This window comes from Vombatus ursinus, unplaced genomic scaffold (assembly GCF_900497805.2).
Source record: "Vombatus ursinus unplaced genomic scaffold, bare-nosed wombat genome assembly UNPS02015255.1, whole genome shotgun sequence".
In the NCBI taxonomy this organism is placed as follows: Eukaryota; Metazoa; Chordata; class Mammalia; order Diprotodontia; family Vombatidae; genus Vombatus; species Vombatus ursinus.
Window position 1 is genome coordinate 4,007,180 of NW_020955033.1, and position 72,089 is coordinate 4,079,268.

Consider the following 72,089-nt stretch of genomic DNA (forward strand, 5'->3'; position numbering starts at 1 on the left):
AGTAATCCAAGATCTCCTTTCATTTATAATTGAATGTATAAGATCCTAGGGATTTTGACTCTGGACTTTAACATTTGAACTGCTTCTTTAAGGACATTTAGAATATTTTTTTGACACAGGAACTCTATTTTTTGACTTTTGAGGAACTTTTCCTTGAGGAAATGACTAGTGGATTCTTTCTAGTATCACTTTGCCCTCTGGTTTCAATAGATCTGGGCAGTTTTTATTTATAGTGTCTAGGCTTGTTTTTAATCATAGTTTTTCAGGGACTCTGATGATCCTTGAAATTTTCTCCTTGACCTATTTTCCAGATCAGTTGTTTTTTTATGTCAGATATATTTTCTTTTTCTTTTTTTCAGCCTTTTGAACTTCTTAGTATTTATCACTGTCTCATGTAGTCATTGATTTTTAGTTGTTATAGTATTGATTTTAGGCAGTTCATTAGTCGTATTGTTTGCTTTTTTTCCTTCTCAGCTATTTATTCTCTTTTCAATTCTTTTCTTCAGAGCTTTTATTTCATTGTCTATATATTGCTTCATTTCTTCTACTTATTTATGACATCCTTAGGGAACATCTTTTTTTTTCTTTCAGTCTCTGCTTGTATGTATTACAGAATTAATTTCTCTTCATTTTGAGGACATCTCTAGGTCCACAAGAGTACACACACACCCATACCCAGATCTACCCACACCCACACCCCCCCCACCTCTCAGAGTCCCTAATCCTTCCACTAATTGGCATGGGAATTTTGAACTCTATTTCTAACTGAAGCCAGTAACCTGGGCAACCTTTTGGCTCCTCTGCTTCAAGGGGCTCACCATATTGGTGCCAGATTAAGTTCACATGCCTGATTAGTTTTAGCCATAGTGAGTTCAGAACTGAATTCAAGCAATTCATCTTCCTCAGCCTCTGTAGTATTAGGGACTACAGGCATCACCACTGTACCTCACTAGGAACTTAAAAAAAACAACAACAAAAACTAGCCTCTATTAACTGAGTCCATCTTTTGGCCAAAACCCTATCCTTCATATGTTTAATTATGTTTGAAGAAATTTATTCCTGTCTTTTTTTTTCACCACAATCTTTTATTCAAATAGTGCCTACCACAGAGAAAGAACCTTTTCTCTTAACTAAGAAAAACAGTTAAGTAAAACAATCAATCCAATCAATCTGACAGCATATGCAACATTCCAGTTTGATAATTCCTTACCTCTGTAATGAGAGCAGGTAGGTGTTCTTCATCATTGCTTCTCTGGAATCAGTATTTTTTTAATCTAAATTCAGTTGTCTTGCTTTTATTTATGTTCTTGTCTTTTTTTTTGTACATTAAATTAAAAAAATTACCACCAACTACATGCAAGGCACTGTCTAAGCCTAAGGATACAAAAACAAAACCAAATTTTCCCTGCCCATGATGAACTTACATTCTTTTGGGTGATATAATAGCTATACAAGAGAATATACTATATTTGAGGGCTTGGACTTTCAATTTTTTCTTTGTATCCCCAGCACTTACAACATAATAGTGTAATAAGAGTATTTCTGGCTTAATTTTATTACCACATTTACTTCAGCTGAGGGCATCACATAGTTAGCTAGATTTTGCAAAATTAAACTTGAGGTATCAGCTACAGGTCCAGGGTAAACCAGCTACTTTCTTCTATTACATGATATAGATTTTTTCCTTCTGCCGTGTGTTCTTTGATTGATACATCATTACTTATCCTGAATTGCTCTTTTACATTCTGTTGTATTCAAAAATCAATAAAAAGTAACTTAAAACTGATACCCAGGGCTCACTGATTTTTTTTTTGTTGCTGTTGTTCAGTGATACCTGTGATATATGTGTAATAAGTGTTTGATAAGCAAATGTGTGTTTGTGTGTGTGTGTGTGTGTGTGTGTGTGTGAGAGAGAGAGAGAGAGAGAGAGAGAGAGAGAGAGGAGCGGTGAGAGAGAAAGGGAGGAGAAAGGGAGGAAAGAGGAGAGGAAGAGAGAGGGAGAACTAATAACTGGAGCAGGGGTGGGGAACTTGCAGCCACATGTGACCTCAAGGCCACAGGTTTCCCACCCCTGAACTGGAGGATAATAGAATAATATCACCCTCTCAGTTTTGCTTTCTCTGCACCTCCCTTCATTTCATACACCTCTTCCCATGTCATTTCATCCTATCGATAAAGAGCTACAACATAATTTGAGGTTTTTTTTTTAATTTCAGAAATTGGTGTGGAGTAGAAAGATTGGTTCGGCACCTTGCAAAAAGTGTGTAGTAGGGAGGAAAGTCTCTGATGCTGGAGGCTTGGAAAAAGTGATTAGAGAATTCATATATGAGGCAAGGAATCAGTGCATGTTACTAGACAATGATTCCTAGGGAAAGGGCAGAGATGGTAAGACCCAGATGTGCATTGAGCCCTAGTGTGAGAGGAATCGTGTGCAGGTCTGGTAATGTCTTTCTGCCCCTCCTTTGTCCCCTGCAGTGTATATAGCAGTAGGAGAGAACAGAGATGAGCTATTAATGTGATTTAGTCTGAATTTTCTATTTGTGAACTCTTCCTGGCCTGTTTTGCAATGAAGTTTCTAGCAAGGCATAACATAAGAAGGAGAGTGGTAGAGTAAATAAGGCCTGGATTTGGAGTCAGGAAGAACTGGGTTCAAATCTTACCTTAGATGTTAACTAAGTGTGTTACCTTGGGCAAATCTCTCTAGTTACCTGGACCTCAGTTCTCTCATCTGTTGTCCTTAATGGTCTTTGAGTTTCCATCTAGCTCTAAATTTTTAATTCTGTGGCAAAGGCTGTGGAGCTTTCTTGGACATACTCTAGCAGAAAGTAAGCTCTTTGAGGATAAATTGACCCCCTGAAATCTCATCATCATGCTGATCAACTCAGTTTTTGGTGCTCAGCACCCTCTCCATTCCCTCTGCTTCCTCTCCCCTCTAATTGAAGGACTAGAAGGTGGAGAACTAAACTCCCAAAACCTTATTTTATATAGGGCTGGGATCTAAACTCTCCACTTTCCATCAGTTACTCTGCTTGGAATGTATGAAACAACATGCCCTCTGGTTCCCCCTCCTACCTCCCACCCTCCCAATTTGGCTTTATTTTGTGTGTTCTTTTTCTCTATTAGATTATAAGCTCTCATTTGTATTACCAATTCTTAGTTTGTTCAGTGCCTGCCACATAGTAGGCACTTAATAAATGTTCATTGAATTGAATTGAGAATATTTTATTTTTGTCATTGTATTCCTAGTACCTAGACCAGCATGTGGCACTTAGTAGGCACTTAATGAATACTTGTAGAATGAATGACCAATAAGAGAAAATTTAGTGACAAATGAGATTATCTTGAATTAATCTGTATGAAAGTATCAATTATTAAATTATATCTGAACTTTAGTTAGCAATTGGCTAATGCCTTTGTGTTGTATTTCTGAATGCTGATTTTCTTTGAAATAATGAAAATTAAGCCTGTTTGTAGTCTATTGCAACTTGTTCTTTTTTCTTGAATTATACAGATTTTGGATTATAGATCAGATAAGGATTACATAATAAGTAGTTCAGGTTTTTTTTGTTCCTAGTTTGGCTAGTTTGAATGAGGAAACATTGTCTGAATTAATTTCTGAATAAAGAGTGGCAAAATGGAAGGAGCTTCTTGCATTGATGCTTTCAAATTGTATTTTTTTCAAAGATCCTAAATAGCATTGATTTATAAGAACTCCAATATATTTTTATCTTAGATAACCAAAGTGTTTGGTTATTTCTATGAGTCCATTATAAGATGCCTAAAGACATGACAAAACACATTTCTTGAATAGTAAGAAGGGTATGATGGAAATTTTACTTGCAATATGTGGTGAATCAAGTGCTTTCCAAAGAAGCAGCAAATAATATGAAAATTATAAAAAATTAAAATAATTTTTCAGTGGTAGGAATCTAATCAGTTGATCTCTTATTTTCATTGCTCCCTTAACATTGCTGTTATAATGATAATGATAATAATGATGATGATGATGATGATGATGATAATAATGACAACCAATTTTTTAGCACTTTATGGTCTATAATGTCTTCTTCTGATATGAGCCCTGTGAATTTGGTAGTCAAATATTATTTTTTCCCTTTTTGTACAGGAGGGAACTAAGACTCAGAGAGGTCGTGCCTATTCCGGAATCATATGGCTAATAAGAGCCAGAGCTGAGATTCAAAACAGGCCTCCTGATGGAAACACCATTGCTCTTTTTCTTACAGCAGGCTGCTAGGGGGATATGTAAGTCTGTCCTTTCTTTTCCTCCTGGAATGTCTATTCTACCTGAATCCCACTTTCCACTTATAACTTTGTATCAACATAAATCCAAATTATGAATCAACTAGGGAACATAGTGTGGTTTAGTGTCTAACTAAATTATTAGGTAATTTGGGGCGATTTGTGGGAAGCAAGTGTGGGAAGTAAGTCTTCACTCTCTGACCTCTTGATGTCGACTTTGAAATGCTCACTTAGTGACATCTGTGATCCTACCAAATGGGAAGCAGGTACAGAGGGCATATGATTACAGACAAAGCCACATCTTTCCTGAATAATGATCCAATTAGGAAGAAATCATACTCATAGTGCTTGGTGTGCTGCTCTTGACCCTTCTCTTCAATTTCCTCTCATCTGGGAGCTAACCGCCATGGAACTGCGTGACAACTCTGTGACCCAGATGCAAAGTATGGTGTGTATTATTTCTCTAGCACCATCTGGAGCCTCATCAGTTTAGTTACTTCCCTGGCAAGCTTCTGAACTACTTTAATTACTAGATGTTCTCTTATGATGATGTGGTTGCTTATAAGAAAAACTAAGGACCAGGCTGTCAATGGGTTTTCTTCCAATCCTACATATACTTTTTATTTCCCTGGTATCTTAGTTACAATTAAGCCTATTCTTGTCACATATTCTTTATGCAGACTTTCTGAAGTAGACAAAAAAAAAAGATTCCAATAAGCAAAAATTTTAGGCAATATTCTTTTCTGTCTTTAACTGCATTTTGAAGGAATCATGATTTTGGGGTCACTATGTGTCTATGTTATTTGATTATACTTTACATGGAGGAAATCAGGGTGGCGTTTAACAATGTAAAGATGGTCCCAGTTGGTTCAGCTGCTGGAGCAAAATTAGCATGTGAGACCAAGCTAAAACTTACTATCAAATTCAGTTTTACAGACTTACTTGGAATGGTATGATTTAATCCACACCACCTCCACAAATACAAATGGGATTTCATTTCAGATTCATTCCAGAAATTAGAGAAAGGTTTTCCAGAGTTCACTTGAGGAAGAACTGGGGAGAAGGGAAGGAAAGGCCTCAGCTTTGGCCAAGTCTTTCCCCCCCTTTACACCTTAGTTATTCTACCCACCTTCCACCTCTTTCACTTCAGCAAAGCATTGGTAAAGTTTAATTAGTCAATGTGCATTTATTAAGTGCCTACTATGGGCTCTGTGCATAGTGCTAGGGATACAAAAACAGGCAATAGACCGTTGTTGCCCTCAAGGAAATGATAATGCAATGAGACAGGCAGAAAGCAAACAAATAATTATAAACAAGTTTCATAGAGGATAATTTATGTACTTGGTCACTCTTTCTTTTCTTTTTTGTATTGTTAGAACAAATTCCTTTAGGTGATTATAGATCACTTCCTAGAGGATCCATAATCTTCCAGGGTTTAAAGCAATCAGTATAATGTCATCTGAATATAGGACTATCTGGACGGTCTTGCCTTTCATAAGGATCTAACTTGCATCTGTATTCTAATGAATCTCTTTCATCAAAGTGGCAAACTAAATGATTTTTATGTATAGGGAGAGGATACCTTGATGTAAAAAAAAAAAGCCTGTAATGTGCATTTTGTTGAACCGAATTAAAGGCTTTAAAAATGATGACAAACAATAATTACAATGGGATATTATTCTTTACATCTTTTAATTAACTATGAAATGACAGAAATAGGCTTCATTTTGGCACATCACTTGTGAACAATTACTTGTTCCCTATTAATACAAGTTCTTATTGATCCTGTTTATTCTGTTTATAGCTTGCTTTGTATATATTTGTTTCCCTATTAAGCTCCTTAAGGACAAGAACTATCTTTTGCCTTTTTTTTGAATCCTCCATGCTTAGCACAGTGCCTGACACATTGTTATTGCTGTTGAATCATGTCCAATTCTTCTTGACCCTGGGACCATACTGTCTATGGAGTTTCCTTGGCAAGGATACTGGAATGGTTTGCCATTTTCTTCTCCAGTGAATTAAGGGAAATAAAGATTAAGTGACTTGCCCAGGGTCACATAGGTAGAGTTAAGTGTCTTGGGCAGAATTTGAACTCAAGGTTTCCTGAGTCCAGGCCCATCACTTTTATCCACTGAGCCATCTAACCATTTACATAACTCATAGTAGGGACTTAATAAATGTTTGTTGAATTAGTGACATCTGTGATCCTACCAAATGGGAAGCAGGTACAGAGGGCATATGATTACAGACAAAGCCACATCTTTCCTAAATAACGATCCAATTAGGAAGAAATCATACTCATAGTGCTTGGTGTGCCGCTCTTGACCCTTCTCTTGAATTGTGGTGAGATGACTCGTAGTGATTTTGAATAAATAAAAATAGGCATATAGGATTGATGATTATTAATTTTCTCTTATTTGTCCCACTTTTTTGGGTCTCAGAATAATTTGATCATGCTTTTGATAATTTTTCCTCTTTCAGAAATGTTGTATGTTGATCTTTCAGTGCCCTCAATTATATGAGATTCAAGACAGAAGTTAGTTCTCTTTAGTATCATTTCTACCTTCTCTATGAGAAAAGTTGATACATGATGTTAGGATCTAGGTATAGTAGTTTCAGTGTTCTTGTTTGAGAAAAAAGTTGGTTTTAATTACTTCGCAAATGTTTTCAATTTTCCTACTATTTTTAGTCCATCTGTTTCCATCTTTTTATGCCTTTGAGATGACTTCATTTTGTTGCATATTTTACCAGACTTTCTTTAATTGAATTTACCCTCCATTGCTTTTCTTTACTTTAAGACAACATTATTTATGACCATCAATCATTTTTACAAATCAGACTTTACAAACGAGTTTATATTCTAAACAGCTGTTGCCTTTGGCAGCTATCTCCCTCAACTGTTAAGTCAGGTGTTTGCTGACTGAGGCATTTCCTTGGTTCTTCTGGTTTTCTTGTTTTGTCAACTAATTACAGTGGATAAATTTCTGGATACAGTTATTATAGTCAGTGTCAATGTCATTTTTGTTATTTATTTCCTGTTTTTGATTGTCAGATGTGCTTAAATAGTTAAGGGTTACTCTGTTTCAATTATATATCATATCTTTCTCACCATTATTTTTTTCTTTTTTGTATATTATTTCTAATCTTTACTCTGATGAGACAGTGATCTAATGGTACTCAGATGGGTGACTCAGGGATAATACTCGGATCAGTAACACCTTTTGTTTTCTGTTAAAATATAAATTATTTCCTTCTTTATGGAACTGTTTGGTGCTTGCCATATCTAGTATCTATCATTTTGTTTCTCAAAGAAAATCTTCTTTATATAGAGGCCTAAGACTTCTGGGTAATCTATAAGTCTTGGGAATCTCTCAATTGTGCTTCTTGAACCATGGTTTCTCATATATTTCTCCCCATTCTTCCCTCTTCACAAATTTATAATGAAGTCAAAAAGTACTAAAGCATATATGCTGATTTAATTTGGAGAGTCCTGTTAATTTATTTATAGAATTTCTCTTTTACTTCATCTTTAGCAATCAATGTTGGTATCTAAACCAATTATTTTCATAATGATCTTTTTGTAAATATTCTTTCTTGGTGGCCATATAATTTATTGCATGTTTGTAAACAATCTGAAATGGACTATAAAATGTAGGTATGAAGTTTGACAACTGCTTGTGAGAAATGCAGAAGCTATCCAAGTACTACCCCAAACGAGTCTAGATCTTCCATAATAATTTGTTTAAATTACATGTTCCAATTTTGCCGGTGAAAGTAAAAATAGTCCATAAAACAACTGGTACATTCATAATATCAGAAAGCCATCATTCAATAATAAAAGCTATTTTGCATAACAAATGAATATTACTTTGTTACAGTTCATACAATAATATGTGGTGACAAAATAACCCACAAAATATATGTAATGTAAGGCTTTGAAATACTATTTATCTGATACTACTGACATTTGGGAAGCCTAAGGGAAAAAATATTTTATACCTTTAAAAAAAGTTCCAAACAAGCAAGGACAGTATTTTTATTTCATCCTTGATTTTGTGTTTTATTCAATGCTTCAGATCTTTTGCATTCTCCAAACATGACACAAATGATCAATTACTGATTGTAATATGGTGTTTGGAGAGTTTCAGTAGAAACAGGAATATACCTCTGTCACTGATAATAGACACTGAGAATCCAGTTGTTTCAACTTGTTTAACAAAACTTCTGAGATTTAAAAATCACTTTCTTATTCATTGAAGCTAAACATGAGTCATTTTCACATGCTGGGAACTGGTGATATGGATTATTACTGGAACCAAATGTTCTTCTGGAAGCCCAGCAACTTATGTTTCCTCTGCAGGTTACTTACCCTCCAGTCACAAAAATTGCTTGACCTCAGCAGAAGAAACATTTTTAACATTTTTCCTTCTTTGCAACCAACTTGTAATTTCACTGGTTTAGAGGGAGGCAGGAAAAAAAATATATATATATTAATTAGAGTCATAAAATCATACTAATTATAAAATGAACCTAGTTTATAGAATTCCCATGTTCTAAAACTGATTGATAATTAGATATGATTAGTATTTCCATCCCTAAAATTAAAAAAAAACTATTTTAACATATCACTTTATAGGAGATTATTTAAAATATTACAAAGTTCCTGCTTTACCACCAATAAAACAAAAAGGAAATTGTTCTAAAAAAAAAGAAAGGTATTTTTGTAACAATATAAAATAAATGCCAGGACAAAGACCTGTATGAAGCACCAAGAAGGAAGGGATGGTAGGGTGGTCCAGGCAGACTATGTATGATGTTAAACTTATAGCAGTGGGGAAATCAAACTGACTTTTTGACTTTATGAAGATAAAAAAAAGTTGACTTTTTTTTTCTTTTTAAATAATTATGCTAATGGCATTAGCAGTCAGGGGAAAAATATGAACAAAGAAATGTAATGTCAAATAGGATCATGATAAGGGGCTATCACTATGATTTTTATTTTATTTTATTTTATTTATTTATTTATTTATTTTTTTTTTGGTGAGGCAATTGGGGTTAAGTCTGAGGCCGGATTTGAACTGAGGTCCTCCTGACTCCAAGGCCAGTGTTCTATCCACCACCATGCATTTTTAAAGTTTGTATTGTTAGAAATTAAAATGCTGTAATATTTCTTTATTTCCTGAATTCTCAAATTTTCATACTTGGCGAGAGAATGGCATTGGTTAAAAGCAAAGCATAGTCTTCTCTCTGGGTTTACCTTAAATAAAATGTCCATTTAAATGATCAGTACATTTCTTTTAGACCTAATGTATGATTTTAGTTAAGGATGAATTAACTTCTTTTTGTCTAGTCAAATTAGCTAGTGTTTATTTTGTGGATGCCATAATACTCTGCATAGAGACTTCTTTCCTAAATGGATGTACTGGTCGATTGTTTTTTAATCTCTGTTGTAGCTGTTTGCCTAGAACTGAAGCTCTGAGTTTACATGGACTGTATTTAATTTTGGAAGACTGAAAAATTCATTCTTTTAAGCTTGTGCAATATATTATATTTGTAAAAGCAAGTACGGCTCTTTCTTTTTCTGGGAATATTGTCCAGGAACTCCTCCTCCATGCCCAGAATGTTCAATCCCAAGATTTAATTTCTGTGTTCAGGAACTCCTCTTTGCCCTCCCATTTCATTTGTCCACTGCCATCTAAATATTCACTTGATTCCCTATAAGGGCTTTGGAGATGTGAAGACTGTTCCTCCAAAGGACTGAATTTGGATTTCTATATGTGTATCTTTCTTGTAAACATCTCTTTTCTATAAGAAGCCTTTCCTATTTCTTCTTAATTCTAGTGCCTTCCTTCTTTGATAATTTCCTATTTGTCTCATATATACCCTGTTTTTCTGCTGAGATGGTTTTACCAGAGTGTGGCCGCTACACATGATATAGCTTCTTGGAGTCACATGGTTAAAGGTGGACACTAAAGGTCATAAGCAGCCCTGAAAAAGACTGCTAGTTCTCCCTGAGCATGCCATATACCCTGGGCTAAACCTGGTTGAAGGAAACCAATAGGTGTCAAATGCATCGGTGAGTTAGGGGGATATCCCAAGCATGTGAAGAGTTCCCCTGGTGGAATGGGTGGATGAGAAAATTTGTTCCAATGACCATGAAGGAGGCTGAAGCAGGCACTGTGGAGTATTTAGAGCTTGGGCAGACATCTTAGAACTTGGACAAACAAAGGCTGACAACTTTGTGGTACTCTGTCTCACTTAGATCCAATTGATGTTCAAGTAAAGATATCACTCTGTGATGTTATTGGTGCTCTTTAAAAATGAAGGATGAACAGCAGTCTCTTTGTACATAGTTGTTTGCATATTTTCTCCCCCATTAGATTGTGATCTCTTTAAGGGCTGAGACTATCTTTTGCCTTTCTTTGTATCTCCAGTGCTTAGCACAATACCTGACACATAGTAGGTGCTTAATAAATACTTATTGAGTGACTGATTCTCATATCTTCCTAGCCTCTAGCTAAATTATCTTATTAATCACACAAATAAGGAACCTGGTGCTCATAAAGTTGAAGTGTCTTATCTAAGGTCTTATAGGTAGAAGTGGAAGAACCAGGATTTGAACCTGGGTCCAATGTATGTGGTCTCCAAATGTATGCTAGTATATTATTCTAATCTTGAGATATGGATCATAGAAAAAAAATGGAGTCATTGCCCTCAGGGAATTTACAGTTTAGTAAGGAGATAAGACTTGTATACAAACTGTAATGTGAATCACAGTATGATAAGAGTTGAGGAGAATTTTAACATAATGAGATTATTTTTAGCTGGAGGAAGAGTTTTCATGAAGGAGGAAGGCTTCTAACAGTTGTATGTAATATCTAGAAATTTGCTAGAACACAGAGTAACAATAATTATTATTATTACTACTAATATAAAGAATATAGGAGCATCATAGGGGTTAGAGCTGGAAGGGGCCATGAATTCATCTGGTTTAACATTCTCATTATGCAGATGAGGAAACAATCACAGAGACATGATCTGACTTGTCCAGGATCACATAAGTAACAGGAACCACAGACAACATTTGAACCAAGTTTCTTTTGAGTTCAGAGCTGATGCTCTTAGAAGGGAGTGATGTAAATAAAATAAGTCAGAAAAGGTCATTATGAGCCAGATTAGGGAGGGGGGGGGCAGGATTTGAATGCCAAGATAAGTAGTTTTCATTTTATCTGTAAGCGAAAGGAAGGAACTGAACATTTTTAAATAGAGGAGTGATGTGACCAGACCTGGTCACTGAGAAACTGGAGATAAGAGAGATGAAGGCAGTGAGAAAAATTAACCTATAGAAATAGTCTGAGCAAGAGGTAAGAAGGGTCAGAATTAGGGTCTATAAAGTGGCCATAGAAAGGAGAGAATGATGTGAGAAATACTACACAAGTAGAACTGATGGAATTCATCAAATGATTGGAAGGGGAGGGTTAGGGAAAATGAAGTCCACGATAATTCTGAGCTTTTGAATCTAGGTGACTGTCCAAGAGGATGCTGGTGACATCAATAGACAGGGGTGAAAAGTCAGCATTAGGAAACAAAACATGATTAATTCCATTTCTGCAGTATAGCTCACCACATCCTGCTCTTCCATTCCCAAATGGAATAACATAAGATTCACATAAAAATGGCAAAGCATTTTCTGGAGGAAGGAGAAAAGGATTCTCTCTGTCTCTCTCTGTCTCTCTCTCTCTCTCTGTCTCTCTCTGTCTCTCTCTCTCTCTGTCTCTCTCTGTCTCTCTCTCTCTGTCTCTCTGTCTCTCTGTCTCTCTCTCAGTCTCTCTCTCTCTCTCTCCCTCTCTCTCTCTCTCTCTCTCTCTCACACACACACACACACACATTTTACCAGGTTTTTTATTGTGACTGTACAAATGACTTTTAGCACTTTCATATATCATGGATTCCTTGAGGGAATTGCCTAAGATCCACTTAATAGAACATGCAAAGATCAATTTATGAGGAATATTGCCTCTTAGTTTAAGATCTTGGCAGAGTAACACAAAGTAGAGGCTATGTTTGCTGCCACATCTCATTGCTTTCTCTTTATCTTCCTTGTATCAATGCATGTATTTTGTGCATGTGGGTAGTCTCCCCACCAACAAAGATCAAAGAGTGGGTTTCTGTGCTTAGAAAAATTAATTATTTTTCTAATGGTCAGCTTTTTCTATTTCAGCTAAGCTGGACCTTAAATATAAAGATAGTCAGTTTTCAGGTCTGCAATTGATACTTCTTCAGCTTTCTAGGACCTACCAGAGATTGTGCTTATCACTGGCATAGCCATTAAGAAGCTGGTTGATATGAACACTTGGTGAAATGGCAAAGCAGGACTTCAGTGGGATATTTTTGTATATGAACATAGGTATAAATAGTTCCAGTGGATCATCATATGCTTTTTATCTTCCAGGAAAAACCTATTATTTTTTCTGAAATTGTTTCCAAGATCTAAGGGTTGCCTAAAATGAACATTCTTCTATCAAAATATTCCAGTCAGAAACATATTTCTTTCCAAATGGTAATGGGGAAAAAACAACTTTTCTTAATTTAAATTGTTCCACAAACTACATACAAGGGAGCTACTGCATTGCCACTGAGCCCTGTCACAGAGGTTGAGTAGGTCTTGGTCTGGTTCCCTGACTTTATTGATCCAATTAGAATGTTTGTGATGACTGTTGGTTGTATTGCTCTAAAAATCTATAGGAGTTTTTAAATAAAATATGCTAAATATTTAAGCCATAATCATCTATTCCTTTTCACTACAAAATAGAATAGAAACTGGAAAATCTTATCAGAATATTTCAAGGGGAAGGGGAGGAAGCCTTTTATATCAATTACCTGAATGTATTAAGTGAATGTATTTTTTTAGGTAGAGTATTCATGACCACCAGTGGTCAATGACCAGGCTGTTTTTTCTACAACCCTCCAGAGATTAGGTTGGGTTCCTGCTATGTCAATGTGATCTAAAAGTCCTTCAAACTCCCACAATAAAATTATGATTCTGGCATGGTATCTTGGGAATATGTGAAAGGCAGGAGTCAGAAAAGTAATCAGGATTGAAATGGTCAGAGTTAGATACTCCATATTATTCTTTTTAAGTTTATATATTAACCAGTCTTTTAGGAAGCTAGATATGGAATGCTTCAACCAGTGTGATTTATTCAACAACACAGGATTGGGAGTCAGGAGACCTGGTATCAGTTTCTGCTACTATATTGCTGTGGGGTCAAGTCAATTTAACTCCCAGTGCCTCAGTTTCTTAATCTGTCCAAATAAATGCTAGCTTAGCTGACTTCTAAGGCCACTTCTTCTCCTAAAATTTGGTGTCTCACTATAGAAGGCACTAGTCATTGGATGGAATGCAAACCTTATATAAAAAATGATGCCTGCTTTTATGGAGCATATAACATAGCAGTAGAATGTTTATGGAGCAAATAATAATCTATTAGATGCCTTAATATTGTTCTGAGTTTATGATCTTATCTATGAAGTTACTTTGTCTACTGGACAAAAAATAAAAGCTATTTACGCCTCTCATTTTTTTCCATATTCTTCCATAAATCTTCAATGTAGGATCAATGCAATGCAGAAAAGGCCTTTTTCTCCCTAAATCTTTTAACATTTTATAGCAACCAGTGAAGATCTTGATACAGCTCTGTTGCAACCTGATTACCAAATTTCCTTCTTATAGAGGTTCTTGATGATAGTATTTATGAGAGTTCACTTAAGCAAGTAATCATTGGTAATTTGTTGCAGGCTACTCACATTGCACACATGTCTGTGGCCTTTTAGGTCACCTGCCATTTTGCAACTTTAGAGAATGGGATTTTACCTGATTCACAGCTGAACAATATCAATGGAAGACCATTGATGTTAACTTTTCTGTTTTTTTCTTATGACATTTTGTCCCTCCTTGCCACCCTTTCTTCTTTTATTCCTTCCTCCCTCTCTCCCTTCCTTTCTCCAACATTCACTTCCTCCCTTTCTTTTTCCCTTCCTTCTTCTCTTCCTTTCTCCCTCTCTCCATCCTTTACTCTTTCCTTTCTTCTTTCTGTCCCTTCATTCCTCTCTTTCTCTCCTATTTTCTTTCACATCTTTCCTCTCTTTCCTTCCTTCCCTTCTCTGATCCTCCCTTCCCAACTTCTTCCACTCTCTTTCCCCCTCTCCTTCCCTCCCTTCTTCCCTCCTTTCCTCTTTCCCTCTCTTCCTTCTTCCTTTCCTCTCTCTTTTCCTTCCTTCTGTTTCCTCCCTTCTCATCTCCTCTTATCATTGTGGAGGTTTTGTTTCTACCCTGGGCCAGTTCACCCTTTTTTGGCAGACCATTGGTCCTCCACTCCTGAAGGTTCACCATATTGACACAGGATTTAGTGCAGATAGCAAATTAGATTAAGCTACTACAGTTTAAAGATCCTGACCTCAGGAAATCCACCAGTCTGGTCCTTTCCACTAGCAGGTTTTATAGGCTTGCACCACCATGCTCAGATGAACTTTCAGTAGCATCCAATATACATTTTCATACTGTAAAAGCACTAAATATATGTGATAGGCATTACAATTGTCTCTCTCCCTGACGTGCAGTAATTCTGGGAAAGGGGAATGGCAGTGCTTCAAGAAACACTTCTCAGTAATTTGAATAACACTACACAGTTGCCCTAGTAATCACAAACAAAACTGAGAGATATTTAGGAAGATTGATGTTCTTTCCCAAACTCCTACTAGACCCATAGAAAGTACTGATGCTAAAGTGAGGTAAACTTCCCCAAGTTGAGGGAAACAAGACATCAAACCATGACATCACACATAACCAGCTTAATATTGGGGAGGAAGAAGAAAGACAGCATGGTACACTGGATATGGTGCTGAATTTAGAGGTATAAGAACTGAATTTCAATCTGAGTTCTACCACTTGCTACCTACATGACCTTCAGTGAGTTACTTAAATTCTCTAAGCCTCAGTTTCTTCAACTGTAAAATGAGGGCTTGGATAATTGGACTTCTAAAATTCTTAGTTTATTCATTTTTAGGGGAGGTATGTTCTTTTTACCTGATTTTTTATTAGTTAATTTATTCATTTTTAGCTTTCAACATTCACCTCCACAAAATTCCAAATTTTAAATTTTCTCCCCCTCCTTCATTTCCCCCCTCCCCAAGATGGCATGTAATCCAACATAGGCTCTACATACACACCCATACAAGTATGTTTTCACATTAGTCATTATTCAAAGAAGAACCAATGGAAGGGACCATGAGAAAGAAGAAACGAAACAAAACAATAAAAGAAAAAGAGAGCAAATAGGATGCTTTGATCTGCATTCAGACTCCATAATTCTTTCTCTGGATGTGGATAGCACTTTCCATCATGAGTCTTTTGGAGTTGTTTCAGATCCCTGCTTTGCTGAGAAGAGCCAAGTCTATCAAAGTCAGTCATCTCACAATGTGGCTGTTACTGTGTACAACGTTCTCCTGGTTCTACTCACTTCACTCAGCATCAGTCCATACAAGTCTTTCCAGGTTTTTCTGAAGTCTACTTGCTCATTATTTCTTTTAGCACAATAGTATTCCATTGCATTCATATACCACAACTTGTTCAGTCATTCACCAATTGATGGGCATCCTCCCAACTTCCAACTCTTTGCCACCACAAAAAGAGCTGCCACAAACATTTTTGTACATGTGTGTCCTTTTCCATTTTTATAATCTCTTTGGGATACAGCCTTAGAAGTGGTATTGTTGGGTCAAAGGGCATGCACATTTGTATAGCATAGTTCCCACCTGCTCTCCAGAAGGGCTGGATCAGTTCACAACTCCACCAACAATGTGCTAGTGTTCCAGTTTTCCCACATCCTCTCTAACATTTATGATTTTCCTGTTTTGTCATGACAGCCAATCTGATAGGTGTGACCTCAGAGTTGCATTGATCCACATTTCTCCAATCAATAATGATTCAGAGAATTTTTTCATATGACTATAGATAGCTTTAGTTTCTTCCTCTGAAAACTACCTGTTCATATCCCCTGACCATTTATCAATTGGGGAATGACCTGCACTCCTACAAATTTGCCTCAGTTTTCTATATATTTCAGAAATGAGGTCTCTATCAGAGACTCTGGCTATAAAAATTATTTCCCAGCTTTCTGCCTCCCCTCCAATCCTGGTTGCATTGGCTTTGTTTGTCCAAAAACTTTTCAATTTAATGTAATCAAAGTCACCAATTTGCATTTCATAATGTTCTGTATCTCTTTGTTGGTCATAAATTATTCCCTTCTCCATAGATCTAATAGGCAAACTATTCCTTGATCTCCTAGTGTGCTTTATAGTATCAGTCTTTATATCTAAATCATGTATCCATTTTGACTTTATCTTGGTATACGGCATAAGATGTTAGTCTACACCTAATTTCTGCCATATTATTTTCCAGTTTTCCTAGTAATTTTTGTTAAATAGTGAGTTCTTATCCCAGATGTTGGAGTCTTTGGATTTATCAAATAGTAAATTACTATAGTCATTGACTGTTGTGTCTTGCATACCTAACCTATTCCACTGATCCACCACTTGTTTCTTAGCCAGTACCAAATAGTTTTGATGATTGCTGTTTTATAATAAGGGAGGTATATTCTTAACCTCTTGGAGACTTCTTCTTTTTTTTTTTTCCCAGCCAAAGACAAGGTTTATTAAAGATAAGCCATATAGGTCAGGTTCTTAAGGAATCTGAAGGTTAGTGAGCTGTTGGCATGATTTTAAGAATCTGAGCAGTGGCTAGATTTTAAGAATTTCAGCATTTGGCTAGATTTTAAGAATCTGAGCACCTTAATGGAGGCCAGATGGACCTTATATGCAGAAAGGACTGTGGGAGGGACCTAGGAGTGGCCAAGTAGTACCTCAAACAGTAAGTTTCACTAATCATAACTGAGGAAAACCTTTTTCAGGATTTACATCTCAAATTTAAATTTGTCCTGGTGTAAAAAACCAATCATTAGAGATTATTTCTACATACTTGCAAATTCTCAGGAAGGCAAAACCCAAATAATCCCTAAGGAGGATCTGGACAGGAGTAGCCAGTAAGCTGGGGTCAGCAGACTCTGGTCAAGGGAGAATGGAGTCTAGATAGGATTAAGGGTGGGAAGTGGCCAGGGGCAGTGGGAAGGTTACAGAACAGAACTGGGAGACTGTGGCTACACCACAATGAAAGGCCAGTTGAGTGGATTACAGCCTCAGGCAAATGCTAGGTATTTGGGGAAGTCCAGGGATTTTCCCTTTTTTAGGGTCCAAATTCCAAAAATGTCTTTTCATTTTAGGGGTTCAGATCCCATCCCCATCATTCCCCCTCAAAGAAATGGGACTCAAATTCTTTTGACATAAAGGATGAAGGTCTTGGCTTCTGAAACTGCTTCCTGCAGGCAAAGGGCATAAAGCTGTCCCTGCCTCGAGGGGGTCCTGAAGAAGAGGCTGATTGGAGCTGAGCACAGGCTGCATCCAGGGAAGGATGGGGGGACATTGGTTGGTACTCATTGTTTGCTATCAACTGTAGGCGAATGGCCTGTAGTCTGGAAGATACAAATCTGATAGAAAAGACTGTGGGACCCAGATATAGGGAGAAGTAAAAGTGTAAGAGCCCATTAAAATTATTTACATTTGACCTGCAAGATTGTCTGATCTTGTTACTTTTTCAAAAGTTTAAGTAACACTTTTGCAGGTAGAAGTTTTCCACCCCTGGGTTCAATAGTTACACAAATGAATTTGCCAGAGACTGACTTTCACTTCAATTATCACTGCAATTTTCTTCCCCAAACCAAACTGAAGCTGTTTCTGACTTAATTTCAGTTGTTTGGGGGTATTGAATGACTACACATTCAGGTGAAAACAGCAAGATCTCATACACTTGCACTGATCTTTTACTGACCACTTGCTCTGATTATAGAAATTTGTTATAAACAGATAAAGCAGAGACTAGATTTAGGGCCCAAATGTTTCAGCATAAAATGTCCTTAACTCTGTTTGGATTCAGATAATTCACAGTTTTCCAACCATGCAGTATTAAATCCACCTCATAGCGAGTCTCAAGAATAGCCAGGTGGGTAACATTCCTTTTCAAAGGAACACAATGGGGAAACTGAGCCAGGAGGATCCCATCTTAGACTGAGGTTAAAATAGTCCTCTCAGCTTTTCCCCATGCTGACTTCCCACCAGTATCACATTCTCTGAGTAACTTGTGGCATTTCTCTCAGATGGTGGATCATTGATTATCAATGGATTATTATGATCCATCAGACAACTCAAAATAAAATCCCATGAGCTTTTACCTCAAACAGTTAAGTTTCACTAATCACAGCTTAGGAAAACCTTTTTCAGGATTTACATCTCAAATTTAAATTTATCCTGGTGTAAAAAACCAATCATTAGAGATTATTTCTACATACTTGCAAATTCCCAGGAAGGCAAAACCCAAACAAGTTTTTTGGCAAGTTTACACATTAAAACAATAACCAACAATAGCCAAATTATTTTAGTTGGAACCAAATTGTGAAAAGTTACTTGACATAACTGATACAAAAAGTTCACCAATTTGAAACTTGAAACAAACCCATTACCAATCAGGTGACTTCAGTTTTGTTAACTGCATTTCCAAATTACTTTACACAGAAAATCAACATCTTATCATTAACAGTTAAAACTACAACTTTAAAAAAGCATGCTTACCCAAGTTTGGAGACTAGCTTCTTTACCTTGAAAATGAAGGAGGATTCAGGGTGTAGAGGGAAGGGAATGAGTAAGCCTTTGGGAACCAAAAAGTACCTGAAGTTTTCCTGAGAGAATTGACAGAATTGGACATATGCTTCTAGATAGGGCATCTGTCCTTGTCCTCTATGCTGCAGAAGCTGTAGCCAGGTCCATGGCCTCGAACCCAACCAGTGGACCTAGAGCCTGAGAGTGTCAGGCTGAGTTCAAGACAGCCTCATAACTATTTGCCCAAAAAGCACCTCTGAGACTTCCTAGGTGCTTGGAGAGTGACCCCAACTGCAGGGCAAGAAATAAGGGAGTGGGAGGCTTATATACCTTTCAGTCTTAGCTGGAGAAGTACTTGGGGTTAAGCAACTTTTTATGGGCCACAAAAATGTTAAGGTTTAGGAGCTTAGCAGTGCTGAGACCCCAAAATCATGACCTGTGGGTCTTACCTGAAAGAATTTGACCCAAGCCTCCTTTTAGCCAAAGACAAGGTTTATTAGAACATCCATCATATTGACCAGACTCTTAAGGAATCTAAGCATTTATATCACTAATGCATGTGGGTCAGATCTTAAGAATCTGAGCTGTGGCTAGATTTTAAGAATCTGAGCCAGAGACCTCTTACATAAGGTCAAAGGCTATAGGAACAGGAATTCCTCTGTCAGGCTTCTGAAAGAGGGGTAATAACACAAAGCAGGGGTAGGGAACCTGCGGCCTTGAGGCCACATGTGGCCCTCTAGGTCCTCAAATACAACCCTTTGAATCCAAACTTAAAGTTCTGTGAAGTTTGGATTCAATCAAAGGGCCACTCTTGAGGATCTAGAGGGCCACATGTGGCCTTGAGGCCACAGGTTCCCCACCCCTGACCTAAAGCATTTTTGACTTATGACAAAATGTACCAGAGATTTTTGAAGTGTAGAGTTTGTTCAGTGGAAAAGAAAATAACTTTCATTTTCCACAAATTGAGAACTTCAGAAATTATTACTCACACGCCTAGCATAGCAGGACAACAGAATGGTTTATGATGAGGAATAATGCCAAATTAAATCTGTAGAAAGCTGAGAAAAAAACTACAGGAAGCAAGGGTTGAAGACAGAGCAATGAAGGAAGGTTCAAAGCAGTGATGAAAAGGGATCTTGATAGGCAGCAAGGATCAGTGACATCTGAGAGCTACTAATGGCATAAGCTGCAGGATTAACAATGTAGGATGGCAAAAATAAACTTTGATGGAGAACAGTGACTGCTAATATCTGTGATGAGTTACAAAAACAAAAGATAACAATGGACACATAGGCAGGAAAATCATGGAGGAGGAAAGCAATGTGGAAGGATGTCAGCATCAACTAAGTAATCTTGTCTTTGAACAATATTGGCCTTCTACTCTTCAGCAGCTCCTACTGAAACTGCCACCTCAACTTGACTCATTAAATGACTTTGCTTACCTTTGGAGAGAACAACTTAAGGGAGAATTACCAAAGGTTGTTCTTCCTTTTCACTACTTTTTTTTTTTTTTTGCTTAGGCAGTTAGGGTTAAGTGACTTGCCCAGGGTCACACAGCTAGTACGTATCAAGTGTTTGGTCTGAGGCCGGATTTGAAGTCAGGTACTCCTGACTGCCCCACCTTTTCATTACTTCTTAATAAATATAGTTTACTCTAGGAAATACTTTGATTTGAATCAAGAAAAGAGCCATAACTAGGATTTTTTTTTTCAGTTGGGTAAAAAATAGTTGGGAAGAAATGATGAATCCAGCAGGATGAAATGAGATATCAGAAGTGCAGAGGTGAACAGAATCATGGGTAGAGTCATATTTTGAGAGAAAAGTCTGACTAAAGTTGAATATGAAGATTTACCCAGAAGAATAATGCCAAAGCAAAGAATCTCTGGAAATGATGGCTTATAAGTGAATAAACTATATGGCAGTGAAAGCTGACAGAAAACCATGAGGTGAGACAGTGGTCTCTGTTGAGCAGAAGCACATGACTCCTGTGATGTTGGAACCCTGGGGCAAATCTCAACTTGTCCCACACAAAATCTGGCTCTTCTCAGAAGGCTCTGAGGTTCAGCATTTATTTACTAATATTTTTTGTTATTGTGTTGTGTTGATTCCAGTCGGCTGAATAACATATAGGTGACATTGAGAAATAACAAGTATTTATGTGGTTATTTATGTTAGCAAGAAAAATAATAGCTGGAAACCTCTCTTCATGATGGCAGAAAGGAATAGCCAAATACCACTTAGGAGAGCTAGAGGATTTATAACTGTATCTCTTTACCTACATGGGGAAACCATTTAGAGCTACATAGGAAAATAAAATGAAGTTGATTATTATAAAGAAAAAAGTAATATTGTGTGGCTTTTAAAATTGAAATAATAACATATTATATTTATATAAGATTTGAAGTTTTACAAAGCACTTACAAAAACCTTGTGAGGTAAGCAATGAAAGTATTCTCATTATCATATGGCAAACCCTAAGAGAATTGAAGATGTTCTTCTGGTAACAGATGTGTTAGATAACATATCTGTTATGAGTTTTGATCCAGTTAAATATTTCAAATTTATAAACATCAGCAATAGTGCTATCCAAATTAAATTGTTCTTCTTTCTTTCCCCCAGGCACCTAAAAGACTGTCCTAGAAAATCTCATTTTTGAGGGTAAAAATAATTTAGTTTATATGGAAGTCAGGATGTTCCCTTAGTAGCAACTCCCATAAGATCACTCAATCACTGCCTTAAAAAAAACAATGTGACAACAATAGAAAGAAAAAAGCTAAAGGAAAAATTTGAGTTTTTAAAAAAATACATCAGTAACTGTATTGGGTCATCCAGCTGTATAACATCAAATAAGTTAAACTGTAATAAAATTCTTTCTAAGACATTAACATTTTCAAATTCAAAACATGTAAGCTTAATTTACTTTACTAAGTTCTTTTAGGGGAATTTTTTCCCCTAAAAATCTTTGAAGCTTTAAATAACCAGAGTGAAATAAGCAACATTTAGATTATTTTATAAAATGAGGAAAAATGTAGTACATTTCTTTTAAATAATTTAGCATTCATTCTTTCATTTATTCTTTTTAATAATGATGGAGCACCCTTCTATGTGTAAGGAAACCTATCAGGAAGAGTACTATCTACCCCAAGGTCAGCCTGGGAGCATTGTTTGTTTGCTCCAGAGTTTGATTCTAGGAATATTTACCCTCATTTATAAGGGGACTCCAGGCTAGAGGCAGATGGGTGGTGCAGTGTATAGAGCACTGGACCTATAGTGAGAAAAATCTGAGTTCATTTACTAGCTTTGTGACCCTGGGCAAGTTACTTAACCTATCTGCTTCAGGTTTCTCAACTGTAAAATGGGGATAATATAGCATCTACCACACAGGATTGTCATAAGGATCAGGTGAGATATTTGTTAAAACAAGATTAAAAAACAAAACAAAACAAAATCTTGGTGCCCGACATGTAGTAGGTGCTTAATAAACATATATTTGTTCTTTCCTCACCCTTTTTCTCAGCAATCACTAAAGAATTAATCAAAATTGCTGGATTGCTAGAGTTCAGATGGAAAATGTGTTTAACTTCCCTGCACTAACTACCAGAGATGATTGAATGAATTGACTAGTAAAGGACAACTTGCATTAGAGCCATTTGATGGATTTAAATTGATGAGTGCTTACTCTGATTCCAATGCAGCTCAGACACAGACATTCTGACGTGATTCCCATATGTCAAAGTCCCAAATGGTGCTGCATTGGAAGCAGTTTTGAATTTGAATTTGAGACTGTAAGATGATACAATGATTTGATCACACCTTTTCCAAATGTGGAAGGACCTGGCGATATTTAGCTTAGAGAAGAGAAGATCCAGGGTATAAGGAAGGAAGGAATCATGATAGTTGATTGATAATTCAAATATTGATAATTCAAATATTCAAAAGTTTCTGAAAGATACTTTTTTTCTGTTAGGCCCCAGAGGAAAGAACTAGGAACAATAGTAGTTGCAAAAAAGAGAGTTTTAGCTTGATATAAAAAAAAATCTTTTTTAACAATTAGAGACATTCAAAAGTGAAATGAGCTATTATTGAAATTAGTGTGCTATCTTCCTCTTCGTTGAAAAAGGAAAGTCTGGATGAAAATATCTTCATCGTATTGTAGAAGGGATTCTGTTTCAGGTTTGGGTTGCCCTGTTTGGCCAAAGAGGTCCTTTTCAGTTCAGTAATTATGATTCTAATTTATATAAGAGGCTGAGAGGTTTCTGGGAAATTGGGTCAGGTTGATAACACTGCATAACCTACTTCTGTGGCAGTGAAGATCCAAGTGGATATTGAAACTTATTGTGATACCGAAGTGGAAGTCAAGTCTTTACATTATTGTGGTGACCAAGGGAGACCATAAGTTCTGGGTTAGGGGCATTCAGAATTAACAGTGAGACCTGTAAAAGTGGAAGGAAAGATATTATTGAAGTGGTTGTTCATCTAGGTAAGACTTGTGGGAGAGAAATGAGGCAAATAAATTTATAACGCATTATTAAAATATTCAAGGAATTAAAGGAATTCCTTTGGTTTAAATTTTGACAATTTAAAAAATTCAAGGTTTCATCTATTCAGATATTTGCTCCACCGTAACACATAGCAACCCTCATTTCAAATCCCTCATTTCTGCAGGAAGGCTACCTTGTCCCTATAATTTCTCAGACAAACTGAAGAAGAATCTCTAAGATTGTTTCCATAGTGATATGCCTCCAGTGAAAGAAAAGGTGTGAAACCTGCAGAGTTATCTTTACCTCACCCATGACATGCACTACTCTGCCTCTTCTATTTTCTTCCTCTCCTTCCTTCCTTCGAGTCTTTGACATTCACCTGTTCATGTCCCTTTCTACCCTTGGAGTCTCTTGATTTCAGGAAGATCCCAGACAGGCTACATTAATAATATAATTTCTATTGATATGGTACTTTATAAAGCACTTTCTTTATAACAACCTGGTGAGGTAAGTAGTGTAAATATTATTATGCTCAGTTTAGAAATGAGGAAACAGGTTTTGGAAGTCTAAATGAATGAGAAGCCACGATTTAAACACAGGGCCTAATGACTGAAGGCAAACTCTACCATACTTTGTTATATAAGCAATTAGTGATTCAGAAGATGCTATAAAAATTCTCCTCACAGGCTGAACACTGTAAATGACGTCTCTAAGTACCCCTTGATTGCTTTAATGAGATTCAGAGCCATCTATTTGACCTACTGTGTTGAGAATAGAAACTTACCAATTATGTACTTACAAGTTTTGTGGATGCTATGCATTATCAACAATTTCATAATTATCCCTCTACCTGACATATTTTAACCACTCATCATAATTCTCTTCAGTCTGATGAAAAGTGGAAGTTTTATTTAATGAAAAGGTCATGACCCGAAAATGCCATTATCCAATCTCACAAAATTCTCTACGTAGACCTTCTATGGCCTCAATTCTGCATTATGGTTAGAGAGACATGAATTGGCATGAGTTACTTGGAGACATCACTTTTAGGATTATAAAATGCCATTTTATGAGACTTATCATGGTACTTATTCCACAGCATTCTACTGTGATGTTTCACTGTGGTGTAGAGGTGACCTTGGGTTTTTGAAGTTTTTGTCAGCAAAGCACAATCTCTGTCACGATCTCTATGGTCCAAACATGCAATTATGATTGTTTCTCAAGGATAAGCACATAGAATGCATGTAGGTGGTCATTACCAGTAGGCTGGACACATGGTGAAGAATTATGAAAAAATGTGGAAAAAAGAAAAAAAATCATATGAAATGACTCTAGTACTGTGCAGACCATTTCTTCTATAGTAACATTTGTAGAGTGATAGAAAAGGGGGACAGAGATTACTAGGAATTACAGTTTTTTTCCCCTCATACTATCCATAAATACTCACTCTACTTAGTGGTAATGTAAATGTGAGATCTTATTCCAGTCACTAATAAGCAAACATTTAACTAGAGGAAATGAATCATATCAATCTTTTCATTATCCATAAACGTGAAACAAAGATTGTTGAAGAGGTTGTAGCTAAGTGGAAGATTTACAGATATAGATTTATAGATATTCTGAGGAGTGGCAAATGAAGGAATAGGTTACTTTATTTTGCATTCAACAAGAAGTATCATTTTGGGGAAATTTGGTCATCCTTTGTTATTGGGCCAACCAATAAATATTTGCAAAAAGGCCACCATGATAATACTTAAAATTTACCTGCCAACATCTGGTGCAGAGATCAAGGAAGAATAAGGAGGCAGAGAAGTTGAATGAAGAACTCAATATTTCTATGCTAAATTAAATCAATATATTAGTATGCTTAATATATAGATGTGGAGAGAAAGGCAAAAAAAATGGAAAACATGGTTCAGGAATAAAAAGTTTAGAAGTCAACATCTTGTCAATAATACAGAAGCTTTATGCCTGTATATCATTCATTAATTCTTTTTTCTGTTTTAGAAGATGGGAGTAAGGAAACAATGAGCATGGCAGGCAACAAATAACATCACAAGGAGTGATATTGATTATATTCTGACAGAAAAGTGTTATGTTTCTGAATCAGATGTTTTTATCCAGTCATACCACTAACTTTTTAAAGCTAGGATAAAAATCAATACCAAATTGAAGAAAGAATAAAAATGAAAAGATGATTTGTCATATGATTGAGGTAACTCCAAGCTGACCTGCTAAACAATCTTGACATTAAGAGATGGGAAATGGATAAAACAATTGACCTGGTAAAAGTCTATGACAATTTCCAAAGCAGTTTGATACAAATTAATTATCACAACAAGGAGACCAAAAAAAGCTACAGACTGCCTTAGTTAGCCAACACTTGATCTTGCTAAGTGGACAGATATGGGAACCAAAGGAAGTTCAGAATGCAAACTAGTTTTCAGAACCTTAAATTGGAGGATAGAGGAATATCATTAGCAATATTGCCTTATATAAACAGTGAGAAGCAGAAAAGGAAAAAAAATAGGGAATTTGTTGAGGTACCCAAATAACCAGAAAACACTAAAGAAGAGAACTGGAAAGAAAAGAAAAAAAAACAGATGAAAAAGGAGAAAGATCTGTCAGTTTTTCTCTAACAGTCATTTTCTCCATTAGTTATAGTGGAACTCGTATCACAGCCTCTGGCACATAGCAATAGTAGAAGCTCATATAAACTAGGCTAAATGTCCTCTGAGCAGATCCATTCTAGAGGTAAAACAATTTTGAGATGTTTGTGGGATTAACTAGTAACATATCTGAAAGAGGGGTGGATATACAATGCCTGTGAAGGTTGGAAATCACATCATTTCTTAGTACTGAAAGAAGAAAATGTCAGTAAAATCTTACCCATATTCTTATTTTCTTAAATTACATAATTGATTGAAAGGTGAAGAGAATATAAGATCCCATTGTGCTTAGTGCTTGTTGACAATGATAAATAAAGCAATTGGTTGGTAGGGCAAAAGGCTGCCATGAACAGGCTCTTCTCCAACACTGTCTTCTATGTATACATCAAAATTATTCAAGAGAGGCAGCTAGCTGGCACAGTGGATAGAGCATTGGCCCTGAAGTCAGGAGGACCTGAGTTCAAATCCAGCCTCAGACCAAACACTTGACACTTACTAACTGTGTGACCCTGGGCAAGTCACTTAACCCCAATTGCCTGAAAACAGAAAAAAAAATTAAAAAAAATAAAATCATTCAAGATTCCTTGAAAGATGTAACAATAAAGGTAATTTTGACATAACTTTGAACCTTTGATTATTAGTATCTAGTAAGACATAAAACAGGGAACTATATGCTCATCCTATCTCTTGACTCCTTCCCTGCTGCCTACAGATATGCTCATATCTCCCCAATCCTTCAAAACAAAACACAAACCCTTCCATTGATTCTACCATCATTTTCTTTCTCCTTTCTTCCTCTCCACTTCCAACTTTCTATTACTGTTGAGGACTTCACCATCCTCCAAGTTACCCACAAGTTGGGGAAAGGATCTACCTAGAAAATCTCTAAACTATTAGGGGTCAGTACGGGTAAAGATAAAGGCTTTCTTTGGATCATCTGTCCTTGACTGTACCCTGGACTTGCTTTGCTGCTGAGTAAACATCTACTGAGTCCAGTGGGAAAGCGCATAGTCACAGGTAAACAAAGAAGTCTTAGAATAGACAATTAACCTTCACCCTGAAGCGATGCTCCTCAGGTGTCTTATCTGGTGAGAACTTTGTATTTTTAGCTCTTGCTCTTGGGATATTGTAAATCATCATTCACTTTTATGTATAAAAGTTCAAGCCTTACTAGAAATAAACAGTCCTGTGGCTGATCACCCATGACTCACCTAGCCTGGCTTTTTTCCTCTTTATTTTTCTGCACTGCGTCATCCTCCAGCTACTGATACCCAGGTACATATCTTGGTTTCATTTTTGACTCTTCACACTTGACCCATATATCCAGTCTCTTATCAAATCTTGTCATTTCCAACTTCACAACATCCTATGTAAATCTCCTTTTCTCCATTCACACAGCTAACATCTATGTTCAGGTTCTCATCACCTCTCATTTGGTTTATATGAAATAGATTTTTAATTGATCTTCCTGCCTCAACTCTCCCCACTGTACTTGATCCTCCACTCTTCTTTTAAATGGATTTTTCTAATGCATTAGAATGACTATATCATCCCTCTTATTTAATGGACTTCAGTCACTCACTTTTATCTCCAAATTTAAATACATGATTTGGCATTTAAACCTCTTTATCATCTGGTACCTTTCTACCTTTTCTGTCTTATATTTTATTCCCTTCCATGTCCTCTGTGAGCTAGCTCCTCTGGACACTGGCTGTTCTTTGTACACGACCCTCTACTTCCTGTCTCTACAACTTTGCACTGACATTCCTCCATTCCATGAATGTTCTCCTTCCTACCTCTTCTTCTTAGATTTCCTAGCTTTCTCCAAGATTCAACTCAGATCTTGTCTTCTGTCTTTCCCATGCACATAGAGAGTGCTTAATAGGTTTTTTTGTTTGTTTGTTTATTTGTTTTACTGATTGAAGATGTTTGCTACCGAAACATGGCTAAATCTGACAGTCATTGAGGTCTAGGCCTATTATATTTTGCCCCAGTCCTTTCCCCTCCAAGGGATTTGTGAAGCTTTTGTTTTCTGTATCTTTGGCTTGAGTCCCACCAATTTTGTCCTCCCCCCTCAATTTTGGGGCCCAGTGTCTAGCATTCAGGTTCCCTTTAGCCACTCGGAATCAGATTAGAGTTTGCAAAGGGTAATTACTTCAAAGTCATAGCAATCATAAACATAAAAACATTTTCCCCTTTTATTTGGGGGCATAATCCTCTCACACACCACTTCAGTCTCTGGGGAGAGAAGGATTAGTCTCACAGCTTAGCTCAGGTCCTATATAGTTTGGTTTCATCAAATTCAAGTTCAGTGCTGGTTTCTTCTGGGCTCAGGCCAGACACATGCTCCTCAGGCTGTTGTTCCTGGACTGGCTGCAATATTCATCCTAGATTCCTCGACTTCTGAGCTATAAATGGCTCCTTATATACTCCCTGCACCTATGATGGAAAAGCACAAATGAAAAGGCAAAATCTAAGGCCTAGTTTGGAGGGCAAATCACTTTAGGGGAACTTCCTTAGGCACTCCTTCCGTACTACAACATGCAAGTGAAGAAGTCCTTAACTAAGATATGAATGAAGCAAAAATGCCTAACAGTGCTGTGTGAGGTAAACACAGATCATTCTAACTCTATAGATAGTGGGAAAAGGCTGCTCTCAGTCACATGATAGAGCAACACAGAATGTTCATGCATGTGCTAATTTCCACTATCTTGGGAATGATTCCTTCAGTGTCTTCCATGTGGGTGATTAATCCTAGTTACATTACCATCATGTTGGATGTCTGGTAAATGTTCAAATAGAGGATGAATTCCCAGTGGATGGTGAGGTTCTCTAGATGTTCCTGTTTGCAGATGACATTGTGCTGATTGCATAAAATCCATTAACATTGTAGTGACTCCTAAGTATGTTTCCTAATGACTGAAAAGATTTTGGCTTTAACATTCATCTAAGAAAAAGTAAATGAATAAGAATAATATATGGTACAATCAATGTATCAACCAATAAGCATGTATTAAGTGCCTGCTATGTTCCAGCATTCTTAGCTAGGTGCTAGAAAAGACAAAGAATGAGACAATTCTTGTACAGTAAAGAGTATTCTCTGCTGGGCCTGATTTAAGTCAATCCTCTGGTACTGACAAAATGAGCTGATGGATCTTTCAGGTTCAACTACTCTCCCATGTACCAGGACAGGAAAGCTGCCATTAACTAGGTTCTGAGCTTTTCTGCCCCATGCTGAACAAAGTGGGACAAAGTGTTTTTATAGGCCTGAGTATTATTCTGTTGCCATTGCTGAAGTCTGACTGAATTTTGCCAAGACTGGTATTGTATTTACCTGAACTGAGTTTGGTCGATAGACAGCAGATAGATAATCCATTGCTGGGCCCATGCTCAAACCTTTTCCTTTTTGGGAGGACCTTTCAGAGTTTGCTTTCCGTTGGAATAACCTTTGAGAACATGGATTCACTTATGTATCCCATTAAGAGAATAGACTCAAATTTTAGTGAAGACCTAAATTAAATAAATGACTTACAAATATGAAATAATATTCCCATATGACAAATTATAATATATTCACTCCCTAGCTTCTAAATGAAGGCCCATATGTTCTACTTCTGCAGATTTTCTGAGATAGTGCTTGTTTTATTTTATTTTTAAGCAGGGTACAGCTTTTACATAAATTACGCTAGGCAACATGCCAGTCATCTTTTTTGTACTTGAAAATATTTCCAATTTAAACTTCTTCCTTCTCAATACACATTTTGTTCTATTGGTTTGTTTTATGACTTTATAGACAGTTTATCCCACACCACCATTAAGTTTTCCAGAGATCAGGACGAACAGATTGCTTTTGAACTTTATCTTTAAAGTGTTATATATTACAGCAGATCATGAAGGGGATTAATGCAGGTGTGTGGGGGCCAATCGAATGAACCCTACCTTCCCTTATGAATCTTAAGAAAAAGGAAGCCCTGATTTGAATAGTTTAACTTACTGGTTCAGTAATTAAAAAAAAAAAACAAAACCTTTTTTTGGTGAGGGTTCAGAGATGGAGTGAGCCAATAAGTTTCATTAAGCTATACGTGTAGAGCACACATACAATTAGTAGAAAATAAATGTCTAATTTGAAACATTGATTTTTTCCCCTTGAAGTTAGAAATAGATATCTCTGAAATCTGAGTTTTCTTTAATTTGGTAGGTAAAGTGGTTGAAATAAATTCAATTCAACAAAAAGTAAAGAAAAAAAAAGTTTTACTGATGCTTTTTTTGTTGTTGTTTTTGAGACATTTTGCATTGCTGTCCTTTCTGATTGTAACACTGACTGCCTTGGCCTGTACTGCCTGAAGGTCAGGGATGTTATATTTCTCCCCTACTTGGAGGGTCTTGAGCACCCTTCAGGTGATTCGTGTTCTCTACATTCTTTGCTAATGGCTCTAGTTCCCCTTAACAACGTTCCCCTGATTGTAGGGGTGGGTCGCCTTCACCACAATTTCATTTAACCACTAACAGGTATATTTTACAAAAAACTATTTACTTCAAATGTATAATTACAAATATATACCTTACTTCCAAAACAGGTGGAGGATTTAGTTCATAGATTAGCTCAGTTTAGAAGTAGCATTTTACCATATTCCAAGTGCAAAGCCCCACTTGGCCTGGAAGTTCTAGACACTCTGGTTTGTCAGGGCTTCTCTGGCAGGCTGGTTGCAACATCCCACCTGGAATCCAGGCCTTGGCTTGACCTCCTGAGTCCAGTGGGGATTACCATTTATACCTGAAATTGAGGACAAACAAAACAGAACAGAAATAGAAACTCCAGGCCATTTCTTGGAGCCATAGGGTAGAAGGAAGAGCCGTGGAGGGAAGAAAGTCCTTTATCACCTTTACTTGTTCATTTCGTGTCACTTGTGCTGTGGGTGAACTGTGATCTTCACCTTTTGGACATAGCAGAAAAGAGAGCAAGACTGTCCCAATCTGGCAGTTATAAAGATGCAACCTATTCCACCTATGCATCCAAACAAAGGGAGTTACCAGCACCTACATGGAAGGGACATACAAGGAATAATCATAACAGTAATAACAGCTAACTGTGCTTACTATGTGCCAGGTACTGTGCTAGGCTTTTTATAATTGTTATCACATCAGGTCCTCACAACAACCTGGGAGTTAGGTATTATTAATATCCTCCTTTTACAAATGAGGAAACTGAGGTAAATAAAGGTTAAGTGACTTGCCCAGGGTCACACAGCTAGTAAGTTTCTGAGGCTGGATTTAAACATAGGTCTTCCTGACTCCATGCCCAGTACTCTATTCCCAGCATCATCTGGTTGTCCTAGGTGTCTCTAGGGCCTCCATGCTAGGTGATCTGGGCATGCTCCAAGCAACCCCCTATTTTATAATATTGCTTCCCCATCCATTATTACCACCACTAAACCTTCACTTGCAAAAAGAGTTCTGATTAAGTGAAACTAACAAAATCTCACTATATCTTGGATCTGCTGCTTTCTAGGTGACAGTTGACAAGTTACGTATCCTCCCTTAACCTCAATTTCCTTATCTATAAAGTAAGTGGGTGGGATTACATGGTCTCTAACATCCTTTTAGCTCTAAGTCTATGATCCTAAAGTTATTGCATTTTTCAGCCACCAGATTTCATTAATACCCACTATAGAAATATGTCAGGTGTTCAAAATGCCATCTTTCCCTAATATTCAGACCAAAAATAAGTAAAATCTACATGCATTATTTATATATGTAGTACCAATTTCTCTCAATATTTGGGTTAGGCAACTGTCAGCCATCTCTTTTGTTTCTGAGATTGACTTCTAGGCCCATTTATCTCAGTATAAGATAAAGGAATGTGCACCTGTCATCCAGCCATTTCAATTCAATTCAGGTCAGGTCAGATCAACAAGCATTTTTAAGTGCCTTAAAAATGTTAAAAGTTCATACTAGGCTGGATGAGATACAAAGTTTAACACTGGCATATAGCACCTGGGATATATGGATATTGCAGTCAAGTAAAGGAATAGTACCTCTGTATGAATAACCATGATTTAAGATGAGAGAGATATATTATCATTATGGGTAAAATGGTCATCAATGCTTTCCTTAACAATAAGGGTTTGAGTGGAAATTAGGGAAGAATTCATTTAATGAAGTGACATCTGAATTGGAGTTTAAGGAATAGGTAGGAATTCAGAGATGAAGAAGCATATTCCAGGCTGTATTGCTAAGCAGCCTTATTTACTGCAGCTTAAATTAGTTTCTGTTCAGATTGGTTTAGAAATGATACAACGTCTCAAGTTTAATTTAAATATAAATATATAGTAAAAGTATTTGTTATTAAGATAGTAAAATACAATTAAGGTTAGTAAATAGAATAGAGTTAAAGTTAGAGTTAGTAAGTCCCAATAGGTAACAATAACATACTTAACTCTCACTTGGTATCAAATCTTGTCACAATCAATCATCAGCATCAGGGGAACCATTTACATCTGAATCATGTGGGCTGGGGCATCCTGGTTTTTAGCCTCCAGAGTCCCCGTGGGAAAATCCCAGGCTACATGTCTGTACCTTGGGGGAAGACTCCAAAGGAGAAGCTAGGGCTACCTGCTTTTAGCTATTCCTTCTAACAAAGTAGGCAATTTGCCAAAATATATGTGATCTGTGGGAATGGACTTGCTCTCAAAACTATCCTTGAGAGTATTCCTGTATGTGAATATCCAGTTCCTGGAGGGGTGGCCAACCCTTCCTAGGAGCAAATAACATAAACAATCCTTCAAAGTCTACCTAGGAATAAGATTAACATGAAGAAAGAGTCGGGGTCAGATTGCAGGCATATTGAGCGAGGTCAAAATGTCTTTTTTGAATTCATTCATCACACAGGCACAGGAAAATGTGCAAGCAAAAGCATGGAGGCAGGAAAGTATGGACTGGGTTTAGGGGGAAGTGAATAGTCAAGATTAATAAATGGGCAGGAGTAGTGTAAGGAAAGGCTAAAAAATAGGGAGTCTCCTTAATTGGGAAAGGTACTGAATGTCAGATACACTATGAGTACATCTGTTCTAGTTCTTTTGAAGTGGCAAACCAGAGAACCATTGGGTCAACAAGGATGCCTGGTAGTTGAGGTTAAAAGATAAAATGAAAATAGCATCTACCTGTTATTTGAAGTGGCAGCTCATTATTCTGCAAAGTGGTGGAGAACCATCCTTGTTCAGTGACATGGTCAACCAGATTAAAAAGCCGTGCTCTTCAACAGAATATTTCCATGTGCTTTTTTTTTTTCAAGAATAGATATGCTTTACTGTCCAAGTTATCCCTTTTCATTGCATATATGTTTCTTTCTCATAGTACTTAAACAGTTCTTTTTACATGTCGAAGATTTTGATTTATAGCATAAATGCTTCATGATATGGTACAGTGTAGAACACTAGAGTCAGGAAGACATGAGTTCAAATTCTACCCCAGACACTTACTAGCTGTATGACCCTAGGCAAGTCACTTAACATCTTTCTGCCTCAGTATCCTCAAATGTAAAATGGAGATAATAATAGCACCTACTTCCCAGGGGTATTGTAAGGATCAAATGAGATAATATTTGTAAAGTGCTTAGCACAGTGCCTGGCATATATTAAGCACTATATAAATGCTTATTTTTTTTCCTAAGTACATTTCCCCCATTATTTTAGCTGTTTGTTTATACATAACAGATGAACGAAACCTCACAGGACATTTAGTCATCTTCCATCCCATTCAGGAGAGCTTTCGCAAAAGACCAGAAATGATTTATTATCTGTTACAATTAAGGGGAAGAAGTTCAGATATAGACCAAATAATCTGAACTCCTTTATACTTTCTAACAACAGTGGCTATAGGCATCTATAGACTTTGAGTATTTTACTCTCTAAAATTACCCGACTTCTTAAAGATGTAGCAGCAAGACTAGTAATAACTCACTTTTCTATGCCACGTTAGGATTTTTCAAAGCGTACATTATTGCATTTGATCCTTACCCTCAGGTGGTCCCTCCTAAAATGCATTTGAAGTTAGACATTGATTCATATTCCTGCATTGCCTTTTATGTTCTTAATTTGAAACTTAAAAATTCTCCTTTGGATTTCCTCTGTTAATGCATGGTGACTTTTTAAACTTCCAACTTTGGAATTTCACACACAAATGAATAGTACACAGGATTGTTTAAATGTTCCTGCATTTAGCCATTATAAGAAAAGTAAAATCTTTTTGTGACTTCTCATCCACCAAGAATGAGTGCCTTTCTAAACTGCCATTGAGCAAATTAGAGCTCATTTCTTTTAGAAAAGAAACAAAAGCTTTTATATTGTCTCTGTTTCTTAGTGACAGACCTGAATATTTGTGAATATAATTAGCACCATTAGATATTTTCACTCAATAGTAGGGATGTCTTTACAGTAAATTAGAGTCTTTATAGGCGTTGGCCTCTCCCATATATTGCAGAGATGTGCATTGGCAAATTAACAGCAGATTTCTACAAGTACATTCTGCTTAGCTTTCTCTTTCTGGTTCTTATTCTTCCCTTTGTTGTAATTTTGTGATCTTCAACAACCACTGGGGCTCATTGAATAATCTAGATTATTTTTTCCAATGTTTTGGCTATAGTAACATTTTAAAACACTCTTTCAAAGCATGCTTCCCTTTAACTTTTAAGGCCCTTGTGTATTTAAAGGGAAATTTAATCCATATGTTAACTGATTCATTTACACTTAGATCATTAAATAGTTATTTGGTAAAAGCTTTTTATTTCCAAGTGGCCTTATGAGAATTTTTATTACACAGAACAGGAAATAAGGCTTTGCCAAGAATAAATGAACTTGAACAACACAGGTTTTCTGCTTGGTTTGGATTTTCAAACTTCTAAAATTTTAGTGAGCTCTAAACAGAGAAGGAAAAAAAAAGAATTGCCTCTTTGGCAGAAAGAGGAAGTTACTTTGGGGAATTATTCTTCTCTTTTATCTTATTCTTCCAAAGCTTTGCCTTGATTTAGTTGCAAGTATCCACATATATTAGATTGTACTTTCTATTGCATAGAGTTGACTGACACCTTTTATATTTTCATTAATAATCATCTTCAATCAATGTGGTGACAGTAACAGAGAAGAAAAAAAGGAAATTTACATGATAATTTTGTTGTATATTTGAAAGGAATAGCAAGTTGTGCATAGTAGATTTGCAGTTTCATGTAAAATCATTTTTGTTGTTGTACCATGATACGGAAATGCTTATTTTATTCCATAAATCAAAAATAAAATAAAAAAAGAAAAAACAGGGAAAGACTTGCATGAAATAATGAAGAGTGTAATGAGCAGACCCAAGAGAACATTGCATACAGTAACAGCAATATTGTTTTAAGAATGACTTTGAGCAAATAAGTAATTTTGATTACTATAAATACCCCAATTAATTATAAAGGACATATGAAGAAAGATGCTATCTGCATCCCTAGAAAGAACTGATAAATAGAAATATGTATAGAATAATTATATGTATATACCTATTTGTGTCTAATGGTAGCCATCTCTGGGGTTGGGGAAAGGGAAGAAAAAAGGTAAAAAAAAAAGGAAATTTACATGATAACCTTATTATATTTTTAAAAGTAATAGCAAGTTGTACATAGTGGATTTGTGGTTTCATGTGCAATCAAATTTTTTGGTGTACTATGTTATAGAAATGCTTGTTTTATTCCATAATTAAAAAAATAATTTAAAAGAATCTGATTTACCATAATAGTATGTTTATCATTGCCATAACTATTAATAGCAAATTATTGCTGGATATAATACATCTGATTCTCTTTCTCCTATTGTAGAGCTTTCTTGAGCAAACACATGCATGCACCTACAATTAAAGCACAGTTAAACATGTTTCCCCTCTTCTACGTGAATCAAGGAACTGTGCCTAGACACCCAAGGAAGAGGTGACTGCATTAGAATGGTGATGCTTCCACTGACCTAGAGGTTTCTGTGCTCTTCAGAATATAATATGACATATTTGTGAAGGATGTATTATGTTCCTTGAAAATGCTGTGGGGTTTATGAAATAATTTCATATTGTGGTCCCTGATATCAGAGAATTTAGAGTCTTATTTGGAAGATATTTTTGTTATGGAATATCTGGTGCAATGGCTTCAGATAAATATTCCTTTTAATAAAGACAACCAACAATCCCCTGATAAAAGGCAATAATATGCAAGGTGACTAAAAAAAAAGTCCAGTAAAGTAAAAGCTGTTGACAGGCAGTTTCCCTAGGGTCTCAGCAACTCTGCCAAAATCCTAAAACTCTTTTTTTTAAATTTTCTCTCTGTGCAAAGGGACCTTGGATGGCTGCCAAATCAATTTACTTGGGGGCAAAGTTACCTCAAAATACATGAGACCCTCTCCACAGTGTCTTGGCTCACATTAATGGTTGGTGTTGTGGTAGGGTGTGAATTACCTCAATCATCCCTAATTCTCATAAAGTTTTAGCCTATAACAGAACACAAAGTTCACACACAAGATTAAAGACAGGTTTATAGATTGAGGGAATGTTAGCAATCATCTAGTCTAATCTCTTTATTGGGGTGAGTCCTATTAACGTCTTCCAAAAATTCTTCACCCATAGTTACTGAGAATCCAGAAAAGAAAACTCTCACTGCCAAAGATACGTAGTTCAACATCAGAAACAGATCTGGTTTTTATTAATGGAAATGGAAATAAGTTGCTTTACTATGTGCCTTGCCACCGTTAAGGAGTTAAAATTTCCTGTGTTGTATTTTCCCATTAGAGTGTGAACTTTCCAGCAGGGAATGTCTTAATTCATACATGTACACACACACACACGTGTATGTGTGTGTATGTATGTATATTTTCTCAGTGCTTTTCATATGTGTTCATAAATGCCTTTTTCATTCATTGCCCACATTTTAAAGGTAAGAACACTGAGTTACAGAGAGGAGAAGGTATTTTTTTTCCCAAATTGCTAAGGAAATTGAAAGCCAATGATTTTGATTTGTTCAAAAAAACAGGTTAAAAAAAGAATGAAATTATCTAATCGAGTGTTAAAATACATGGTAGAGACATTAAGTGCTAAAGGACCTTAGGAAGAAGAGAGGCCATTGTGGACTAGATTTAAGAAAAGAAGCTTAATTGAATAATTGGGACTTGAAATAAATAGGTCTAGAATATTGTGTAGGATTTGGCTAAAAGCATCACAGAATCATAGAATTTCAGAGTTTGAATGGACCTTAGAAGTTATGTGATACAATTCATACCTGAACAAGAATCCTCTCTGAAATGTACCTTACCATTGGTTATTCAGACTTTATTTGAAAATTTTTAGGAAAGAGAAACCATCTACCTCCTCAGAAAGCCCTTTTCATTTTGCACTAGATAAAGATTAGGAAGTTCCCCCCTACTCCCAACCATTCCATCAAACCTAAATTTTACCCTTTGTAACTTCCTTCTGTTGTGCTTACTGTAGTTTTGCTCCCTTGGGCCAGGGAGAACAAATCCATATGACAGTTTTCCTATGACAGCCCTTCAAATTTTTGAAAACAAGAATTCAATCCCTAAGTCCTTTCTATACTAGGTAGGCAAAAAATCTCTATTGTCTTTTTTATTTAATTTATTAAACAGGAACTTAGTATATAGCACCTTGTTATCTAAAAGAGTTAATGAAGCTTAAAAAAGGCTGTTTTAGTCAGGATGTCTGGGCATAGTCTTTAAGCTCAATCTGAAAATTTTAAAGCATGGAAATGGTGCTTGGTACATAGGATGATGTAAATATATTGATCCATCTATCAGAATGATCATTGCCTTGGAGTTGAGAGTTTACATGACTGTATTAGAGAATATTGGTAGAACAGTAGTGACAAATTTCTACAAAAAGTAATGCCTCTAAATTATCTTTCTTTGAAAAATTCTTTGAAAAATGCATCCATTGAGTGTACTATTGACATGTCTCCAATGCTCAGATACAAAAGCCCCTTAACAGATGAGGTAGAAAACATTTGTGATCAAGAAATGATAGATTCCCATGGTAAGAAAACATCTAATAGATTGTGGTGACCACTGAGAGACCTGTAACAGAAACAGAAGCTCATCTTTGGCATGAGTGTGTCATATCAACATTTTTAGATAGGTTTTTTGTCTTACTTGATTTTAAATAAAGGATTTTTTTTTCAAAATTACCATGGTTCATATTCTCCCTTTTCTTTGTCTTGCTCAAGGAACTTGCCTCTCACTGGCATAAATGAGATTATTACATTACCCTATTACTTTAGAGGTCTATGTCTTGTTTCCTTGACTGTTGTTTCCATGGAGCCAGACAGGATCTAGAGACAGGAGAACTTCGAGCTGGCCGGGATGTTAAAGTACAGTCCTTGAGTTTTCTAAAAGACTAATCTGAGGCTATAGAGTTGAAGTGACCTCTCCATGTCACACTGCCAGTTAGTGATAAAGCAAGAAAAAGGACTTTGGTCTCTTGACTTCCAGTCTAATTTTCAAAAACCATACAGCATAGATTTTCAAGAACAATACTGATTTTTAAAAAAGCATACTTTTTAAAAATTATGCATATTTTCATTTTCTCCACTTTTCTGTGCTGCTCCTCTACCCATTGAGAAGGTAAGAGATGTAATACCCATTATACATGTATGTATACATGTATGTATGTATGTGTATCAGTGACAATGAAATGCAAATTTTTTTTTGCATCAGCTATTTTCCAAAAAAAGCAATAAAAATGAAGAGAGGAAAAAAGATATGCTTCACTCAGCACTCTGAAGCTATCAGTTTCTATCTCCAGATAGAAACTGATAGCTTCAGAGTGCAGAGTTGTGGTAGACAAACATGAATCCTTTGGAGTTGTACTGAACAGAGTTACTAAGTCTTTCACAGTTGATTATCTTTACAATATTGTTGTTACTCTGTACATCAGTCTCATTATGCCCATTTCACTTTGCATAAATTTGAATGTCTTCTCAGATTTTTTCTGAAACCATTATTTCTTATAGCACAGTAATATTCCATCACATTTACATACCATAACTTCTTGAAGCATTCCCCAACTGATGCTCATTCCCTCAATTTCCAATTCTTTGCCACCATAAAAAGAACTGCTGTAAATATTTTATACATATGGATTCTTTTCATTTTTCTTTACTCTCTTTGGAGCACAGACCTAGTAGTGATATTGCTGAGTCAAAGGGTATTCATAGTTTTACAGACCCTTGGGCATATTTCCAAATCGTTCTCTAGATTGGTTGGACTAGTTCAAAGCTCCATCAAAAGTGTATCAGTGTACTGATTTTCCCATTTCACCTCCAGCTTTTATCATTTTCCTTTTCTGTCATCTTAGCCAATCTGATGGGTATGAGGTGATACTTCTAAGTTGTTTTAATTTGCATTTCTCTAATCAGTGATTTAGAACTTGTTTTCATGTGACTTTATAGCTTTGGTTTTTTGTTCTGAAAACTGTCCATTAATATGGTTTAACCATATATTAATTGTGGAATGGTTCTTATTTTGATAAATCTGGCTCAATTCCCTATTTATAACTATATAACTATATATTATTTATCTTCCTGAGTTGAAATCTGGCCTCAGATACTTACTAGCTATGTGACCCTGGGTAAGTCACTTTATAACATTTGCCTTAGTCTCCTTATCTGTAAAAAATGACCTAGAGAAGGAAATGGCAAACCACTCCAGTATTTTTGCAAAAACAACAACAGCAAAGCAAACAAACCCCAACTGGGGTCACAAAGAGTCTGACACAACTAAAAACAACTGAAGACATAAAGAAGTAGCTATTTATATCAATGGAAGGAATACTCACACTGATAATACCACAAATCTTTGAAGTATTGGTATGTCTGTAGTCCATAGCAAATATGCGTGTGTGTGTAATGGCCTGTGTTTAAGAGGAATAAATGTATTTCACAATGTTGTTTTTTTTCTTTTAATTTACTCCCTCCTTACTCAAGGTTTGTTGACAGCTTTTGTAGGCTGTTTAAGAATTACAAAAGTAAACTTGATGGTAAGGTAATTTCCTCATATATTGACTACAGTAAATACAACTGGTACAATTTCTCAAGGGAGTGCTTGGATATGGTTTCAGAGACATTAGCAATATGGTCAAATAGTCATTCAAACATTTCTGATTGGTATTCTAGTATCAGGTTCATTTTTTGGTACCATTTACTTATGCATTTAACTTAGGAAGGATGAGAATTCCTTGTCCAGGTTTCATCTCAGGGTCTGATGTTATACTGTGAACCTGATTTTAAAAATTTTGGCCATGATGGGAATAATAAAAATTAAATTAAAATACATTATAAAACAATCAAACTTTAAATACATACACACACACACACACACATACACACACACATATATATATACATATATATATATATAGAATGTTCCCAAATTATAAATTGGCAAAATCACTTATTTTTCCCACTTCCTACCCCTAACTCTCACACTTTTATCAAAGAAACTAAGAAAAGGACACATTTCATTAGTTTTTATGTGCTAGATCATTTAGTCTACCAGCATTAAGGCACAATTCATCCACCAATACTCATTGCATTCTAGTTCTGCTGATTTTATGAGGAGTTAACCTTGACAGGAAAAAAAAAGTTGTTTTCACTTTTTTTTTTTAAGTTGGGCAATGGGGGTTAAATGACTTGCCCAGGGTCACACAACTGTTAAGTGTTATGTTTCTGAGTCCGGATTTGAACTCAGGTCCTCCTGTATCCAGGGCTGGTGCTCTATCCACTGCGCCACCTAGCTGCCCCCTATTTTCACCTTTGATGAATGAATTAGACCAGCTACAATGAAAGACATTCAAAGGAAAATCAAAATAAGAATATCTAAAAACTTGTGCTAAACAGTGAGAAAAACAATAGGTGGTCAGTATTCAGGTGGTTTTGAACAAAGACATGATGAAGCCTTATGAACAGTAAACATCAGCGTAATAGTGGATGGACAACTGCACGTCATAGGATCACAGGTCTAGCCTGTGAGAGACTTCAGAGGGCATCTAGTCTAATTTCCTGGTTTTAAAGATGTCATATATGAGGCCCAGTGGGGTAAGTGTCTTCACTAAGCTCAGGCAGGTAGTCAATATCAGAGGAGGATTTACATTCAGTTCTCCTGATTTGAGTCAGGGCTATGTCTGCCATAGCATGCTGGATACCAAAATAAGCATTAAACATTGGGGGCAAAGTTATTAGGACAAAAAATTAAGAACACAACAGAACTCCCAAGTGAGGGAAAGGTCATTTTGTGCTCATTTTGTGAATCTATCAAAAATGTGCGTGTTATGGATGGAATTAATAACTATATAGGTAACCTTCCCAGAAGTGATCCCTTTTACAGTGTATTTCAGAAGCATGAACAGTAAAATTCAGTGCTTTCCTAAATGAGGCAGTTGCCAGACCACAATGTAATCAGTGCAAAATAAATTGAAAGCTTGAAATTTAATACATTATGAAAGAATAGTGACATAATGCCAAAGGCAAACAGGAAAGAGTCATCATGAAGTTTTGAAAAATGATAGTTCTAGAGTAAGAATTTTTCTGTGTTTCATGCACTTTCTATGGGGAGAGGGTGCCCTGTCCAGTGGATGAGAACATTCTGGTCCCTTGGCAGTTAACTGTACAAAAATAAATTAGAATTCAAGTACAACTCAGTATTATAAAACTATGGGTGGTGTGAGCAAATTTTTCTAGGACTTGCTTACTCCTACATGAGTTGATTATCCAACTTTGAGTAGAAAAAAAGGAAAAAAAAATGACCTGATTCTGTGGTTACTTCACAAAGGTATATTGACTGGTGAACCTTAATCCAAATCATTCACCCACATGTCTTCTCCATCTTTGTGCCAGATGACAATACAGAACTGTAAGGGGACAGACAAAATTGGAAAATAGGTGCAAAGCTTTTACTTAAAGGGGCTAGGGGTGGGGGGATTTGTTCATTTAGAGTGTCAGAAACAAGGAAAATTGGGACAGCTAGGTAATACAGTGGATAGAGCACTGGCCCTGGAGTCAGGAGGACCTGAGTTCAAATGTGACCTCAGACACTTACTAGCTGTGTGACCCTGGAAAGGTGACTTACCCTCAATTGCCTCCAAAAACAAAACAAAACAAAACCAAGGAAAATTAAAGTGAATACCAACTACAGTTATTCCTGCTGTACCTGGGTTTAAGATTTACTTTTGAAATAGAGATTAGCTCACATCAAGTCAATTCTATAAAAAATCTTTGCTATCTGTCATAACAAAGTATAAATCTTTTTATTTAATTAATTAATTAATTAATTTTTAGTGTTAAACTTTCACTTCCACAAGATTTTGAGTTCCAAATTTTCTCCCCATCTCTCCCCTCCCACACCCCAAGACAGTGTCCATTCTGAATACCCCTTCCCCCGATCTGCCTTACCTTCTATCATCCCACCAACTTCTCTTATCCCCTTCCTATTTTGTTTTTCTTTAGGGCAGGATAAATTTCTGTACCACTTTCACTGTATATCTTATTTTCCAGTTGCATGTAAAAACAACTTTTAGCATTTGTTTTTAAAACCTTGAGTTCCAAATTCTCTCTCTTCCTCCCTCCCCACCCACCTTCATTGACAAGACAAGCAATTTGATATGGATTATACATATGTAGTCATGTAAAACACTTCCATAATAGTCATGTTGTGAAAGACTAACTATATTTCCCTCCATCCTATCCTGCCCCCTTGTTTATTCTATTCTCTCCTTTGACCCTGTCCCTCCTCAAAAATGTTTGCTTCTGATTATTTCCTCCTATCATCTCCCCTTCTCTTATCTCCCCCCCCCCATTTTCCTGTAGGGTAAGATAGATTTCCATATCAAATTGAGTGTGTATGTTGTTCCCTCCTGAAGCCAAATCTGATGAGAATAAGATTCTCTCATTCCCTCTCACCTGCTGCCTCTTCACCTCCACTATAAAAGCTTTTTCTTGTCTCTTTTATGTGAGATAGTTTACCTCATTCTACCTCTCCCTTTCTCCCACCTCTCAATTTTATTTTTTTAAATATCAATCCTTCATATTCAACTCACCCTGTGCCCTCAATATCTATCTATCCATCTATGTACACACACACACACTCACACACATTCATATATACCACCCTAATACTGAGAAAGGTCTTATGAGTTACAAATATCATCTTTCCATGTAGACATGTAAACATGTAAACAGTTCAACTTTAGTAAGTCCCTTATGATTTTTCTTTCCTGTTTACATTTTCATGCTTCTCTTGAGTCTTGTATTTGAAAGTCAAATTTTCTATTCAGCTCTGGTCTTTTCATCAAGAATGCTTGAAAATCTTCTATTTCACTGAATGACCATTTTTCCCTCTGAAGGATTATACTCAGTTTTGCTGCGTAGGTGATTCTTGGTTTTAATCCTATCTCCTTTGACCTCCAGAATATTATATTCCAAGTCCTCCAGTTCCTTAATGTAGAAACTACTAAATCCAGTGTTATCCTAATTGTGTTTCTACAATACTTGAATTGTTTCTTTCTGGATGCTTGCAATATTTTCTCCTTGAACTGGGAATTTGGCTATAATATATCTAGGAGTTTTGAGATCTCTTTCAGGAAGTGATCAGTGGATTTCTATTTTATCCTCTGGTTCAAGAATATCAGGGCAATTTTCCTTGATAATTTCTTGGAAAATGATGTCTACGCTCCTTTTTTGATCATGGTTTTCAGGTAGTTCAATAATTTTTAAATTATCTCTCCTGGATCTCTTTTCCAGTCAGTTGTTTCTCCAATGAGATATTTCACACAGTCTTCTATTTTTTCATTCTTTTGGTTTTGTTTTATAATTTCTTGATTTCTCATAGAGTCATCAGCTTCCAATTGCTGTATTCTAATTTTTAAGGACGAATTTTCTTCAGTGAGCTTTTGAATTTCCTTTTCCATTTGTCCAGTTCTGCTTTTTAAGGCATTGGTTTTTTGGACCTCTTTTGCCATTTGGGTTAGTCTATTGTAAGGTGTTATTTTCCTCAGTAATTTTGGGGTCTCCTTTAGCAAGCGGTTGACTCAGTTTTTCATGATTTTCTGGCATCACTCTCATTTCTAGTCCCAATTTGTCCTCTACTTCTCTTACTTGCTTTTCAAAATCCTTTTCAAGTTGTTCCATGGCCTGAGACCAATTCATATTTTTCTTGGAGACTTTGGAAGTAGGAACTTTGACTTTGTTTTCTTCTGGTTATATGATTTGATATTCTTTGTCACCAAAGTCAGATTCTGTAGTCTGAGTTTTTTTTTTTCCCTCTGCGCGTGTTCCCAGCCAATTACTTGACTTTTTAATTCTTTGTTAAGGTAGACCTCTGCTTTCAATATGGAGGGTGTACTGCTTCAGGGGTTTTATGCAACTATTTTCAGACATACTTCTAGGGACCTGTCAATTTTCAGTTCTTCCAAGGTGATATGATCAAAGGAAAAGTGTTTACTCCTTTCCTGGCCTGTGGTCTGGTCAATGAGTGACCATAAGCCCTCTTTTCTGCCTTCAAACTGTGAGGAAGATTCCCTTTTCATCATGCCGCAAGCTCTACCTTGCAGTGCTCCTCTTTCCCCCAGGACTGCCATCCAGGACTGCCACCCAGGACTGTGACCCAGATCCAAGCACAGGCAAAGCAAGAGAATACTGCGTTACCACCAGTAAAGAGATCCCTGCAATCCCGCTCTGATCAGCAGGTCAATCCCCGTGGGCAAAGAGCTCTAGAAGCAGCTGCTGCCATTGTGGCCAATACCCTGGGTCTGTCCTAGGGCCAGGACTGGACTAAGCTTCTCTTTCACTGTTGGAAGGTAAAAACACCGACTACACCATTTCTTAGGTAGGAGACACAGATGACGTCTAACACTTCTCTCACTAGAAGGTTTGCTTTTTGACAGGAAGACAGGAATGGAGTCATAATAAGGGGCTAAATAAGCTTACTTTATTCTAGTCTAGTCTTCTGAAAGGGAAGTTTGCTGATAATGGGTGCACCAACTCTTACAACATTCCCGAACAACCTTTCACACAGGGGCCAGCGTGAAGGGAAGGCAATAACTCCTCCATCTCGATGGGGTCAATCTAGACAAACAACTTTTGCACTACCCTAAATCTCCTCAAGCCTCAATGGGGGTTGGTTGAGGCAAACACACAGATTCCCCTTTCTAAGACTTGATGAGGGTCCAATCAAGACAGGCACAGCATTCCAGCTTGTGCATTCGCCCCTAATGGGGTCCCCACTCACTCATTGCCCTCTTGCTTTATAGGGCAACAGACGAACAAGGCATATTGCCAGCAACAGCCTCACAATTTTACATTATGTCATTCCTATGTCTTACCACACAAACATGGCGGAGATGTTTTCAGCCAGAATTTGTGGGAAATATTATTTAGGATCCTGGAACTATCATGTAAAAAGAATGGCAAAATCCTCCTTACATACACTAAAGTTACCTCACTTACACTCACCCAGGTCCAACAGACATTTCCCATTGACCTTCTAAGTTGTCTTTGGTGTTTGTGGGTTGAGAAGTCTGGAAACTGCCACCACTGCCTGTGATTCAGTCTCCTGAGGTCTGTTCCATCTTTGCCTTTGTGGCCCACACTGAACTGCCCTTCTCTCCCAGTCTGGCATGATAGACCTTTCCTATCAACCATTCAGGTTGTCTAAGGCTGGAAATTTATTTCACTCTGTCTTTTTGTGGGTACTGCTCTAGAATTTTTTTAGAGTCATTTTTACAGCATTTGGAGGGGTTTGGGGGAGAGCTCAAGCAAGTAACTGTTTTTGTTCTGCCATCTTGGCTCTGCCCCTCCAAAATACAAATCTTTATCTTGTTACAAATTCTATTACTTTTTGTATTTTAATGCTTAGAAATTCATTCAACATTTATTACATACTTTATGTGTGCAGAGCATCCTTCTTGGTCTTGGGGGACATACAAAATTGAACTGATTAGCTGATACAAGCACAGATAGTTAAAAGATAAAATATTGTATAAATTCACTTTTATTTTGGACCAGACCTGTGTTTTCATTTCAATTTCATTTTATAGAGACAAACTCCTTCTGCACATATATCTGTATCTCCTTTGCAACTTACAGTCTTAGAGTTGTTGCTGAGGGCAACAAGAAGTTAAGTAATTAGACCAGGGTTACATAGTTTTGCATTCAAAGTAGAACTTAAACCATCTCTTCTTAACTCCAAGACCAGTCCTCTGTCTACTATGCCACACTGTTTGTAAAATTATTAAAGAAGTCAAAAGGGAAAGATCAGTGAAAGAAAATAAATGGAAAATGGTGACCAAGTGTTTTATACCATATTTCTGGTAAAAAAAAAATCTCCACTTCTTTATTTCTAACACTAGTGAATAATAGTTCTTTTGCTACCATGGAAGGTTTCTACTACAACTCATATTTGTGGGGCAATCCATGTAAAAAGGATGGTTTGCTAAAAAGAATCCATAGCAGCTGCTATAAAGCAAAGTCTGACTAAAAATAAGTAATCTGAAATAACACTACAAGGGCATGAAAAAGATAAATTCCAAGCAATGTGCTAAAGTATTCAACTGCTAAGAAGATACCATCTTGGAATATAAGTATTAGAAACAGGATGATACTTCTTAGAAAATGTGTCTATGAAATGAGTGTCAGAGCCCTTCTGTAACTGTGCAGGTTATAAATTTTGTTTAAACTGAGATGTAGCAGTTCATCTACCTAGAAAATGTTGAAAATAAATGAGCAAAAAAGAAGCTAGCTGACTGCTTAGGATGGGACTCTCAGTTTGGCTGCCTCATCATGGAATCACTGTAGGTTTCAGAATTTGGTCCTCACCTCTGAAGACCCCCAAACACTATTTTATGATGCTTCCTAAGTGGTCAGTATCTGGGAACTTATTCATGCTAGTTGAACTTACAAGGGATTCATTTATAGACCAGGATCATTTTTAATTTCCAAAGGGAAGCTGCCCAAGTGACCAGAGTATTTATGTTGACTGCTCAGTGCAGTCTTAGGGGGCAGGAATTGTTGGAAAATATAATAATACTAGAACAATATATATAGCCTTACATATAGAGATGTATAGAGTAAAGGAAGGTAAATGAACATATGGGAGATTTCAGTCAAACTTTAGTATATCAAGAGATCTTATTCCTTTTTTCTTTTTCTTTTTTTAATTGATAAATTTATTTATTTTTTGTTTTCAACATTTACTTCCACTAGATTTTGAGTTCCAAATATTCACCCCATCTCACCCCTTCTCCTACCCCAAGATGGCATGCATTCTGAATACCCCTTCCCCTAGTCTGCCTTCCCTTCTGTCTCTCCCCCTCTTCTCTTATCCCCTTCCCCTTCTATTTTCCTGTAGGGCAGGATAGATTTCTGTACCCCATTTCCTGCATTTCTTGTTTCCCAGTTGCATGTGAAAACATTTTTTTAAACATGTGTTTTTAAAACTTTGGGTTCCAAATTTTCTCCCTTCCTCCCTCCCCACCCACCCTCACTGATAAGGCAAGCAACTAAATATAGGTTATACATGTGCAGTTATGCAAAACACTTCCATAGTAGACATGCTGTGAAAAACTAACTCTATTTCCCTTAATCCTATCCCACCCCCCCCACTTATTCTATTCTTTCTTTTGACCCTGTCCCTCCTCAGAAGTATTTGCTTCTGATTACCGCCTTTCCCAATCTGCCGTCCTCTCTATCATCCCCCTGCTCTCTTGTCCCCTTCCCCCACTATTTCCTGTAGGGTAATGTTAGGGTGAATGTCTCACGGTCTCATGAGAGCTCTGTTGAGGGAACTTTCCCATGGGAGTTCTAGCTTCTATCGGTAGAAGCTGAGGGTCACAACATAGTTTTGGGGCAAAAATAAGGAAGTCTCCCAGGACCTCTCCTTTGCTGACATGCAGCTCGCACGGTTGGTTTGGCTTTCCTCTCAATGGGAGATGAGTCCTGACACGGGCTCCAGCAGCCCTGATGATTGGCTATCACAGGGGGATCACGCTTTGAACATGCATCACTAGGGCCATAAAAGACAGCTAACTGCACTCAATAAATGGAGCTTCTGCCACCTTGCTGTCTCCCTCCTCATCCATGCGTCTCCGGGTTACAGAGCACTGAGCTGGTCTCATGCTCATCACTGCAGCGGCCGCGTCAGGGTAAAACAGATTTCCATACCCAATCGAGTGTGTATGTTATTTCCCCCTTAAGTCAAATCCTATGAGAATAAGATTCACTCATTCCCTCTCACCTTCCCCCAATTCCCTTCCACTGTAAGAGCCTTTTCTTTTCTGTTTTTTTTTTTGTGAGATAATTTACCCCATTCTCCCTCTCCCTTTCTCCTTCCCCCAGTATAATCTTCTCTCACTCCCTAATTTTATTCTCCAGATATGACCCCTTCTTCTTCAACTCACCATGTGCCCTCCATCTATCTATCTATCTATCTATCTATCTATCTATCTGTCTGTCTGTCTGTCTGTCTGTCTGTCTGTCTGTCTGTCTGTCTGTCTGTCTATCTATCTATCTATCTATCTATATCTATATATAAATACATATAATTTTTTCCCTCCAACTACCCTAATACTGGCAAAGGTCTCATGAGTTTCAAATATCATCTTTCCATGCAGGAATGTAAACAGTTCAACCTTAATAAGTCTCTTATGATTTCTCTTTCCTGGTTACCTCTTCATGTTCCACTTGAGTTTTGTATTTCAAAGTCAAATTTTCTATTCAGCACTGCTCTTTTCATCAAGAATGCTTAAAAGTCCTCTATTTTACTGAATGGTCATTTTTCCCCTGCAGGATTATATTCAATTTTGCTAGGTAGGTGATTCTTGGTTGTAATCCTATCTCCTTTGCCCTCTGGAATATTATATTCCATGCTCTGTGGTCCCTTAATATAGAAGCTGCTAACTCTTGTGTTATCCTGATTGTGTTTCCACAATACTTGAATTGTTTCTTTCTGGATGCTTGTAATATTTTCTCCTTGACCAGGAAACTCTGGAATTTGGCTACAATATTCCTAGGAGTTTTCCTTTGGGGATCTCTTTCAGGAGGAGATTTGTGGATTTTTTCAATTTCTATTTTGCCCTCTGGTTCTAGAATATCAGGGCAGTTTTCCTAGACAATTTCTTGAAAGATGATGTCTAGGCTCTTTTTTTGATCATGGCTTTCAGATAGTCCAATAATTTTTAAATTCTCTCTCCTGGATCTATTTTCCAGGTCAGTTGTTTTTCTAATGAGGTATTTCACATTGTTTTCTAATTTTTCATTCTTTTGGATTTGTTTTACAGTGTCTTGATTTCTCATAAAGTCACTAGCTTCCAATTGTTCTATTCTAATTTTTAAGGAAGTATTTTCTTCAGTATTATTTTGGACTTCCTTTTCCATTTGGCCAATTTTGCTTTTTAGGACCTTCTTCTCCTCATTGGCTTTTTGGACCTCTTTTGTCATTTGGATTAGGCTATTTTTTAAGGTGTTATTTTCTTCAGTAATTTTTGGGGTCTCCTTTAGCAAGCTGTTGACTTGTTTTTCATGATTTTCTTGCATCACTCTCAGTTTTTCCTATACTTCTCTTACTTGCTTCTCAAAATCCCTTTTGAGCTCTTCCATGACCTGGGACAAATTCATATTTTTCTTGGAGGCTTTGGATGTAAGAGCTTTGGCTTTGTTGTCTTCTTCTGGTAGTATGTTTTGATCTTCTTTGTCACCAAAGTAAGATAATATAGTCTGACTCTTTTTGTGCTGCTTACTCATGATCCTGGCCAATTATTTGAGTTTTATACTCTTTGTTAAGGCAAGAGTCTGCTTCCAATGTGGAGAATGTATTGTCCCAAGTTTCAGGGGTTTGTATAGCTGTTTTCAGAGATACTTCTAGGAATCTGAAAATTTTCAGTTCTTCTAGGGTGCTATGATAAGGGGCGAGGTGTTTTCTCTCCACCACCACAACAAGTTCTACCATGTCAGCAATCCTCCTTGCTCCAGGACCGCCCCTCAGAACTGTGACCCAGATCAAAGCACTGGAAAAGCAAAAGATTCCTGCCTCAGCACTGGCAAACAGATCCCTGTAATCCCCCTCTGATCAGCCACTCAATTCCCCCTCATCTATGGGCCAGAAGCTCTGCAGGCAGTTGCTGCCCCAGTCTGTGCTTGGGATTTGTAGCTGAGACCTAGCTCCTCTCTCACCACAGTCACAGACTTTTCCCACTGACCTTCTAAGTTGTCTTTGGCATTCATGGGTTGAGAAGCCTGGAAACCACTACAGCTGCCCATGATTCGGTCCTCTGAAGCCTGCTCCAGGTTCGCTGCGGCCTGCACACCCATGTTGAACTGCACTCCTCTCCCCTCCCAGAGGAATATACCTTTCTGATCAACCATCCAGGCTGTCTTTGACTGGAGATTTGTTTTACTCTGTCTTTTTGTGGGTTCTGCTGCTTTAGAATTTGTTTAGAGCCATTTTTTATAGGTATTTGGAGGGGTTTGGAGGGAGAACTCAAGCAAGTCACTGCTTTCCCTTCGCCATCTTGAGAGCTTATTCCTTTGGAGGTATATATCTGTCCATTAGCTACTTGGAACATCCTCTCTTCTGGAAAATGATAGAGATACTGACAAATTCTTTCTCTCCAGTCATTTTTTTTCTAGACTTCCTACAGACCATAACTCTTCTGCAGTGGCAACGCTATCTTGAATATTTAATTCAGCAAACATTTATTAACCACCTACTATTTGTAAGGTATTATGCTAGGCACTTGAAATACAAAGGCAGAAACAAAATATTGCCAGCATTCATGGAGTTTATATCCTAGGGGAATGGGCATAGTCAAAAAGTATATAAATAAATCTGATGTAAGTATCAGCCCTGGCCCAAAAAAATTCGATGGGTTCAATTTTAGGAACCAGACTTTTCCCCCTCCCCCCCAACATATGCAGACACATGTGCTCTCTCTCTCTCTCTCTCTCTCTCTCTCTTTCTCACACACACACACACACACACACACACACACCATTTTTGGCTCATTTTGTTCCCATCCAGTTTCTTCTAGGAAGTCCTACAACTTAGCTCAAATATAGTTTGAATCTAAGTCTCCAAGTATGATAATGATGCTAACTGGCACTGATATAACACTGAAAGTTTTGTTAAGCACTTTATAGAAATTATCTTCTTATGTCCTTTCAATAATCCTAAGATATAGGTACTATTATCATTCTTATTTTCAGATGAAGGAAGTGAGGCAAAGGCTAAGGGATTTGCTCAAGGTCACACAGGTAGTGTTTGAGGCTGGATTTGAAACCAGGTTTCAGCTGATTCTAGGTTCAGTGCTTTATTCAGCTAGATGTGGAATATTGTTAAAAAGGACACAAGGTTGAATAGTAGCACATGAACTACCAATGCCTACTAGGTAGAGGACACATTATTTTATCACAGAGAAAATGCAAATAGCACATATGAGAGTCACAATAGACTATTAATTCAATAAGTTTCCCGTATCTTTGAAGTAGAGTTGTACTCTATAGCTTATAAGGTCTTTTCTAGTTCAAAATCTATGGTCCTACAATTTTCCTTCTGTGAGTTTCATCTTTCCCCATTAGCAAAAGAGTACCTTCCTATGGTTTGGAGTCTTCTTGGAAAGAAAACATATTTGTAGTTGGTAGGAAGGCCATCTGGACGCTCCCCCTCAACATTTTGGTGAGTTTCTACTTTCAACCCAGGGACATTTACAAGTTTCCAGCTTCCTGGAGCTACTTCAAAGACATGTACTTCACAAAGGTGAGAATAAATGGGTTTGTTAAGGAAGCAACTCCCTTCTCACTGGATCTGTAACCCAGTAGCAGTGATGGATGATGTCTAGGTCTTCTGCTTTTTCATGTCATGACTTCCCTTTTTGTTGCTTTCCCAGCTCCAGAATTTGCATATGCCATCCTTTTATTGCCAAGAGATTGATACTGACTTGTTATTTCCCTTTCTCTTTCTAGAAGGTCATGTTCCTGAACTCTTGAACTTGGGGTTATCAAAAAGATAGTCCTAAGAATTTGCTATCTGGTAACTTCTCCTTCCTCTCTTTCGACATCTTGATTCTGGAATCTGGGTTCCAGAGAACATAAAACCATCATGTCCCTGTATTCCAAGGCAGCTACTAGTAGTTCTTGTGGATGGCATAGGAAGAGATGTTGGGGGGCGGGGATACTGTTAACATGCACAGTTTCTTCCCTGGCAGGTTTCATATATGCTCTTAGTTGCACTGCTCACTGCTATGTTCTGTGCAATAGAAAACAAAATGTGGGGTGAGGGAAGATCAAAAAAGATTGACTCTGCAACCCATTCTCCTTTGTCTAGGCCTGGAGAAAACCACTGGCTCTGTCCTGAAATACTTCAGGTTAACCAGTTTGTCCACTTTCATCCACACTAGAATACAAATTGGGTCAATTGATTTTGTCCAAACTCATTCATAGGAAGATGTAATCTTTATACAAAAGGTTCAACTCCTTATAACTTTATAAGACTGATGAGAGAATGTCCTTTATCCAGGCTATACACAAAACAGATTGAGAGGCAACAAAGTACAATGAAAAGTGTGATAGACTGGGACTCAGAGGACATGGGTTCAAACTTGGATCTACCACTTATTCGCTGTAAAATGTTGAGCATACCACCCAACATCTTTGGGCCTCAGTTTTCCTTAGCTATAAAATAAAAGGGTTGACCATTTATCAATTGGGAACTGACTTGTTTTCTTATAGATTTGACAAAGTTCTTTGTGTATTTGAGATATGAGACCTTTATCTGAAAAAACTTATAAAATTTTCCCCTCAATTTTCTTCTGTCCTGTTCTTGGCTCTTGGTTTTTGGCTAAATTTGTTTTATTTGTACAAATACTTTTTAAACTATCCATTTTGTACCTCATACTGTGCCCTCTCTCTTGTTTATTCATGAATTATTCACCTATCCTTAAGTCTGAAAACAGTAGTATTGTTTTAAGAACAACTTTGAGTGACTAAGTCATTTTTGCTATTATAAATACCCATATTAACTACAAAGGACTTATGAAGGAAGATGCTATCTGTATCCAGAGAAAGAACTAGTAAATGCAAATATGTATCGAATGATTTCATATATACATATACATATATATATAATATAATATATTGTATATATATAATATAGTGTATATATATAATTATATCTAATAGTAGCCATCTCTAGGGCAGGGGGAGGGAAGAAAAAAAGGGAAGAACAAAAGAAAGTTACATGGTAACTTTATTATTTATTTTAAAGGAAAAGCAAGTTGTACATAGTAGATTTGCAGTTTCATGTGCAATCTTTTTTTAAACATTTTTTACTATGTTATGGAAATACTTATTTTATTTCACTAAATTAAAAAAGAAAATAAATAAGATCTAAAAAATAAAAGAATTGGGTTTAGATAGCTTCCAATATCTCTTCCAAGGCTCAAGCTATGATCCTATGAACTTGGTGGGGGATCTTAGAAGGCTTCATGATTCTCTGAGGCAAAGAAGTGTGCTGTGAAAGAAGACATGGATTCGGAGGCAGAGTTATGAAGAATTTACAGTCTAGGTATAGGGCAAAGTTTGTGTAAATGCCCATAGGTGGGAGATGGAGTATTGGGTTTAAGGGACATCAAATAGGGCAGCTTAGCTTGAGAACACAGGGTACACAAAGGGGAGAGTATGAAGAAAGTGTGTATATATACACATACAACCTCTCTAAACATCACTGTCTCACATTACAATCTAGTCCTTTAGATTAACACTTTACCATAGTTAAATATTACACCCAAAAGGGATTTGATGAAATATATCATATTCTTATCAACAACCCATTTACACATCACCAGTGCATTTCATTTAATTTATTTTTCATTTAATTTATCTTGATTCACATTTCCTTTTATTTTAGGGAGATTTTAAAAATATTTCCTTCCCAAATTCCGAGCATCCTATTTGTGTGAGGTATGAGTTGTCTATAGAAATGTGATTGGCATGACTGATATTTCTAGGTTTCTAGGATGCATTCCATTATATGGACAGAGACAAAAATTGTGGTAATAGAAATTTATCATTAAGCTGTAACACATATAAGAGGAAGAAAGTGATAATTTTTGCAGTTGCAAATGTCACAAATCAGAGGACAGTTTATATATAGGAAAGTTACATGTATACCGACAGCCCATAACAATGTCAACAGTTATAATTAACATGAAAAAACACTCTGGTAGAAACTTCACTGGGCTTGGTTCAGCATGCATGAGTTCAAGTCTAAGTCCTATCACTTGTGGTATAATATTAGGCTGGTCAAATATTGAGTCTCTGTTTCCTTCTCTGTAAATCAAGAATGAATTCCTCCTAGGTTTGTCATGGGTCAGCTAGGTGCCACAGAAGATAGAGTGCTGGACTTGGAGTCAGGAAGACTCATCTTTGTGAGTTCAAATCTGGCCTCAGACATTTCATAGCTGTGTGACACTGGGCAAGTCACTAAATCATTTTTTGCCCCAGTTTCATCATCTGTAAAATGAGCTGGAGAAGGAAATGGCAAACCACTCCAGTATCTCTGCTAAGAAAACTCCAAATAGAGGCACAAAGTCAGACAAAACTGAAAAACAACTTAACAACACATTTGCCCCATAAAGTCAAAATAAGGATCAAATAAAATAATACAATGTGAAAATCCTTTGAAAACTACATCATTAAATGAAGTCAAGGCATTGTACTAGCAATTTGTGAATAAAGAGGTAAGAATCCTTAGGAAAGTACCTCAGCATCCATTTAATCTAAACTCAATACAAATTTTCTCGGCAATGTACCAGACAAATGATCATCTACTCATTGTTAGAAAGCCTCTACTGAGGGAGAACCCCCTGCCTTTTGAGGTGGCACATTTCTCTTTTGTGTCAGTTTATGTGTTTGTAAGTTTTTTTTTCTCTCCTGACATCACACATAAGTTTGCCTCTTTGCCACTTTTCGCCCATTGCTTCTAGATCTGCTTTTTGAGATTAAGTTGAACAAGCCTGATTTGTCTTCCACAAAACATCCCTTTGATTACTTGAAGATAACCATGTCCCCTTAGTCTTCTTTTCTTTAGGCTCAAAATTCCAAGTATCTTCAACCAAGTATCTTCAATTCTTATATGGCATGAATTCAGACTTTAACAGTGAATATGAAATTCTGAATATTTTCTAGCTCATCAGTGTTCTTTCTGGGATGTGACATTCAGAACTGAACACAATATTTCTAGTGTTGTCCAATGAAGGTGAAGAGTACATATAGTGAAAACATCATCTCAACATTCTTGGATATTGTGTCTTAGTGCCCCCTAAGATTTCTTTAGCTTTTTTGTTTGCCATCTCAGGCTACTGATTAATATTGACATTGGCATCTGCTATAAACCTCAGAATTCTTTTTTCAAATGTCTAGAAGTGCCTCCCCAATCTAAAGTAATACCATTTGGAGTGGTTCTTGAGGAAATTTAACCTGGGAGTCACATGCAATAATAGCTGATATTTACAAAGATCTTTATGAATACTTTCTCCTTATAATAACCATGTCAAATAGCTATACATACATTACTATTTCCTTTTAATAAATGTGGAAACTGAGAAGCAGAGAAGTTAAATGACTTTTCCATGATTACACGGTAAATTGGAACATATGCAGCACTCAAACTTGGTTTCTGCTACCCAAATTCAGCTCTCTTTTCACTATAACATATGTCTTATAGAAGGAGTTGGAGAGGAAGGACACTGGAAAGAAGGAGCTACATTAGGAGGTTTTTGTAATAGTTTGGGAATCACATGATAAAGGCCTGAAATAGAGATGAAGTAGTCAAAATCAAAGGAAGTGATGGATGCAAGCAATATTTCGAAAGGTGAAATGGAAGGATGCAGTTAAGTGATTGATTAGGGCTAAAAGAAAGAGAAAACACATCCAGCATCCTTAAAGAGTCCCACAAATTATTTCTGAGCTTTAACTGATATCCTCTGGGCCTAGAACACCGAGATTATTTTTTCAGTCTTGGAGAAATTGTCAAAGAAAGCTTTTATGGCATTAAAAATAGGATCTGCTTTCTGTGCAGTAATAGATTTAATAGTAGATGCTTCTTGATTTGTTGAAGAGATGTTTTTGAACTGAAGTTCATGTCTTTCATAGGAAGCCAATTTTTCTTTGCTTCTTATTCTGTGAATGTAAGCCCAATGGCATACCTTTGTTGAACTGCAAATTCTACAGATCCCTTTTGTTTTAAATAAAAATATGACATTTATTGGTTTTAAGAGATCCACCATGACCATTTGCTTTGATCTTCATTTACTAATGTGTCTCTGGAGAAATTCTGAGAGTGATTCACCATTAGAGTGCTAGACTATTCCTATTATGTCTAGGTGGGCAATTATATGTTTATTAAAATCAGTACTGAATGGTTATAGTTGTTAAGGGTTGAAACATTAGCAATATTACAAAAGTTATAATAGCAATAATAAAACATCATATGCCAGTTTTCATTTTGATTGATCCCAAACCCCTCTATCAACCATAAATTGTAACACCAGAGATTATTCTTTAGGTAATGTTTAAACACTAGAACATACCCCCAAACTAGAAATTAAATGAAAGATGTCTTTAATGCCTGAACTAGCTGTAACAAAGTCCTTGAAGTACAGCCCTGTAATTTATTCCTTAAATTGTCACTCAGAACCTTATTGGTTTTCTGTTTCATATGCACTTCTTTACTTTAGCTTTATTGTCCATTTTTCAAGTCCACAGAAGTTTGGAGACAACAAATCAAAAGGGCAGTAAGGAAACAAGAGCTATTAGAGGTAGACAAAGCCATGATAGGAGATGTGCCACATGGAAGGTGATATCTTTACCACTGAGGAAAGACACAGAAACAATTTTTAAAAGATACATAGGGCTATAATCCCACAGAATATAAGACTTCATCAAGAAAAGTTTATGATAAATATCATCTGCTTAAGGAGGCAAGGAAAGGTGTAATACATTGAAGAAAGATTTCCATAAATTAAAAAAAATAAACAAACATCGAGAGCCTAAAGGGCAAGCCTCAGCTACCAGAAAATTCAGTTTATGTTGAAGTTCTTGAGCAGTCATCAGCCTGAATCAATGAAGTGTTACTGTGTGTTTAATTCACCATTTGTATCCTTCAGAAGGAAACTTGAGAATTGTTATTTTGCCTATGAGGGTATAAGGATTAAACCTTGGCATGAAATTTTCATCTTCCTGGACTATATTAGGGTTGCTGTCATGCTTTTTACTCTTAAATATGTGCTAGGAACATAAGCTTAAATAATCTAGTCATAGTCTGCATGGCATACTGGAGAAAGAGTTGGCCCTTGGATTCAGGGAGACCTAGGTTCAAGTTCCTACTTCTGACACATATTGACTCTGTGACCCTGGATAGATTACTTCACCTCTCATTGCACTAGAAAATTTTCTAAGACAAAGGTTCTTTATCTTGTCATGCCATAGACCTTTTTGGCAATCTGGTAAAGTCTATGAATCCTTTCTCAGAATAAAGGTTTTAAAAGCATAAAATAAAATACATGGGATTGCAAATGAAATCAATTATATTGAAACATATATATGTATATATGTGTGTATATATGTATATGTATATATGCAAGTGTATATGTGTATATGTATATGTGTGTATATGTATATATATATATACATATACATACACACACACACACACACACACACACACACATATATATATATATATGTATACACATACACATACTGCCAAACTGATGGACTATGGACTTCAGGTTAAAAGAGCCCTACTCTAAGAAAATAAGTTGAAGAAGAGATCTTACCTACCTGCATTGGTAGAAGAAATTTCCTCACCTGGAAGTTCCCTGTACTAATAAATCATACGCCTCATCCCGATTACTATATTTTTGTAATGGTTTGTTTTGCAATAGAATGGAGCAAAAGGATGATCTTAGCAGACTGGGCCTTTTATGATAGTCCAGTCTGATTCTCCTACTTCCTGTCACACACATGTGTATGTATGTGTTCACATGTGTATATACACACACACACACACACACATACATACATACACACAATATAGGAATGAGAGAGAAATCTCCCCAATAGCTCCATGGATTTCATTTTCAAAGGGTCTTGTGGTTAGCAGTTAAAAGGGCCCAGTAGCTAGCAGTTATCATTATGCACATCATGGAAATGATTCCAGATTCAGAAGGCTGCATGTGATGCTGAGTGTCCAGATGAACACTGTGCAAGATATTTCTGTGTCTTTGAAAAATAACTTAGATGTTTGGTTGATTTTTTTTTTTAAGATTCCATCCAAATGTTTGATATCATATAGCAATTTTAGTATGATATAAAGGAACTGGTCTCAAAAATCTCCTATCGACAATGAAAGACGGTTGTGTTATTTCAGTTGTGTCAGACCTTCCATGACCCCATTTGGGGTTTTCTTGGCAAAGATACTGAAGTAGTTTGCCATTTCATTCTCCAGCTCATTTTACACACAAGGAACTTAGGCAAACAGAGTTAAGTGACTTGCCCATGGTCACTACTAATTTTCTGAGACTGTATTTGAATTCATGAAGACCAATCTTCCTGATTCCAAGCCCAATGCTCTATCCACTGTGTCATCTAATTGCCCCAATGAAAAGTTAATCAAGAGCAATATGGCATGATGGATGTTTGAAATTTTGTGAATTCCAACTCTAAACATATTTTATCTAGGATTTTGGATTGTACTGTCTTTTATCACCTAGAGTCCTGTTTCCCTCAAGTTTTACAATCAATAGTTTGGTAAATAAAACTCAGCAAATCTTATGTTGTATTTCACTAGATGCATATTATCTGTCACTGTCAATAAAGTATGCTTAAATGTACACATGCTGTTTTGATTCTACTACTCATATCTTGTCCTTCAAAACAGCATCATGCTGTAAAAATAGTTTTTTTGGAAAATAGAAGACATGTTTTGATCTTTATTTTCCAAAATGTGTATAGCATAATTGAGAGTAAGTTATTTAGTGTGTTTGGATTTCACTATTTTCTCTTGTAATCCTCATTTAGGGATGTTGGATAGAGGGGCCTTTCACCCTGTTCAGAATGGGCCCAAATATCCTCTGTCTGCTTCTTACTGGCCAGATGACACTTCTAAATTGGCTTCTGAATCATAATTCTATGGAGTTACGAAGTAGGCAAACCACATCCTTTAGCTCTCTTTCCTCATGGTCTCAACACATAAGGATGACTTGTGATAAGGTCACATGCCAGAGAAAAGAAGACATAAACAGGAAACAGCCCCATCCCAGACAAAGGTTTATCTAGAAGGCATGTGCTCAGAAGCCCAGGTCAGGTAGGTTATTCCTCCTGCAGACTCAAACCTCAGGAGCTCAGAGTGTCATGCTTACAGCTTGAGACTTGTAAGAAGGGAGCCTTAGGGTCAGAGATTGCCCATTTGGTAAATCCTTGAAATTCTGTCTCAGCAGTCAGTGAAAAGTCTCAACACAGTTGATAGGAAAGAGTCACAAGATATCCATACCTGCTTTAAAGTGGGGGGAAGGGCTTTTCCATCACCATCCTTAAGAAGGAAAGGGTGATATATTATTATAAAATAGAGAAAGTGAAATTTTTTTCATCCTTCATAGAGTCAAAAAATAAATGTTTTGGAAAAAAGAACAAAAGTATAAAAACTATTTAAATTAAAAAGAAGCAAGAATTATGCAAGACTAGCTTGATTAATATAGTCTTAGAAATTTTTGTAGGTGGAAATGTCAACTGCCCTTCTCTTTAGAAGCACACTTCATGGATTTTTTTCATAATATAGATAATTATTTTTCTTTCCCTAATATTATTTCAGAAGTTTTATTGTATTATTTTGTTGGTTTTGTTGATGCCATTTGTGACCAAATATAGTTATTCTTACCTTATTCATTGAGCTACCCTCTATATCAAATATTAAATGGATCAACACAGCAACTTTGTACTATAGCATATGCAGCTTTCTACATCCAATGTCTTACCTTTTCAATGAAAGAAAGGGAGTTCATTTTTAAAACCCTTTCCCATTTGGTTATTGCTGATTATACAATATTCAGTTTTGTTTATTATTCTTTATGTTTACATTGTTTTAGTTATTGTATATATAGTTTTCCAGGTTTTACTTCCTTCACTTTGAATCATTTCATCTAAGCCTTCCTATATTTCTCTGAATCTTTTAATTCTTATAACACAGTAATATTCCAATGCATTCATGTCCCAACATTTGTTTAGGCATATCTGATTGAACCTACATTATTTCCAGTTCTTTCCTTCCACAGAAAGTGGTGATATGAATATTTTTGTATATAACTAAACTTTATTTGTGTCTTTGATCTCCTTGTGGTATATGCCTAGCAATGGGACCTTGGGGTAAAGGATGTGGACATTTTAGTAATTTTTTTTGCATAATCCCAAAGTTCTTACCAGAATTTTTGAACCAATTAAGGGACTGCCAACAGTGAATAAATATCCTATCTTCCCACAGCATTGACTAAATCTATCTGTAGTCCTCTCCAATTTGATATGCAAGGGAAACTGAGTTGTACTAAATTTTCAGTTCCCTTATTTTAATTATTTTAGCCTTCTTTTAAGTAGTTAACAGTTTGCAATTCTTCATTTTGATAACTCCTCATTTCTTTTTACCACTTGCTCACATAATAAGCATTTTTAAATGTAATGATTGTGATTCCATATAGCTGTCCAATCCAATGCAATTAATAGGCTACGTAGAAGTCTGTGTCTGTGATCAGAACAGTGAGTTATAAATATTTATAAGGAATCTATTACGTTTCAAGCACTGTGCTAAGTGCTAGAGATACAAAATGATGTAAAAGATAACCCCTGTCCTTAAGGAGCTCACAGTTGAATGGGGGAGATAATAAGCAAACAAATATGCACAAACAAACCATATACAGGATAAATTTGTTAGAATTAAGAGAGAGATAGAAAATGAACTTACCATACTTGAAACAAATCCTCAGGTAGGACAGGTATAGTACCATTTTCTTCACATAAGTGGGGAAAATAGTACCATAGAGTTTGAGGAGGAGCTTACTTCAAGTCAAAATTGTTGAAATAATTGGTTATTTACATTAATAACTTTCCATTCTCTCAATCATCAATGCTTAGGATATAAAAATGTAGTTGAACATGATGGCTGAAAATATTTTGGTATTTTTATGAGTCTGTAATTTCATCAAGTGGAAACTCCACGTAGTGATTCAGGTCATATATCTTCTGTGTCTGCCTATGCTGAGTAGCTCTTTTTTACATAAGATTTATAAGTCCTCCATAGAGGGATTTATCCAGCATGCTGGGGGCCTTCCTTTACATACCTTGAAAGTATGTAGCTGCCAAAGGTACATGTAAGTTATCTATTGCTTATCACTTACTTATTCAGTGTACTCAAAGCATGGGTATTTTGTTGTTGTTGTTGTTGTTTTTTTTTTTTTTGTCATACATCTTTCTGATGACATCCTTTTATGCAGCTTCTTTTGAACAGTTCTTGGTTGGTAATGGATTGCAGCCCTTTACTCACAACTACCATGCATTTTGCCATCATTCTTTGAGCGAGACATACAACTTTAATATTTCAGAGAGTATCATGTGCCATTATTCAAGGAAATACAGGATCATTGGAATAATTTTTTTTAAGAAATGGGTTTTTATTTCAGGGAGGAGAAAGTTTAGGGACATTAACAACATTATTCAATTTCCTAGAGATAATCTAGCTATCTACACCCCTTCTCATCAATACTATTCATCTAAATGCACACCACCATTTTTTGTACAATTGGTGTTCTTTATCAACTTGGTTTTGTTAGGGTTAGATCAAACTCTTTTAAGATTGTTGATCTCATTTAGAATACTCTGCAATCTGGAGATTGAGTAAATCAGAATAATGTCATTTGAAAACAATAGCTTCCAGATTATCTAATCATCTTCTGGATTCTGCTCAGGGATTCTTCATGATGGTGACATTGTACCATATTTGATATTTATAATCAAAATAGCATCAGACAGATTCACTTCTGATATCTTTTGGTAGGAATAGTAAGTGAGTTTGTTTAAGAAACACTTTGTTGGAGCACAGCTTTCAAGGTAGCATTTTTATCTATCAAACCAAAATTTCTTTAATAGCATTTAACAAAAAATAAACCCACTGGGATCTTGTATTTTCTGTACATTTTGGTCAACTGTATGACTGTAATGATTTGGGTTATTATGAATACTATTTTTGAATACCTTTCTATTGCTTTGTCAAACCATCATCAAACATGTATAGATATTCTTGGAAACATTTGGTAGAAATAGTAGGAGAGTAGTCATATAAATCAGTGATTAATACTCAGTTACCTTTTTTTTTGTTTTGGCAACAATAAGGTTCTAGATTTTTCCTCAGGCAAGAGCTTATTATGTGCCAGGGATTTTGCTAAGAGCTGTATACTATGCTCTTTCATGTATTACGTGATTCAGTTCCTCAACATCCTCAACAAAATTGCATCTCTTCTTTCACTCCCCTCCCTTGTGAACATCTAGTCCATCTGTTCTCATCTTTTACTTCTTCATGTTGTTTACACCTATTTTTGTAAAACATTGGGGTCTATGATCTTAGGTTCCAAATGTAATAGTTACTTGTGGAGAAAATAACTTGTTACAAAAATCTTGACAGTTCTTTTCTATTTCTTCTTTTGTTGTCCTCCCAGTTTCCATCTTAAATGCCCTCAGGGTGATTTTGTTTAGTTCAATTGCTAACTAAAGTCTCTGCAGACTTGTTTTTTTTTATTCCACTACTGCTAGCTGCTTAATGAGAAAATAATGCTCACAATCTTCTGTCGTCTTCCTCTGAAAGTTCTTGCAGATGAGATTACACCATGAAGCATTATTATCTTTTGCCTGCATATCTCTCTTCTGGGCAAGGGGATTAAGTGTTTGCTAACTGTTGGTTTCTATGTTCTCTTGGTTTCTTTATAAAGATTCATTGGTTAAATTTCCTAGAATGTCATGTTAATATCTTTTCTTTTATACATATCTTTATTTGGTGTCAAAATCTTGTTTAATAGTTCACCTTGGAGTTGCCTTAATGAAATTGAATATTGATATTTTTCTTCTAGTTTAATATTGATTTTGATCTTGATAAGTTAGTGGTCTGCCTAAAAATAGAAAGCTGACGGGAAAATGCATTTATATTGATAAATAGTCATTTTCTGGGTGTCAAATTATAATCATTTTCATTTTTATAATATTGGTGCTCATCATGTCTAGCATCTCCTGACTCTTTACCTAAAGATGAATATATTCATGCTACAGAGGCATGAGGCTGCTATGTAGTCTATAAATTTCTGTTCTTTCTTATTTGTTTTTCCTGAGTCATATTTGCCAGTATATTTTAAAATTTCTTCTGTATTGAAGTCATCAGGTATTAAAGGACATGTTGATTTAATTTTCAGGGCTTTTTAAGATCTAGAATTTATATATCCTTTGCAACTAATATTGATATATAAGCAGAAATCATTTTCATGGTGGGCTTCTTGCAAATTTTTATGACTTCTGTAATATATGATGAGTAAACAATCCATAAACGAGGTTTCTTTTGCTCTTGGAGGCACAATAAAATAAACTCCTTTATTTACTTTCCAAGGAGAGCCTGTGAACCAAATTTCTATTTAACTGCAGCTTCCTTTTATTTTCTAGTTTTATTTATAGAGATGCTGTCAAGATTGAAATGATGTAGTTACTCCAGTGGTAATTTCACTTGTTTGTCAATTGATAAGGAGCTCATAGTTAGGGTACCAATAGTTAAATTTATGTTTCTATATTGTTTAAACCCTGAATGATTCTTAGCACCTTCTGTAGTCTTTTCCATCACTGCAGAAGCAGAAAAGGGCAACATTACATTGAGAGCTGCTTCGTAGTTTTCTTTATTTCACCAGTTGCTATAGTCAAAGCATCCACCATCAAGTGGTCAGCTATGGAGATGAATTTATCTTTGCTTATCTAGACTAGCCCTTGGAACAAAGGCTTAGTCTGTTTCTAGGACAGCACTCAAAGTCTTTCCAAGTGTGATAAACTCTAACATAGCTTGTTATTTATAAAACCTACATAACCTTTGAGAAACCATGGTATTCCTGGGGAAAAGATTAAAAAAAAGTTGCACTAGATGACAGTTTAGGTAGGTGGATTTGGAAGTAGTTGAAGAGCTAGACAAAAGTGCAGTGATTATTATTTCAGTGTTTACTGTGAAAGAAGTTATTTAATGAAATGTTCATTCTTTTTATTAATGACTTGGAGACAAACACAGATGGAATGCTTATCAAACTGCAGATGATGCAAGGGTGGAAGATATCTAGCCTATTGAAAGGCAAAGAATATCTCCAGAAAGATCTAGATAGTCAGGAACACTGAGCCTGATGGAAGATAAAATTTGAGAGTGATTAATATAAGGGCACATTTACATTTAAAAAATCAACCTCAAAAATACAAGATTGGGAAGATAGGGCTATATACCAGTTACTTTGAAGATTTTTTTTTTATGTGTGGTCTCTAAGTTCAATATAAGTCAAAGGTATTCCCAGTCGGTCAACAAAGATGATTCAGTCTTGGTGTGCATTAGGAGAAACACAGTGTCTAAGACTGTGGACTAATAGTTCTTCTATATTCTGCCCTGGATAATATCTATTGTATTATATGTAGTTCTGGGAGCCACATTTTAGGAAAGACATTAATAACCTTGGAAAGCCATCTGGGAATATGTTAGCAGGATGGTAAAAGGCTTTGAGATCACACACCGTGAGGATTGGTTGATGGAGAAGAGAAGACTTGGTAGATTTGTTTTTAGTAAATTTGGTCCTAGAAACTGAAGATGGAAGAACAATGGGGGGAGGTGTAGATAATCAGATTTATAATTGATAGAAGCACAAACCCCTAATAATTATTACTTGAAAGTAAAATATGCAGCCTTGTAAGGTATATTGAGTATATCTGTGAAAGACCTTCACTAAAAGTCTTCCCTATCCCTCTAACCACTAAATTCAGTCAGCACATCTTATTGCTTCTTTTTCCACACTATTTCAGACATCTATTTCCTTTTCTTCACTAAAATGGCCTCTTATCTTATTTTAGGTCCTTATTATATCTTGCTTGAACTGTGTTAGTAATCTCTTTTTTTTAATCTTCCTACATTCTGTTTCTTTGCAATATTTTTTCTTATAGTTGTCAATTAATTGTCACAACAGGCAAATATATAATGCATGTCATACCCCTATTCAAAATTTTTTTATTGCTTCCTATGAGACAGTATGTTTGAATGGAAAAATTGACTGACTTTAGTGACAAGATTTCAGCAAGTTATTTAACCTTTCTAGGTTTCAGTTCCCTCATCTGTAAAAAGAAAGGTTTAACCTGATGACCTCTAATATTTCTTCCCAAATGTGTAGGTATATGTGCATATATTTATATAGATATATGTATATGTATATATATGTATATATATATATACACATATATACATATACATATATATATGCACACACATATATGTATATGTATATGATGCCTCTGGCTGCTCCATTAGTATGGAATCAAGAGTTGACTGTGATTATAAAATATAAAAAATATATCTTTTCACAATATTTTATTTAGTTAAGATTAGACAAACTACACCTAATTAACACCTAGAAAATTATCATGGGAACATGAAAACAAATAAAAATTAGATTTGTCGTATAAGCAAGCACTCAGCTAGATTTAATTTTCTTCTCCCAGGGAGTCAGATGATAAATGATCTATAAGGAAGAAAGGTGCCTTCATCAGATGAGCATTTAATATTAAAAAGATGGATATGTTTTATTTTATTTTCCACTTTCTAAACTGTATTCTAGGCTCAGGTTGCCCAAACTGTGACATTTAGCTAGAGACATTCATTATGTTGAGTTTTTTTCTCTAAGGCAGGTCTAAAATAAATACACTAGTGTTGGCTTTAGTCCTACCACCCATTCATTTTTCAAGGAAAAAAATATTTTTTAAACACAATATCCATTCTATTTCTATGTCAAATGAGGGGAAAACTTGATGAAGCTCTATGAAAACGCCCCCACAAAATAGTATTTTCTTCCTACACATCTTATTCTAAGTATAACAAATTGATATCAAAAGAAATAGATCCTCTTTCTCTCACTCTGAAGAGGAACATCTTCATTTATATTAAAATTCAGATAGGCCAGAGTCCAGATGAAGCTGAGTTGGATTCTGAAATGTCATCACATACTGACTTTAGTCTACAACAACATGATATTTTTTTCTCTCAAAACCGCTAATAACTACTTTGCCAATGGCTTGTGATAGTTTTAATCACCTGAAGAAATGCATGTGGGTGCCAGTTTCATTTCGATACACTTGCTATGAGAATCGTCACTGATGTAAAAAAGATTACATATGAAATTTTAATGCTCATGATGAAAAAAGAATCTGAGTTTCATCTAGATATTTTATATTTAGTCAAAAAGAAATTAAGATTTCACTTATTATGTATTTTCTAGTGTATATAGTAATTCACTTCAATTAGATTAACATTTATTAAGTGCCTAAAATAGATCTTTATGGATTTGCTGCTGATCTGGTTTCAGTAAGTCTGGGTAAACACTTTATTAACTTGAAGAAAAGCACTCAGTTCTGCAGAACAAATTCTTTCATAATATCACTGAGGAAAAGTAGAAAGGAACTAACTAGTCTTGGATTGCAAAAACTAAAGCTGAAGCCCTCACTGCTTTGCTGTGTAACTTTTGGCAACTTTACTTAATTTCTTTGAGGCTCAACTTTCTTATCTGCAAAGTATTCTACTTATTTCCCTGGATACTTATGAAGAACAGGACACTTATTAAATCTTTACTCAGTTTTTGTTTTACCCAATATCCCTATGAGGCAGCATGGTGTGCCTAGAGAGCTGACCTCAAAACTAGGAAGACTGGGTCCAGTCCCATCTCTGACACATACTGGCTGTGTGACCTCAGATGAGTTCCTTAATTTCTCAGTGTACTGCTTTCGACAACTCTCTGAGATTATAAATTGAAGAGAAAGTGCTAACAGACATTAGTAAAGGGATTTTCCTTATCCAAGTAGTTCCCAATGCCAATGAAATACCAGATATAATCAACATCCTTGTTCTGAAAGAATCACTGCCCGAGGGCAATGACTGTTTCTCTCCTAGCATCCACTGTGGTTTCTTGAGCATAGTAAGTATTTGTTGAATTACATTGCTTCCTCATTCCTTAAGTTAAAACAACAACAACAATAACAAAACCTGCTCTTATAACTGTCATTAAAGACAACAACAACCATGAGCATCAATAAAACAGTCCATTTCCCCAAGCAGCTTAAACATATCTATAATATATCATTAGCGAACATAGTGCTACCTCATTCTGGACCTTCTGAGTATGTTAATATTTTTAAGGGCACCAATCTTCAGTTTGAGATGTCTTGATAAATGAGGACAGGATCATAGAATCATAGATTTAGAATTGGAAAGGACCTTATAGGTCACTGAGTTACAAAAAGTTTCCCAACAAGAGGACTGACATGTCAATCAGACAGTCAACAAATATTTATTAAGCAGTTACTGTGTAGCAGTCACTGTGTACTGGGGTGGGGAACCTGTGGCCTCAAGGCCACCTGTGGCCTTCTAGGTCCTTGGGTGTGGCCTTCTGACTGAGTCGATGTTTTAAGGAACATATTCTTTTATTAAAGGGATTTGTTCTGTGAAGTTTGTATTCAGTCAAAGGGCTGAACTTGAGGACCTAGAGGGCTACATGTGGCCTTGAGGCCACACGTTCCCCACCCCTAATTTTACTCTAGGAATACAAATAAAAGCAGAACGACTGTCCCTGCTTCAAGTAGCATACATTATATTGGGGGAAAGCCACACATGAAAGGAAGCTGAAAATGGAGGAGAAAAACTTAACAGGTACTGTGCTTGGGGGTGAAACTTTGGAGTGTAGCTTTGGTACCCTCTTTAAATGGAGGTTCTAAGAGCAGAGTCATTCAACCAGAGGGAGAGACCACCAGGACAGAAAGTTGTTTCATTGTGTGAATTCCAGGATTAATGTGAGAGGTCCCAGGCTGAGAGGTTTCTGGGATATGGTGAAGAAAGTCCAGAGTGACACCTGAAGGGTAATGAAGGTCAGACCTATGTACTAGGAACAATAATTTGACAGCTGTGTAAAGTTTAGTTTGGAGAAGGGAGTGGAAACAGCAATTGTTTCTTTTATGGTCAGAAGCCCTGAGGGTCTTCCCCTCCCAGATTGCCTTTTATTTTTCCTTTTGAGTGGGTAAAAGAGGTCATCTTTTGCCTCATCTCCTACCTGGCCTTAATCACTGAAAGGGTACTGTCTCAGACAAATTGAGACCTGGGAAAGACCTTAGCTTAAAAAGGCCAAGGTCTCCCACTTCATCCAAGGCCATCTCCAGTTGTCCTGATCTATATTTTGCCACTGGACCCAGATGGCTCTGTAGGAGAGAGTGAGGCTGGTGACTCTGCACAGCCTTACCTCACTGAAATCCAGTTCACTTACAAGTCAAGCTATCACCTTTCTGATGTCATTGGTCCTCTTTGAGAATGAAGGACAAAACAACAGTTTGGAGAAGGAAGAGATTAGAACCAGAGAGATCAATTAGTAAAAGACTATGGTAGGGAGGGAACATAGAATCATAGATTTAGACCTGGAAGGGACTTTAGAAGCTGTTTAATTCAATGCCTTCATTTTACATGTGAGGAAACTGAGGCATAGAGAATTTAAATGGCTTGCCCATGGTCATACAATTAGCAAGTGTCACAAGCAGGTTTTGAATCCAAGGTTATCACCGTATCCTCTATTCCACACTGCCTTTTATAAGAGAGATAATAGGTCTTTATCTAGGATGTGGAAGTATTTTTGGAGGGTGGAATGAGGTTTTGAGAGGTGTTTCCAAGATAGAATTTACATCATCATAAATTTTGTTATCACAACCATTATAGAAAAACTAATCAAGTGTCTTTCACACGCATAATATAAACTGTACAAGTCATGATCCAGTTGTAATTATTTTAAATTAGCTACAGCTTGCAAAAATAAATTCTTCAGTTTCTGAAAATTAGTTTGATCACTACTTTAACAGAAGTGTGAATATAAAAATTCAAGTTTTGAATACATTTTACATTCCTATGTCTTGTAAATGTTTTCTGATTTAAATGTATAAGCTTTAAACCTAGATATTGTGTTTATCTGTATTTTTAAATGTCAGGATAACACCAATTGCTCATCATACACAATATAAGAAGTGGTGTTTGGTACATCCTCAGACTTGTGAAGGCTTCCTTAGTGGGAAGATTGATGCTTTAAACATAGAAGAGTTGAAGAATCATAAAATCTGACAGTTGGAAAGGACCACAGGAAACTTAATCATTCTTGTCCCAGAGAAAATATCTGTTCTCTAGTATCCGTTAGCTTGAAGACCTCAAAGTTTGTAAAGTCATTGTCTTACAAGGCAGCCATTTTTGATGGCTTAATTGTTGGGAGATTTCTCCTTAGGTGGAGCTGAAAGCTACTCGTGTGCAATTTCCACATTGTCCCTAATTTTCTCATTTGAGGATGCTTATGCAGGTTTCTTCTACATAATAGTTATTCAAATATTTGGAAACATCTATCCCTTCCTTTCTCTACCCCTAACGTAATGCCCTAGACTACTGCTTCACCTTTGCCACAATATCCTTGTTCTCATGCTGGTAACACCCCCATCCCTACAGTCTCTCTGTCCAATTTGTGAATTCTTTCCCAGTCCTTCATTTGAGGAAGCACCCACATGAGCCACCTGGATCAGCCATGACACCCTAGAGCACCTCTCCATTTTGCTTCCTATGTGTGTGCCTTTCCTTCCCCTACCCTTTCAGTTCTTTTTTCTTTTGCTGTTGTCTTCCTCCACTAGATTGTAAAGTCCTTGAGAATAAGAACAATCTTTCTTTTGGCTTGTATTTCTAGTACTCATCATAGTGCCTGGCACATAATCATTGATTAATAAATGCTTTATCATCTATCTATGTAACTATGTATGTATACATTTTTCTCTTTCAAATGATCCTTCTGTGATAAACCTTTGAGTCCTCTAAATGTCCTGGTCATCCTCCTTTGGAAGTTACCCATATTGTCAAAATTCCCAGTATATGGGACACAGCTGGTGAGAAGGTATTGGAAAAGGAGCTGGAATGCCTAGTTTGAGGAGCAATTTCTAGTCCAGTTTAACAAGATCATAGAGAATGGGAAGGGGGGGGAACATAAAACAAGTCTGGAAAGATTAGTTATCACCAGATTGTGCAAGGCTGAGAAGTCAGAATTTTATTTTAGAGTCATTCAAGACTTTTGAATAGGCAATTGATATGGACAGACCTATACCTTGGGATAATTGTTTTGATGGTTATTTGGAGGATGGAATATAAAAGGACATAATTGGAAGCTGAGTGATATTTAGGAAGTTTTCCCAATAGTCTAAATAAGAGGCCATGATGACCAGAATGGAGAGAGTAGGTTATGAAGGAATCAAAACTTGTCAGCCAATTGTATATGGAGGTTGAAGGAGTGGGGACAATCAAGGATGCTTTGTGTCTTGATTGGATATGGACAATGTAGGGGGAAGGAAGATTCAAGGATGACTTCATAGTTGTTAACTTGTGTTACTAAAAGGTTATGATATCCTCAAAAGAATAAAAGGAAATTTAGAGGGCAGTTAGGTTGACAGGAGAAGATGAATATGTCTTGGCATGTACTGAGTTTCAGATTTTGATAGATTATTTAGGTGGAGATGTCCAAAAAGAACTAGATAATTTTGGACTAGTTAACAGGATAAAGAGATTAAGAATGAATATATAGATTGTGGAGAAAGGATATTAATTCATGGGAAACAATGAGACCACCGAGGAAGAAATTATGAGAGAAGAGAATCTAGGGTAGAGACTTTGGGGACATAGATGATGATTCAGCAAAGAGAATGCTAAAGAATGACCAAACAGATAAGTGGAGGAGAGAGTAGTTTCAAAAAGTTAAGGGAAAAATAATAATAATATTATTAACAATGATAATAATGTTATGCTTTTAACCATTAGGAACATGGAAAATTTCTCTACCAGATTTTTGGAAAACAGAATTAAAAGAGTTCAGAGAAGTCACAGGTTTAATTTTATGGCCAGATAATATAAAAGGGAAGAAAGTTAAAGAGATATGAGAGACCTGTCAACAATGAATTTCTGCCAACAATATCACAATATAATAAATATAACAAATAACCCCAAAAAGGAAAAACTAGGGGAAATGATCTTAAAAAAAAAACACTAAGGGTATGCTCTCTGGTTGTCTCGGGTTTTAAAATGTTGCATATGTTATGTACAGCAGGACATTGAGTTCTAGGGAGATGAAGTGATTTGTCTAAACTCATGTAGGTTGAAAGTGTCAGAAGCAAAATTTAACCCAAGACCTTCGACTCTAGAGTCAGTTCCCTTTTTCCTTCACTATGCTGCCTCACAAAGCCAAATGAGTGGCATTTAATTTTAAGAATAGTGTTAATCAAATAAAAAAAAAACTAAAATAAGCTAAAGCTTATAAAAAGGTACAGAAATAATACTAGTCATTATGAAAACATATTTTAATGTATATTTAGAGAAAGTCTTATAATAAGTCCTATTCCAATACTCTATCATGACATAAGGATAATCCTGGGGTCTTGAAGACTGTGGTGATAGAGCTCAAACTCTCCCAGGTTCTGCTTTTATGGAAAGGCTCT